This window comes from Choloepus didactylus, chromosome 22 (genome assembly GCF_015220235.1).
Source record: "Choloepus didactylus isolate mChoDid1 chromosome 22, mChoDid1.pri, whole genome shotgun sequence".
NCBI classification, from domain to species: Eukaryota; Metazoa; Chordata; class Mammalia; order Pilosa; family Megalonychidae; genus Choloepus; species Choloepus didactylus.
Window position 1 is genome coordinate 15,768,955 of NC_051328.1, and position 72,089 is coordinate 15,841,043.

General features: G+C 35.8%; 1 non-coding gene and 1 pseudogene across 1 annotated transcript; one reads left to right on the forward strand and one right to left on the reverse strand.

The window, feature by feature from the left end:
- Positions 1-14,060: 14,060 nt before the first annotated feature.
- Positions 14,061-14,167, forward strand: LOC119519082. The gene has a single exon (XR_005213942.1). It is a non-coding gene; the product is annotated as a U6 spliceosomal RNA (small nuclear RNA).
- A 10,518-nt stretch (positions 14,168-24,685) lies between these two features.
- On the reverse strand, positions 24,686-25,207 carry LOC119518879 (annotated as a pseudogene).
- Positions 25,208-72,089: the final 46,882 nt, after the last annotated feature.

Here is a 72,089-nt window from a genome sequence, read left to right on the forward strand (position 1 = left end):
ATTTCATATAAATTTTTGCTCTTTGATTTTCCGTTGAACCTGATCTAATATCTGCCTGTTTTCCTCATTAAACAATGGGTTAAATAAAATATTTGACACGTTTATTTAATACCTGTATGAAAATGATAACCATTTTAAAAAATATTTTGCTTTAACAAATATTAGAGGGAAATTCAGTCTAAATAGCCACATACGTAAGGGAGCAACATACTCTATAGTGACTGGAGAGTATTAATTCCTATTCAAGGATGAGAGATGAGACCTCAGACTCTTGTAAGGCAGAAGCCAAGAACCTCAAAATTCTCTCCTAAATGTAAAAAGATTTGAAGAACTCAATCACTGGCCACCCTTGTGGCAAAGAAGCAACATAATAGCTAGTGCTCTGGACAAAAAGAGAGATTTATTTTAGGAAAAAGAATCTATGTTTGCCCCATAAGAGGCTGTGGAGATTTCATTCCCGTTGTCTACCTGATGCTGGGGCTCTCCATTTGAGAATAAGCACAGAAGCTATTTCAGACCTGTGAAAACCCTTGGGGCTTTAGCAGAGGCAGATGTAAAACCACTCCATAGGAGTGCATCTCTGACCCAGTTTGAAGTGCTCCCAAGGAAAGGAGTTCCTCTGAAACTCCTTTCAGCCAAAAATGACTAACTTCTACAAAAGCAAAATTCACACCCAAGCATTAATGATGATGGAACAGTCTCAAAGAGATTTAATTTATTTGAGCATTTACAATATTTTTTTCTCAAAAGAAGGTGGAAGATCATGTGGCAAGAAGAAGTCTCTTTGAAAAAAAAATTAAAAAAAGTAATTTTTAAATGCAGAAAATTTTAGAAATGAAAATAGTTACTGGAAAAAAATCAGTAGCAACATTAAACACTAGATTAGATTTAATTAAAGAGAGTTAATGAATTATCTGCTAGATTTTAAGAAATCACTCAAAAGAAGGAAAGACATAAAAATGTGGAAAATATGAAAGAGAAGTTGAGAAATAGAGGAGAGAATGACATAATCTTAAATTTTCTAATAGGACTTCCATAAACGGGAAAAGATGATATAGTAGAGGCAATATCTGAAAAGAAAATGGATGAGAATGTTATAGAGTTAAGGAAATAAATACAACCATAGATTGAAGGATTCTTTCAGGTTCCATGCAACATAAATAAAAATAAGCCCACACCTAGACACTTCCTAGTAACCTCTAAGAAACCTCAAAGAAACTTCAAAGACAAAGATCCAAGTATTAAACTTTCCTCAACAACATCTCCTATCCTTGAGATAGGATTGACAAGTGTTTTGGATTGCAAATACAAAATAAAATATGGACTTCGTGCTAATTTTTATAAACCGTATACTTCTTTTCGAGGTTGATAGCAAATTGAAGCATGTATTTTTTGTACTTCCCAAAGGGCTTTGGAGTTTACAGTTGATATGTGAGAGAATATGGGGTCAAAGTCATGTGGCCAATGAAAAATAATAAATAGGTAAAGGGGGAAATAATTATAAATAAATTAGAGATTGATAGATAAATGTAGAGGGATAGTTGCACACATATATTTAAAATCACAGGTTGAGTAATAATTAGAGAAACTATATCTGGTCTGTGCATCCTTATACCTAAAGACTGAAACCTGGTATTTCTCATTGGTCTATTAAAAATGACCATTTCTGAACAGGAGAAGAAATTGTCCTGAGTATGTTCATGTGAAGATCATTGAACAGTGCAATCATCGATACTCTAGATTATAATATTTGTCAAAAATATGAAGAGTCTTTTCTCATGACTTCCTGTGGTGGCCACAAAAAGCATAAAATCAAACCAAATTCCTGAACGCCAGCTTATGGGGTGGAAAATAGGGATGCAATGCAAGGAGTAGATATAGGTATGGCATGCTCTGGTTACCCTTTTTAATAAAGGGATTAATGTGAGGTATCTTGAAGAGGGAAGTATGTTAGAGAAATGATAACATTGCCTAGCCTGGCTGTTTCTCTACTCAGAAAGTGAGTGATGAGGAAAAAAACTCAAAAATAGTTATTTTCTTAAAAATGGGAAAAAATATGTACATGTATTTTTTTTTCATTATATTATTTTTTATTATATTTTTGAAAAACTGTGGTAACAATATAAAATTTGCCGCTTTAGCCATTTTTAAGTGTACAGTTCAGTGACATTAATTACGTTTACATGGTTAATTTACGTTTACATTTGTCACAATGTGAATTAATTATATTTACAATGGCTGCCATCACCAGGATCCATTATCGAAACTTTTCTGTCACCCAGAGGAGCTCTGCACTTCTTCATCTACTTTCTTTTTTTTTTTTTATCTTCATTTTATTGACATAGATTCACATACCACGCAGTCATACAAAACAAATCGTACTTTCGATTGTTTACAGTACCATTACATGGTTGTACATTCATCACCTAAATCAATCCCTGACACCCTCATTAGCACACACACAAAAATAACAAGAATAATAATTAGAGTGTAAAAGAGCAATTGAAGTAAAAAAGAACACTGGGTACCTTTGTCTGTTTGTTTCCTTCCCCTATTTTTCTACTCATCCATCCATAAACTAGACAAAGTGGAGTGTGGTCCTTATGGCTTTCCAAATCCCATTGTCACCCCTCATAAGCTACATTTTTATACAACTGTCTTCGAGATTCATGGGTTCTGGGTTGTAGTTTGATAGTTTCAGGTATCCACCACCAGCTACCCCAATTCTTTAGAACCTAAAAAGGGTTGTCTAAATTGTGCGTAAGAGTGCCCACCAGAGTGACCTCTCGGCTCCTTTTGGAATCTCTCTGCTACTGAAGCTTATTTCATTTCCTTTCACATCCCCCTTTTGGTCAAGAAGATGTTCTCCATCCCACGATGCCAGGTCTACATTCCTCCCCGGGAGTCATATTCCACGTTGCCAGGGAGATTCACTCCCCTGGGTGTCTGATCCCACGTAGGGGGGAGGGCAGTGATTTCACCTTTCAAGTTGGCTTAGCCAGAGAGAGAGGGCCACATCTGAGCAACAAAGAGGCATTCGGGAGGAGGCTCTTAGGCACAACCATAGGGAGGCCTAGCCTCTCCTTTGCAGCAACCGTCTTCCCAAGGGTAAAACTTATGGTAGAGGGCTCAACCCATCAAACCACCAGTCCCCTATGTCTGTGGTCATGTTAGCAACCATGGAGGTGGGGTAGGCGAATACCCCTGCATTCTCCACAGGCTCCTCAAGGGGGCACTACATCTTTTTTTTCCTTGTTTTTCTTTTTTTTTTTTAACTTTCCCTTCTTTTTTAAATCAACTGTATGAAAAAAAAGTTAAAAAGAAAACAAACATACAATAAAAGAACATTTCAAAGAGACCATAACAAGGGAGTAAGAAAAAGACAACTAACCTAAGATAACTGCTTAACTTCCAACATGTTCCTACTTTACCCCAAGAAAGTTACATAATATAGCAGCATTTCTGTGAACTTGTTCCTACTATATCCATCAGAAATTAACAGACCATAGTCATTCCTGGGCATCCCCAGAACATTAAATAGCTTATCTGTTCTCCTTGGATTATTGTTCCCCCTTCCTTAATTGCTCTCTACTGCTAGTTCCCCTACATTCTACATTATAAACCATTTGTTTTACATTTTTCAAAGTTCACATTAGTGGTAGCATATAATATTTCTCTTTTTGTGCCTGGCTTATTTCGCTCAGCATTATGTCTTCAAGGTTCATCCATGTTGTCATATGTTTCACGAGATCGTTCCTTCTTACTGCCGCGTAGTATTCCATCGTGTGTATATACCACATTTTATTTATCCACTCATCTGTTGAAGGACATTTGGGTTGTTTCCGTCTCTTGGCAATTGTGAATAATGCTGCTATGAACATTGGCGTGCAGATATCTGTTCGTGTCACTGCTTTCCGATCTTCCGGGTATATACCGAGAAGTGCAATCGCTGGATCGAATGGTAACTCTATATCTAGTTTTCTAAGGAACTGCCAGACTGACTTCCAGAGTGGCTGAACCATTATACAGTCCCACCAACAATGAATAAGAATCCCAATTTCTCCACATCCCCTCCAGCATTTGTAGTTTCCTGTTTGTTTAATGGCAGCCATTCTAACCAGTGTGAGATGGTATCTCATTGTGGTCTTAATTTGCATCGCTCTAATAGCTAGTGGAGATGAACATTTTTTCATGTGTTTCTTGGCCATTTGTATTTCCTCTTCAGAGAACTGTCTTTTCATATCTTTTGCCCATTTTATAATTGGGCTGTCTGTACTATTGTCATTGAGTTGTAGGATTTCTTTATATATGCAAGATATCAGTCTTTTGTCAGATACATGATTTCCAAAAATTTTTTCCCATTGAGTTGGCTGCCTCTTTACCTTTTTGAGAAATTCCTTTGAGGTGCAGAAACTTCTAAGCTTGAGGAGTTCCCATTTATCTATTTTCTCTTTTGTTGCTTGTGCTTTGGGTGTAAAGTCTAGGAAGTGGCCACCTAATACAAGGTCTTGAAGATGTTTTCCTACATTATCTTCTAGGAGTTTTATGGTACTTTCTTTTATATTGAGATCTTTGGTCCATTTTGAGTTAATTTCTGTGTAGGGGGTGAGGTAGGGGTCCTCTTTCATTCTTTTGGATATGGATATCCAACTCTCCCAGCCCCATTTGTTGAAAAGACCATTATGACTCAGTTCAGTGACTTTGGGGGCCTTATCAAACATGAGTCGGCCATAGATCTGAGGGTCTATCTCTGAATTCTCAATTCGATTCCATTGATCTATATGTCTATCTTTGTGCCAGTACCATGCTGTTTTGGCAACTGTGGCTTTATAATAAGCTTCAAAGTCAGGGAGTGTACGTCCTCCACTTCGTTTTTCTTTTTTAGAGTGTCTTTAGCAATTCGAGGCATCTTCCCTTTCCAAATAAATTTGATAACTAGCTTTTCCAAGGCTGCAAAGTAGGTTGTTGGAATTTTGATTGGGATTGCATTGAATCTGTAGATGAGTTTGGGTAGAATTGACATCTTAATGACATTTAGGCTTCCTATCCATGAACATGGTATATTTTTCCATCTTTTAAGGTCCCCTTCTATTTCTTTTAGTAGAGTTATGTAGTTTTCTTTGTATAGCTCTTTTACATCTTTGGTTAAGTTTATTCCTAGGTACTTGATTTTTTTAGTTGCTATTGAAAATGGTATCTTTTTCTTGAGTGTCTCTTCAGTTTGTTCATTTCTAGCATATAGAAACATTACTGACTTATGTGCATTAATCTTGTATCCCGCTACTTTGCTAAATTTGTTTATTAGCTCTAGTAGCTGTATTGTCGATTTCTCAGGGTTTTCTAGATATAAGATCATATCATCTGCAAACAATGACACTTTTACTTCTTCTTTTCCAATTTGGATGCCTTTTATTTCTTTGTCTTGCCGGATTGCCCTGGCTAGCACTTCCAGCACAATGTTGAATAACAGTGGTGACAGTGGACATTCTTGTCTTGTTCCTGATCTTAGAGAGAAGGCTTTCAGTCTCTCACCATTGAGTACTATGCTGGCTGTGGGTTTTTCATATATGCTCTTTATCATGTTGAGGAAGTTTCCTTCAATTCCTACCTTTTGAAGTGTTTTTATCAAAAACGGATGTTGGATTTTGTCAAATGCTTTTTCAGCATCTATTGAGATGATCAATTGATTTTTCCCTTTTGACTTGTTAATGTGTTGTAATACATTGATTGATTTTCTTATGTTGAACCATCCTTGCATGCCTGGAATGAACCCCACTTGGTCATGGTGTATGATTTTTTTAATGTGTTTTTGGATTCCATTTGCAAGTATTTTGTTGAGGATTTTTGCATCTATATTCATTAGGGAGATTGGCTGGTAGTTTTCCTTTTTTGTAGCATCTTTGCCTGGTTTAGATATTAGATTGATGTTAGCTTCATAAAATGAGTTAGGTAGTGTTCCATTTTCTTCAATGTTTTGAAAGAGTTTGAGTAAGATTGGTGTCAGTTCTTTCTGGAAAGTTTGGTAGAATTCCCCTGTGAAGCCATCTGGCCCTGGGCATTTATTTGTGGGAATATTTTTGATGACTGATTGGATCTCTTTGCTTGTGATGGGTTGGTTGAGGTCTTCTATTTCTTCTCTGGTCAGTCTAGGTTGTTCATATGTTTCCAGGAAATTGTCCATTTCTTCTACATTATCCAGTTTGTTGCCATACAGTTGTTCATAATATCCTCTTATAATTTTTTTAATTTCTTCAGGATCTGCAGTTCCGTCACCTTTTTCATTCATTATTTTGTTTATATGGGTCGTCTCTCTTTTTGCTTTTGTCAGTCTAGCTAGGGGCTTGTCAATCTTGTTTGTCTTCTCAAAGAACCAACTTTTGGTGATATTTATCCTCTCTATTGTTTTTTTGTTCTCTATGTCATTTTTTTCTGCTTTAATCCTTGTTATTTCTTTTCTTCTACATGGTTTAGGATTGGTTTGCTGTTCATTTTCTAGCTTCTTCAGTTGATCCATTAGTTCTTGGATTTTGGCTCTTTCTTCCTTTTTAATGTATGCGTTTAGTGCTATAAATTTCCCCCTTAGCACTGCTTTTGCTGCATCCCATAGGTTTTGGTATGTTGTGTTCTCATTTTCATTCGTCTCTATATATTTAGCAATTTCTCTTGCTATTTCTTCTTTAACCCACTGATTGTTTAGGAGTGTGTTGTTTAACTTCCAGGTATTTGTGAATTTTCTAAGTCTCTGATGGTTATTGACTTCTAATTGTATTCCATTGTGGTCAGAGAATGTGCTTTGAATAATTTCAATCTTTTTCAATTTATTGAGGCTTGTTTTATGTCCCAGCATATGATCTATTCTGGAGAAAGTTCCATGAGCACTAGAAAAGTATGTGTATCCTGGTGATTTGGGATGTAATGTCGTGTCTATGTCTGTTAAATCTAATTCATTTATCAGATTGTTTAGGTTTTCAATTTCCTTATTGGTCTTCTGTCTGGTTGATCTATCTATAGGAGAGAGTGATGTGTTGAAGTCTCCCACAATTATTGTGGAAACATCAATTGCTTCCTTTAGTTTTGCCAGTGTTTCTCTCATGTATTTTGTGGCACCTTGATTGGGTGCATAGACATTTACAATTGTTATTTCTTCTTGCTGAATTGCCCCTTTTATTAGTATGTAGTGGCCTTCTTTGTCTCTCAAAACATCCCTGCATTTGAAGTCTATTTTATCTGAGATTAATATTGCTACACCTGCTTTCTTTTGGCTGTAGCTTGCATGAAATATTTTTTTCCATCCTTTCACTTTCAGTTTCTTTGTGTCCCTGTGTCTAAGATGAGTCTCTTGTATGCAACATATTGATTGTTCATTTTTTTTGATCCATTCTGCGAATCTATATCTTCTAATTGGTGAGTTTAATCCATTTACATTCAACGTTATAACCGTGAAGGCATTTCTTGAATCAGCCATCTTATCCTTTGGTTTATGTTTGTCATATTTTTCCCCTCTCTCTATTAATATCCTTTATTGTACCCATACCGAATCTCTTTAGTACTGAACCTTTCTCCAAGTCTCTCTGTCCTTTCTTTGTTTCTCTGTCTGTAGGGCTCCCTTTAGTATCTCCAGTAGGGCAGGTCTCTTGTTAGCAAATTCTCTCAGCATTTGTTTGTCTGTGAAAAATTTAAGCTCTCCCTCAAATTTGAAGGAGAGCTTTGCTGGATAAAGTATTCTTGGCTGGAAATTTTTCTCACTCAGAATTTTAAATATATCGTGCCACTGCCTTCTCGCCTCCATGGTGGCTGCTGAGTAGTCACTACTTAGTCGTATGCTGTTTCCTTTGTATGTGGTGAATTGCTTTTCTCTTGCTGCTTTCCGAACTTGCTCCTTCTCTTCTGTGTTTGATAGTGTGATCAGTATATGTCTCGGAGTGGGTTTATTTGGATTTATTCTATTTGGAGTTCGCTGAGCATTTATGATTTGTGTATTTATGTTGTTTAGAAGATTTGGGAAGTTTTCCCCAACAATTTCTTTGAATACTCTTCCTAGACCTTTACCCTTTTCTTCCCCTTCTGGGACACCAATGAGTCTTATATTTGGACGTTTCATATTATCTATCATATCCCTGAGGTCCATTTCGATTTTTTCAATTTTTTTCCCCATTCTTTCTTTTATGCTTTCATTTTCCATTCTGTCATCTTCGAGGTCACTGATTCGTTGTTCAACTTCCTCTAGTCTTGTACTATGAGTGTCCAGAATCTTTTTAATTTGGTCAACAGTTTCTTTAATTTCCATAAGATCATCCATTTTTTTATTTAGTCTTGCAATGTCTTCTTTATGCTCTTCTAGGGTCTTCTTGATTTCCTTTGTATCCCGTACTATGGTCTCATTGTTCATCTTTAGTTCTTTGAGTAGCTGCTCTAGGTGCTGTGTCTCTTCTGATCTTTTGATTTGGGTGCTTGGGCTTGGGTTATCCATATCGTCTGGTTTTTTCATATGCTTTATAATTTTCTGTTGTTTTTGGCCTCGTGGCATTTGCTGAACTTGATAGGGTTCTTTTAGGATTTGTAGACCAATTGAAGTCCTTATCTCTAATTTATCAGATCTACAGCTTCGTGGAGTACACTTTCTCTAACTATCCAGCAGGTGGCGTCCACGAGCCGCCTGTTCTCCACTAGCCAGTTCTCCCCTGCTTAGCCTTTGTGGTGAGTGGGGGAGTGAGTCTTGTGGGGTCCAATTGGTGTACCAAGCTTGCGTGTGTAGTTGGTGTTGCCTGCCCTGTATATGGGGCGTGTTCCTGGGCAGTCAGGGAGGGGGGGTGGCCCTAACAATCAAATTTTCCTGGTGATCCTAGAGTTTTAAAGCTGCTGCAATAGTCTAATCCTTCAGTTCAGTCCTGCCACAGTTTGTCTCTGCCACTGACCCACAAGTCCTTGGTATTGGCGTATGGCTCCTGAGACTTGCAAGTGGGCCCCTCTTCCAGGCTGTGCACCCCGGGTCCTCTGTTGAGGGATGACTGTGCTATGTCACAGGTGAGTGCCGTCCCCCCAGGGCAGTTCTGGGCTGCTGGGCTGTGTAGGGAGGCTCCCAGTCTGCTCAAATGATGGCTGAATGGGGCTTTGTTAATTCACACTGCTCCACCTTCCCAACTCTGGGACAATCAGCTGAGGTTACAGGGAAGGATAATGTCCACGCCCAGTTTTGTGGTGTGTGCCTGCTATTTGAAGCACTTCCATCACACTGGGTTGTCTGGGGCAGCTCTGGGCTATGGGGCTGGCGATGGGCAGGAGTGTTTCCTGTCCACCAGGATGATGGCTGTGAGCGGACACCCCCCTTTTCTTGGGAAGTTGTGTTTAGTGAATTTTCTCAGCCACTGGATTATTGCCTTTTGTCTCAGAGCTCTCTTAGTTCTGCTCTTGACTTGACCTGCCCAAATTGCAAGTCTTTGAAGCTTTCTGTATTGGGCTTCTTAGAGTAATTATTTTAGAAAAAGAAAAAAGGATTAAAAAAAATAAATAAATAAAAAGGGCCCTCCTCAGAGATCTAATGGGTTATTGAAATGCTAAGAGACAAAGCAACCAGGGCCATTAAGGAAAGGTCCACAGGGCAGAGAGATCAGCTTTTCTTCGGGATTTGCATATGCGCCTCAGGGCCTGAGCTCTGCCCTTCCCCTTTCTATGTTCACCAGAACTCCAAAAATCCTCCGCTTTTATTTTGGAGTTTTTCGTGTTGTTTTTTTTCTATGCCTGTCTCCTCTCTGCTGGGCTGGCTGCTCTCAGATTCTCTGGTGTCTGGTCTCAGTCTATCTGTGGTTGGAGTTTGGATCAGTAGAATGAGTTTCCGATAAGGGCTGCCACTGCAGTTCTCCCTTCTCCTTCCCGGAGCTGACAGCCCCTCATCTCACGGGACTGAGCCTGGCAGGGAGCGGCACGGGTCCCCTGGCCGCAAAAACTTACAGATTTCGCTGATCTCAGCAGTTCCACGTTTTCATGAGTGTTGTATGAAGTATGCCCAAAGTCAGATTGCTCTGTGGTGTCCAGTCCACGCAGTTCCTGGCTTTCTACCTACTTTCCTGGAGGAGTAACTAAAACATACAGCTCACCAGTCCGCCATCTTGCCCCACCTCTGTACATGTATTTTTAACAGATTTCTATATAGCCTATTTGAAATTATTATCTCCATCCATAGCCATCTCTTGCAAGCATTTTTAATATATCACAAATCACTGAGTGCATTTTTGAGTTTGAGATTGGGAAGCTTAATTTCAATGCCTTTTAATTTTCTGCAGATTAATGTGGTGTTGTTTCCCACCTCATTGAATACTGTCAAAAATAGAATAGGAAGAGACCCAGGTTATTTTCTTAATACATGAAGGAAATATCTAGGCTCAGGTATTTGGGAGACATTTGGAGATAATTAGTAGGTCGCTTGAGTGGAGAAGCAAATGTTTCTAAGTGAAATCTGGTGCTTTATTAAAAATAAAAAACAACAAGAAATAAATAGTCTGACAAGTGAAGTGGCTTGTTTAATATAGGAAGAGAAAAGGTATGCCACTTTAATTTTTAAGCACTAAATAACCAAATGGCCAAACAACTATTACATGTTGATTTTTAAATCAACGTATTATAAAACCAGGAGGCATGATGGTTGCATGAGAGAAAGAGTTGGAGTAAGACAAACTCCGGAGTTCATTCCTGGCCCCAGTGGGCACATTTGCTCAAGTTATTTATTCTCAAGGGTCTGAGTTCCTTCATCAGTAAACTGCTTACCATGTAGTGCTGTTAAAATTAAATGAAATCAAATACTGAAAGGGTATCTTTTGTGGGCCCATCATTACTGCTTTTGAGTAACTGGTTGAAGTATTGTTTATACCCATGTTCCAATGCCTTATTAAATTTCTGTCTTCAGATTCTATTATGCTTCTTACTTCTCTCAAACTGTTTTTCTCTTCTTTTCCTTCCTGGTGTTACTCTATTTTTTTAAATCTTTCCTTTTTTTCTCACTTAGAGTATTCCAGTGTTCTCCCAAATCACTAGCCTTTTCCTGGATACTTTCTCATCCTACCCACTTCCCCAAACCAGCACTGGACTTTCTGAATTTACACCAACACTACACTGTTGCCTAGTCCAATCTCATTATTGTGGCAGACTCTTCTCAATTTAGCCGCTGGCTCTCTTATCACAGCCTTTAGCAAAATCACTTTTTAAAAACACATCTTATGCTCTTCTGCAACTCATTGCCATTGTGCATGCCTACACCACTGTCCTTTTCTAACTGATAACTCATTATCTAAAGCCAGGTTTGATTATCACATCCCCCTAGGATAATTCTCAGATGTTCACACTTACACACGACTGGGGATGGCTTATACTCTCATATAGTAAACATACAAACTCAATTATAACACTCAGAGCACTTAGAGTCCTCTCCCCTATTGTAATGAAACCTCTTGATATCAGAAAGTGTGGCTTATCCATCTTTCTGTCCCATGACTTGGAATACAGAAGACAATTCCTAAATTGTCTGCTGTGCAAATGATGAACTGAAAGCCACATAAGTTAGAATATATACTTTTATTGGCTGTGACACTGCCAATTTATAGGAAAATATATATTTACATGCTTGTGTTATAAACAAAGAGTAAAAATGTGCATGGTTGGTTCTGTTCTAAATACTACTTTTGAAAAGTCTACTGAGTGTAAGGACTGCAGAGTTGAGGTGCGAGGACACTGCCACTCAAGGTGAAATTCCCTAAGGAAATGAAACAGTGTGAAGCAGCCTCTGCTGGGCCACCAGTCAGCTTTGTAGATGACCCCAAAGTTCCATAATCATCTCAGCTCACCTGGAAGCTCAGGGTTCAAACTGAATGGATTATTTTGCAAAAGGTCAGGAAGTCTTCAGCATCAGCTTCTAAAATCTAATCTCAGCTGTCTAGAAAAGCATCATTTTAATTAGGTGGCAGAATTTCCACTCCACAGAGGTCCATGGTAATAATTAAAGTCATGGCTATAATTTGAACTTTCAACAATTTGACCAGGTTTGACTTGGACTGAATTGCAACTTTCTAAAGGGCCTTTTGATCTCAACTCCAAATTTCAGCGCTACAAAATGTTTAACACAGAAAGACATTACTTTTTTTTAACCTTAAATGGCATTCTATACTGTTTGGACATGTACAGATTTCCTTAATGGGCTTTGCAAGTTTGAAACTAGAAGGCCATTGCTTTTTCTGATGTTTACTTTTATCCGGTTGTTATTTTGATGTCAGTAAGTTCCATCCGTGACTCTGCAGTATGTGGTGCTTGCAGTCTTCTGTTTAACAAACCTCTTAATTGTTCCAGTGAACATGTAGTTAAACATAGTATAGATTTATAACCTGATTTTATATTGATTTAAGTCAAATTTCTTCCCACTTTGGTAATACTCCTGTTAGGGCTGGACTGAGACAAAATTGTGAAGTATGTTAAGCAGTTTTTAGCTTCATCCAGCTTTCTCTAAGAGTCTATGTAAAAGGATGGATCTTTCAAACTGGAGATCTTCTGTTCAAAAAAGGAAGCTGTTTTCTTACTCTCTAGACAAAATATGGCGAAAATGGCCACTAGTGTCACATGCATCCTGTGGACTCCATTGCATCTTTTTTTTAACATTTGAAAGGGTGTTTATTAAGAAATGTTTCAATATGAAAGTACGAGTTAGAAAAGCAAAACTCACACCACACAGTTAACATTCTTTGGTTGTTGCCTCAGTGTTCAGAGGTGCTAGATGCAGGAGATTCAGAGTCAATAGGAAATGGTCCCTACCCAACAGGAGGAAACAACCTAGTGCCCAAGATAAGTGCAGAAGCTTGCAAATGTCCTTCCATCAATAAATGCAGTTATAAAGATATGAACAGAATGCTGTGGAATTTAGACACTAAGAGCCTATGTACACCAATATGAGGAAGTCAGAGAGAAGTTTTGAAGGGATCCTTGAAGTTTCCAGAGAAATGCAGGGAAAGGGGATAGAATTCTCTGTGTGGAGAACTAATGGCAACAAATCCTGAAAGTTCCTGGCATATACAAGGGATTGTTATACTTTCAGTGTGGCAGGAGAAGTATTCTTGGAAGGTAAATCTGGAAATACCAGTTCAAGGTCAGATTATAAAGGTTGAATAGGATACAATTTAAAGGCAGCAGGGAATTGAAAGCAATTCTAAGTAGATGAATGATATCATAAATTCTATTTTACTGAAGATAACCCATGTAAAATATGACAGCTTAGACTGAGGCATAAGTAGGAGGATATGGGCAGCAAATGAGACTTCTAAGAGTTAACTCTGAAACAGAATTGGCAGGACTTGATAGATTGTGTGTCTGACATTATCAAAGTAGCTAACACTAGGAGACTGAAGATTAAAACTGTAGAAAAACTCTAAGAAACGGTGTAAAATACATAACTGGGGGTTGATGCTTTTAAGGAACTACATCCCCTTCTCTGGGGCTCAGTTACCTATTTGAGTAACGTGGAGTCCTGAAAAGATGCTATACAATAGAATATAAGAGCTACATGGGTGATCCATAAATGATGCACAAAATCCCCATAACATTCGTGGAATATTTATTGTGCGTCGTGAGAGTATGAGGCAGGTTATAGAAGGTTATAGAATTTAGAACACATGTGTTCCATGATTTCCTTCTGTTAGAAAATTATAACTATTTAATCCATTAAATTCCCTTTCTTGCCTGGCCACATGATGTTGAAAGCTAAATTTAATTCCCAGTCACAGTAAGTTATTTGTGTCTAGATCTTAATGTTCTTGGTTCCCTTTCCTTTTCAGGATTAAAGCCTTTAATTTCCTTTATTTTTTCAATCAATGTTGCTAAGTACATATACAGTTTCCAGAACTATGGTTATAAGTGAGAAGAAGGTAGGCATAATTCTTTTCTTTATAGAACTTACATTTTATTGTGTCTAGGACTGAAATCATTTGTGCAGGTAGGTAGCAAGCATAAAAAGAGCAAATATGCTATGCCAAGAAAGGAAATCTCCAACCAGAGGAACTAAATTTCTGTTTAAAAAGTAATGATAGGTGCTCGCTTCGGCAGCACATATACTAAAATTGGAACGATACAGAGAAGATTAGCATGGCCCCTGCCCAAGGATGACACGCAAATTCATGAAGCGTTCCATATTTTTTTTCCAACTGCCACAGGGAATAAAAGGATATTAGCATATAGTTTTTTTTTTAACTACATCATGCTGTGTGAATACTGTTGTTCAGATGAACTTGATATACAGGCTGATGGGCAGGCTGACACCCAGTGATACAGAGACTGCAGAGGTTTTTCATTCTGGTGTCAAAAGTTTTGTTACATTCTGGGTATGAAGGGCATTTTATATATTTTTTTTAATTATGGGGTTTATTTTTCTAAATATGGGTTGATTGATCAACTAGTTGCTTGGGGATGCCCTTAAAAGAAAGTTAAGTTTTTTCAGTGTGAACCTTAAAGGATCAGGGAGTTAAGTTCATTTATTAAATTCTCTGTTGGGAGAACAAAACTTCTCTCCTCTGACACTTTATTGTCTTTGATTTTTCAAAAGGCCTTGATTGGTGGTTGTGCCTCAGCTAGAATTTATAGGACTTTAGGTTGCTATATATTTGGCATTTATAAAATCTGAAGTATCATAAATAAAGTTATTTATTTAATTATAAAAAAAAGTAATGATAGACACACATGTACACACATACATATGCACAGCAGACAGAATGTCTACATAAACAATTCTTATGAAACATTCAAATAATATTTTGTGTTTAGAAAACACTATCTTTTTAAGAAAAATTACCATTTTAGGATGGATTCTTCCTCTTCAAAAATGTCATAAGGGGAAGAAATCCATAGGCACACTTTTAAAATTAAGTATTTTGTTTTTAAGTGTATGTAAAGTAGTAGTGACAGTAAACTAAATTTCAGAGGATGGACAATGTGCTCCAGGATGTCTCCATTTTCTTTCAAAGAGGTGGTATGTATTTGAAACAAATTGTCAGTCAAAGTGATCACTGGGTACTATTCAAATGGAAAGGTGCATCTGAATAGAAGTAAACATCATTATATAGTGATAACGTGGAATCTCGCATAATTATCAACTATAAAATTTGGCTTGGATGGAGAATTAAATAATATTGAAGCTGGAAGAGATGAATTTAGGGAAAGATTTTTAGCTATAGAAACTGTTCCTTTTATAGACTTTTGAACTAAGAGGTTTCAAACCAATACATGACTTTTGATTTCTTGAAGTGGGCCTCCTAACAAAGCTTTCAAAATTGTAGTGTTTTTTTTTTTAAATATATATAGGAAGTTTAACATGGTATCATTTTTTACCAGTGCTTTGGTAAGGTGATGCTATGTGTGTTTTCATATAATTACTAAAATAACCTAAATCATTTTTGATAATTCAAAATTCAGAAGCTTTATGAATTTAAGAGCCTGTTGTGATAGGACTCTTGATTTTATGATAAGAAAAACCATGTTGGAATTCATACATTTTGCTAGGTTAATACTTAGTAATTATTAGTATGCTTAGTACATTTCCTAAAGGAATCTGTAGTTTTATGTATTAAGTGTATATATATGTTCATATGAACACACAAGATGTAGGTAATAGAAATTAAGTAATCCAAAAGAGGATTCCATTAAAGTATCTTCCTTTTGAAATTGGGATTTACAAAATAATAGTGCAGCAACTTTAAATGTAGATAGTGCAGACATTCTTAGCACTTCAATCTAGTAATTTCAACTAAAATTTGTATAAATGTAAATTAGTGTAAGAGGATAAAATAATATTTAATCAAGTTATTTTTCAAAAGATCACAATACCTTTTTGGTCTAAACCTAAGCTTCTTTCTTCATTTTGTACATATTCTGTGCTTAATTCTAATTGCACCTTTGTGATGTGTATTTATATCCAGTGTGCAGAAAATATTTGTGACATTTGGATTATAATTGTAGATTATGTATGATGGCATTGCTTGAGAATGTTTCGTTTGTAAAAATTTGAAGGTGTAACCAAATGCTACTAGTTTTTCTGATTTTCAAGAAGCTAAAATATTAAGCCTTTTTCCTTCCCATGTAGTACTTACCTAACAACTTCTTTTTGTGCTTAGCCGTTTGCATCAAATTGTTGAACAAGGTTAAATTGAATTGCTGATTAATTCAACAATTTTAAAAAACTATTTGGGGAGGGTTGGGTATATAATTTTTTAGCTCTCTTTACATCCCAAAGTAGAAAGATTAAATTTATATTTACTAGAACTATTCAAAGAATACACTTTTCTATATTGTAAAAGCAGGACAGCAAAGTAAATCATAAGGAAAATGAACATTTATATTATTCTCTAAAAAAAAAGCTAATGCTAGACACACATGTACACACCACACATGTACACACACATACACACATGCACAGACTCCATGGTGGTTTTACCTTCTTTGTTCATTAAGATGTTTTCCCCATTTTTCTATATGTACAAATAGCCACAATTTGTGCCTGAATGACAATGATGTGGAGGGAGCCTAGTCTTCTTCCCATAGCCAGCTGGTAAAGGGTATTTCCCTAAACTGATTGATGCAGGAGCACCCCTAATGGGCAGAAACTGTTACCTTCCAGGTCTTTCATTTCTCACATTTATTTCCTGCTCTCCCAGCATGCACTTGCTACTTTATTATGCAGCTCCTGTCCTTTTGCAAAAGGGGCTTCTAAGAGGTTCAGAAGGAGTACCGCTACTTCATTCCTCTTTCTCAGTTTTGCTTCCTTCCTACTACTTATCAACTTCTTTTAATTTCCCCTGAACAGACATTCTTTCTACCTATGCACCAAACATGTGCCTATAATCAGTTCACTTATTTAAGTCACACATTCAAATTGGAATGAAAACCTAGCAGAAATAAAGAGGGCAGGCGTTTTGAAAATTGTTATATAAGGCTGATGCCTGATTACCTTTCTAGCTTTCTAACTGGCCTTATTTCTTTTAGGTACTGAAAATATGTTAATTTCTATGGCAGATATACTGTGTGTGTTTGCAAGAAAAGTAACAGTATGCTTAGCTGAGATGGGAGGAAATATTTTGATAGATACCAGCTTTCTCAACCTAATTACACAGACATAACTAATTTTACCCATCAACCATGCATAAGTTCATTGCTATTCCTAGCACTTTCCTAAACTTAAACTGAAAGTATTTTTGACACACATCCCTACCCCAAACCATGCATTAATAGTTGCTCTGTTAAAAATAAGAACCAGGAAGTCTTTTTCAACCGGTTGTTTTAGCATTCTATAGGTCATAATTATAGCTACGAATTTTGAATGCCTACTATGTGCCAAGAATTATCACAGGCAATTTTGTACGTGATTTCGTAAAGTTATTTTACAAACCTTAAAATTACATATACCTATCTCAAATAGAGATGAAGAAATTGAAATACACTTTGTTAATGCACTTAGATAGATTGCTCACGTCCACTTAGTTTACATATTTAGGATTTGCAGATGCAAAGATACAGGTTTGTTTTTATGAGAGCCAGGCAACCAATATACAAGATTCATTCTTTTAAGAAAGAACTCATATTGGAATTATTTTAATTAAACATTCATTTTAGTTTTGCAATGAAATGTGGGGATTCAGAGAGAATCTCAGGAAAGGGTGGAATGATGGAACTGAGAACTCGAGGATATGAGGAACCTCAGAGTCATAATGATTATGACTACCTCAGGTAAAGTAAACTAATAGGAAATATTTGTAAACTGGGTAATACACAGGACTGTATCAGGATGATTTGAGTATATCAACCTTTCGAGTATTGCTCACACATTGTGTTGTAAAAAAAAGCAGTTATCAAATAACAGGCTAATAGCTGTTCTACAAAATAATAGCAATACTAAAGAAGGTGTGGTGAGCTCAAACAGTTTTCAAAAATATTATGCCTTGTATTTCTGACTCTTTGTTAATTCATAATGACTATTAATTATTTAATGACTTTAATAAGTCTTTCTATGAATAATCCTGTTCTATGTTTCTTTTTTATTCTCCCTAGAGTTTTCAAAATATTGTCCAGTATAGAGCATGTGTTTACAGTTTCCCCCATGAAACAACTAAATGTTTAATAACATCTTATAAAATATGAGCAACATGGTGTGGGAATTGTGTGATATAAAATACTTTCACCTCACATAGATGCCCCTCACAATTTGTCCTCTATATATTTACTGCTACATTTCAATAGATTATGTTATTTCCCAAAAGAATTTTAAAAAGTAATTTTGATTGTGATTAATATGGCTGGTTCATTTACTTAAGTCTGGCCATTACCTCTACGGAAAGAAATTAAAGTCTCCCAGAGTCCATATAACAAACATGATAAGGCATTGAGATATAAACTCAGTTCTCATTCTGAAGCTTTGTTTGCATGACTGCACTGATCAATCTCCTTGGGTTGCCAAAAACATTCAGTAAGTCCAGAGAGAGTTCCTATCACAATGGAGGGCATATAACCACAATTGTTTATTATGGGACAACTATTACCTCCATCACATCTTAAAAACCTGAGATTCATTGTCTTTTCAGAAGATAAGGGTCTTGGATGAAAGAAATCATACACAGACAAAAAAAAAAATTGAATTCAGACTTTAGTCAATGTTCTCAAGATGGCAATATAGAAATGTTACAAAACTATGTCTTTGTTGACATGAAAGCCTTACTGCACTGCTGCTGATGGAAGTCTGTGAGTCATGCAGTCTAATGCTGTCGTCTTCCACACTTCCCTTCACCTATTGCACTTGGTAGCATTGAATGGCTTCTCACTAATTCAGGCTCTATATTAATTTGAGAAGTAAATTTTGATAATTCAGAAGGGTTTGCTTTATATACTTAGGAGAATTTTTGAAAAAGGAGAATAAACTCCTTGAGCTACCTTAAGTACAACAAAATCAATAATTGTAGGCAGATATTTGATAAAATCATTATCAACTCTATATTTTAAAGCTGGTCCATTAAAAACTACTTCTCTGTGGAGAAGGGGGTAGTGTGTGCGTGTGTGTGTGTGTGTCTGTGTGTGTACATATATATATATAATACGTCTGTTAGCACATATACAAATATGTTTTAGTTTCCTAAGGCTGCAGTAAATGGTACCACAAACTGAGTGGCTTAAAGCACAGAAAGTTATTATCTCAGAATTTTAGAGACCAGAAGTCTGAAATGAAGATATCAGCAGGGCCATGCTTCCTCTCAAGACTCAGGGGTTCTGGTGGTGGCTTGCCCATAATCCATGACATAGCTCAATCTCTGCTTCTGGCATGTGTCTGTCTCTCTTTCTCTCTCTGTCTGTCTCTAAGCTGCTATGTCAAAATGTCCTCTGCTTATAAGGACACCAGTCTTATTAGACTAAGAGCCCACGCTAATATCCAGTTCAGCCTCATTTAACCAATAGCATCTTCAGAGGGCTGGGATTATAATTTGAGCATATCTTTTTGGTGGCCACAATTCAATCCATAACAAAAGCATGTCTTTCCCCTATTTTATTTAAAATGCTCATTTTAGAATTTTTAGAAATATTGGGAAATAAAAGTAGACAAAAGAGAAAATATAAAAATGATTATACCACTAAGACAAACCATTTTCGATTTGTATCTTCCTCAGCACAATCCTTTGAAGCTGGAATTTATATATTAAATTTAAATACATTTTACTTTTTAAAGTTTTTAGCCTGTTTAAAGTTAAATTATAAGCCTGTTCCATTTCCTTAAACTTTTCCTAAAAGTCATTTTAAAGTGTTATATACTGTTGCATATATCGAGCATGCCATAATTAATTTAGCTATTAAATAATTTTTAAACAGAAATGCCAGTCTTGGAATTTCAGATAATTTCTTGGTAGGCATCTTATTTGATAAAGCTTGTTCCTCCTAATAATAGACTCCCAGAAATTGAATACTGGGTTAAAAGCTGTGAATCTTCCTTAAGGTTCTTAAGAGCCTAACACATCATTAACCTACATTTATTATAAGTAGTTGAAAGCACTCTATAGTTATTAATAATTGATAATATATTTTGATTGATATGAGATTTTTTAATCCTAAAACAAAGAAACATGTTATTAATCCTTGTATTAACTTTCAAATTACCTTGCAAATTGTTTTGTACATGTGTGGCCCTTGTTGAATGAGTGTCCCTTATATACGTATTAGTGAGGTTTTACAGCATATTCTTGTTACTGCATAACATGCCCTCTATATTACATCAAGCAAGGAAAACCAATGTAGAGACATTATTACCATTGATTGGGTGTGGTCCGAAGTTCCCCATCCAGCAGTTGGTGCCAGACTTTTGATAACAATGTGGGCTACCCATGTTGATATTTCCATTCTCATTCCTGTATGGTGTGGAGTCGTTACGTGACCTCTGAAATATCACATTCCCTCTGAGGTCTTCAATTTGCACAAGAGTAAATTTGTGGAATGGGCTGCAAATGGGCTCTTAACCAGTCCTGTGACTTTCATAATTTGTTTACCTTAAGTTTATGTGGAAATGAAAAGTTTTTAAAATGCTGTTTTCCTATAAGAGTTAACATAATGAAATTGATTGATTTTATTATTAAATTTTATCAGGGTAATGTATAATGCTGCAGTGTTTATGTGTAATTACCTATAAATTCTCATTTATGGCACCTAAAATTATACATTTTATGTTATCTAGAATGATTAAATCTTATGGAAAAAAAACTTTCAGCATTGTTTCCATTATATTTTTGAGCAATTTGAGCTAAAGCAATTCAAATTAAATACTTTGAGCATTGTTAACCTCCAAAAAATAATTCCTTTCTCATATCACCAGGCCTGTGCTGTTTTTTTAATGATGAAATATGGCAGCATGCTTCTAAAATTCTAAGTGTACCATTTTCAAGGTTTTTCACAGTGGGTTGCAGCATCAAATATCTATTTCTAGAACTTCTGTACTTCACCTGGCCTCCCACACACTTTGGATTGTGGAGATTATTAAAAATTTAAGCAATGGGGAAAAAACATTTATATTTAAAACCTACACAATATTTTAAGAATCTCTCTTTCCTTCACTCTCTCTCTCTTTCCCTCTTCCCCTGCTGCCTCCCCCCAGAAAAAAAAAAGATGACTAAAATTTAAAATACAGCTTTTCAGGTTTGGATGGATTCTTAGGGTATCTAGTAATTACTAGGTACACATCTTTTCTGCTAGGGTTGACCCACCTTTTCTTGAATATCCTCAGTATATAAAATCTCTACTTCTAGAAGCTGCCTTCTCTTTGCTAGACAGCTAAACTAGAAAATGTTTCCTTGATTTGAGCAGAAATATCTCTGTTAAGGACCTTTCCCATTGATTTTACTTCTCTAAAACTTCTTAAAGCATACTGTAGTCTTAAGCAGTCTATAAATCATATATATATATATATATATATATATATATATATATATGAAAAACTAGATATTTCATTTAATTGAAACATTTATATTACTTTGTTATAAAAAACATGCCTTGATTGTTCACACATCTATGTTTTCCCCCATGCTGTTTGGCCAGACTGAAATACCTTATTATGCTTACTGTCCCATCACCTGAACTCATTTCAAATTCTTACTCGACCTCCAGAAATTTCCTGAAAATTCCACTTCTCTCCTATCTTCCTTAATCCATTCATGAAAATTTTCTTCTTTATGACTCTTTTTGAGGAACACAGAAAATTATCTTGTTTTTCTTTGAATAGTTGCATGGGCTTTTTAGCAAAATGGATGCATTTTTATTTTCTGTTAGGTGAATAAATCTTAAATCCTACAGATATCACCTAGGAGTGTACACAATGTCATTCCTGATGACCAATGTTCTATATGGATTGGCCTATATTGAATCATGTATTTAAAGCATGTACTTGACACATAATAAGGCAATAAATGTTGTAATTTTTTAATAACATATTTTTAAATAGGAAAAACTCAGAGGAAATCTGCTTTCTATGCATCATAAAAGGACTTTGTGCCCATTTCTGGGGAAAGAGAAATCTAACTGCTGATTAATACATTCTTGAGGCCTCTTTATTTAGATAACACAGTATGCCTTTGCTTTCCAAATCATGCAACATTCAAATGTAGCAGAGGATTCCTTTTTCCTGGTCCATTCAGTTAATCCCAGGGCTTTGTCTTCTTTGAGTCTGTATCCTCAATTCCCAGAACCATGAATGAAATTCTAGTATTTACAGCATGAAATGAATAGATGAATGAATGAATGAACCCATGCCTCAGCCTTCTAAGAATATGCAATTGCTCAAAAGACTATTGATTAATTTTTAATTAAGCCTTTTTTAAAGAACAGTAGATTTTATTTTTAGGCCAGTTTTAGGTTTACAGAAAAATTGAGCAGAAAGTCAAAGAGTTCCCATATCCCTTCCATCCCCCCACCCACAGTTTCCCTGTTATTAACATCTTTCATTGGTGCATTTGTTATCATTGATGAAACATTGTCTATGCATTCTTACTGCCTAAGCCTTTAGTTTACATTAAAGTTTACTCTGTTTATAGAATTGTATGTTCTATGGATTTTGACAAGTGTCTAATGTCATGTATTCTCATTTCCTAGACTGTTGAAGCAAATACCATGTAATGGGTTGGCTTAAGGAATAGGAGTTTATTAGCTCATAGTTTTGAGGCTAACAGAAAGTCCAAATCAAGGTGTCATCAAAACAGTGCTTTCTTCTTGATGTTCTGGGGTTGGCTGCTGGCAATTCCTGGTCCTTGGCTCCTCTGTCATACTGCATTGCACATGGTAGCCCTTCCTGGCCTCTCCATTCTCCTCTGGGTTCCACTGTATTTCAGCTTCTTGCTTCCTGTGGCTTTCTCTCTGTCTGTCTGAATTTCATTACTCCAGTAATAGGCTTAAGACTATTAAGACTCACCTGATCGAGATGAGTCTAACCTTAACTGAGGTAAGCTTATCAAAAAGTCCCACTTACGTTCGAGAACATCTTGACCAAAAGGGGGATGCGAAATAAAACGCAATAAAGCTTCAGTGGCTGAGAGATCTCAGATGGAGTCGAGAAGTCACTCTGGTGGACATTCTTACGCACTATATGGATAGCACTTTTTAGGTTTTAATATATTGGAATAGCTAGAAGTAAATACCTGAAACTACCAAACTCCAACCCAGTAGCCTTGACTCTTGAAGAGAATTATATAACATTGTGTGATTGTGAAAACCCTGTGGATCGCACTCCCTGTATCCAGTGTATGGATGGATGAGTAGAAAAATGGGGACAAAACCCAAATGAAAAATAGGGTGGGATGGAGGGGGGGGCGTGATTTGGGTGTTCTTTTTTTCTTTTTATTTTTTTGTTCTGATTCTGATTCTTTCTGGTGTAAGGAAAATGTTCAAAAATAGATTGGGGTGATGAATGCACAACTATAAGATGGTACTGTGAACAGTTGACTGTACATCGTGGATGATTGTATGGTATGTGAATATATCTCAATAAAACTGAATTAAAAAAAAAAGTCCCGCTTATAATGTGTTCACACCCACAGGAATGGATTAAGCTTAAGAACATGTTTTTCCTGGGGTACACAGACCTCCAATACACCACATCAGGTAGCCACCATTTCAGTATCAAACAAAATAGTTTCACTGCCATAAAAGTCTCCAGGGCTTCAACTGCTTATTCCTTCCTCTCCACAAATCCTGGAAGCCTCTGATATTTTTGCTATCTTTACAGTTTTGCTTTTTCCAGGATGCCATATAATTGGAATCATACAATATATAGACTTTTCAGACTAGCTTCTTTCATTTAACAATATGGACTGAAGCTTCCTCCATGTCTTTTTGTAATGTGACATCTCATTTCTTTCTTTTTTTTTTTTTTGCAGTTCATGATTTATTTAGATGTTTAAGCTCTCACACTAGGTTTTTACAAGCTGGTGAACACTGACAAATTATTTCTCCCACAGAACTATAACCACACATTCCCAGACAGTATAAATATATAGTTGAACTAACATTAATACACATCACCATTTTATCAATTACATAATAAAACAAATTATCAAGGATTCAAACATTAAGTTACACAGCTCAAAAGGCATATAAAATATTAGATGTCTGCTGAATCATTAGCAGAAAACTGCTTTCCTCTTTTTGCAAGAGAGGTTGGGAAGAGAAGGAAAAAAAATCACACTTTGAACAAAAATAATGGTTTGTAAACAACTTCCAATAAATATGGAAAAAAATTACAATAATTTCAGAAATTTTGATTAAGAATTATTGTAGCTACCCTACAAAGCATCTCTACCTTTTAAAAAAACATTTACTAAATTAAAGAGCATATTCTACATGTTCTGCACAAGACAAAAGCAACTCAGTACTGCATGATTTCAGGGAAGGTCAATTGTTACAAATGATAAGCCCACTTTAAAAGCTAACCAGCAAGAATCTTTTGCTAAGTGTCCAAATAGGCTGATTGTAACCCAAACATAGAGTTTGCAATTCTGTCAAACTCATAGCATGGTAAAACTGCTTTTCAGTATTCCTATGGAAGCTTCGTTAGACTTATTCACCAACACTTTGGCTAATATGTATGACAAATTAGATCCTTCCTTTCTCAAGTTCCACTTCCAAGGAAATAACATCAGGCACCCCAGTTTTATTGAATGCAACAGTTGTTTCTGTGACCACTGGAGTCTTTGAAGCGCAGCCGCATTTTAGGATGGTACTTCTCCAAATATAAAAGTTGTTTGCTGCTAGAAGCTCCATGTCACTTCTGTCTTATGAACTGTACTGCATCTTCATATTTCATTCCACCTTCAGTCAATGCTAGGGCAACAAGCACTGAAGCTCTCCCAAGACCTGCAACACAAAGAACAGCAATGCAGCAACCAGGTTCTTCACGAAACTTAATTTCTGCAAGACTTAACCAATTGTCAACAATCTGGTTGGATGGTGGTGCACTATCATCAAAAGGCCAATCAAGAACATGGATGCCTTCTTTCCCCACAAGAGCAGTGTCATAAATTGCTTCGCATACTCTTCCTATTGTGGTGACTCCATACTTCTTAAGTTCCTCTATAAATTTGCTTAAGGTTGCATTGGTTGGCTTGTGTGTAATAAGGAATCTCATGTTCTTGTATGTGACTTCCACAGGAGCTGGGTGGGTCATTCGAGCCATGTTAATTTAGTTAAAACACTCAAAAGGGTTATGAAAGAATTTTAAAAATTGAATACGGAAGTGATGTAAAGAAACTGAGGTCTACTTCAATATACTCCACTTGAAATTCTCAGTGCTTCGAGTATGAAGCTGGGAGTAACGGGAAACGAAAGGAACCTCCTAACAAGAAGCAGCGATTCTTCAATCCAGCAATACTGAGGCAACAGAAAGAAGTGCACTGAGGTTTACCCCATCCAGGTCAGAACTCCTGTAAAATGCTCTCAGGGTTTCAATTCAGCGTTTCTGTGTCCAGGGGTTTCTTGGTGGAGTAGTAACTCGTTTCTACAGTTCACTTGTCTGCATAGAGGTCGTGCTGTGCCTGGCAGTAATCTCCACTGCCCTTCAGAAACTCCATAAATGTGTGACCAAGAACACCACAGAACTGAGGAATATGTTTACTCATTGAAGACTGTGGCCTAATCACACAGCCGGTCCCAAGGTGGCGGCAGCTACAGGGCAGGGGGCAGCGGTGGAGCAAGCATCGGGGGTGGCACCAGGCTCTTATCATGCGGTGCTCTGAGAAGAGTGCATCGCCCTCATTTCTTTTTATTGCCATATAATATTCCATTGTATAAATGTACCACCATTTGTTAGTCCATTTACCTACTGAAAGACATCATGTTTGCTTTCAATTTTGAGCAATTGTAAATAAAGCTGCCATAAACATTCATGCACAAGTTTTTGTGTGGGTATGTTTTTATCTCATTTATTTAAGTATTTAGGAGTGATTGCTGGATCATATGGTAATACTATGTTTAGATTTGTAAGAATTTTTTTTTTTTTTTTGTACAAAATTTGCATTCTCATAGCAATCACTAAGAGGTCCTTTTGCTCCAAAACTTCACCAGCATTTGGTGTTGTCACTGTCTTGGATTTTAACCATGCTAAGAGATATATAGTGGTATCTCGTTTTATAATTGTAAAATAAAACATACATTATTTGATTTCTGTATATTTTCTTTGGTGAAGTATCTGTTCAGATCTTTTGTCTGCTATTTAGTTGGGTTACTTATTTTCTTATTTTTGAGTATTAAGATAACTTTTTGTATACGTTGGATACTAGGCCTTTATCAGCTAGGTGTTTTGCAGTATTTTCTCCAAGTTTTTGGTATGCCTTTTCATTCTCCTAAAGCACTTGTTCAAAACAGATAGCCAAATTCAAAGGTACTTCAGATTCAAGAAAATAAAGCAAAGAAAAAAAGAAGTAAATATTTTTATTGGTGTTGCAAAAAAGTTCAAAATACTAATGTTTTCCCAGGCCCTTATGTATGGTCTGGTATTTTGTTTGCTCTCCAGCCTTTCTATCACAACATTTTTCACTTTCTTCTGTCATAATGGTCTTTTTAAGTGCCTTCAGCCCAGGGCTCTGTTATTCAGATCTTTTGCTTCTGCTTGGAATTGTTTCTCTCTATTTCTGTCTTGACTACTCTTTCTCCGTAGCCTAATTAACTCCCACTTATTCATTATTTATGTCTGCTCAAATGTCAGTTTTTTGAGGAGATTTTTCTGGGTTCTTTATTCTAGCTCAGATGTCATTGAAATAAGACCTTTATAAAATGCAGCACACTTATCTCAGTTTGTCATTATTGGAAGTCTTTTCTCATGCAATAATTTGTGTAATCATTTAAAAGGTTTTTTTTTCCCCACCTAAATTCTCAATTCCATGGGAATAAGGTCTATGCCTCTACCCTGACCATTGTAACTATCATCTAGTATGGTACTTTATTGCTAAGAAAAGGGCCTATTAATCAGGTGTCAATGAAAGAAAAAAAAAAAAACCTCAAAGCTACTTCGGTGGTTGCATATGAGATTTATAAGTAGACTGTGTGTTTCCAAAACCTCTATGTTCTATGCTGCTTGAATTCCTTCTTTAGAAGGACTGTGTACTCTAGTAAGAAGTGCTTAACAAATGTCTTTTAATATATTTGCAATGAACATGCATCTTTGATTACTTAATAATTTGTTTAACAGTGATTTGAGGCAGTCATTTAATTCAAATTTTGCAAACAATGTTTTATAGAGTTTAATAATTTTCTGAGATATTATTTTATTTGCCTGTTTAGTCTGTTTTGGCAGATGGCATAACAGCCATGGTTTTATCATTCCTTGGAAGTCATAGATTCTCTCTTAAAAAAATAAAAGGTCCACTGTTTGCAAAGAAAGTGAATCCTGTATATCCTTCACCCAGCTTCCCTTAATGTTAATGTCTTAAATTTGAGCAAGCATCCTCTCAAAGATCAAAGTCATTTTAAAACAGAAAACTTGCAGTTGGCTTGAGATGTAGCTACGTGTATATTTTTTACTGACTATGCTCCATGTTCTCAAGGTTGCCAAGTAGAGAGACGCAGTTTGGTAATTTCAGAGCAGACATTGACCAAGATACCATGTCATTGCTTATGCAGAGTTCAGACAATGATATTTGTTTATACATCCATGTTTGAAGGGAAAATGTATTTCTTCAGGTTTCAAACACTGTAATAGATATAAAGCAAAAAATTAAAACTTTTGCAAAGTTAAAAAATAAAAAGTCAATAAGAAGCAGAGTATTCTATTTCCAAAAATATGGAACTATGCAGGGAATTTTGTAAGTTATGTTTTGTAATGTTACTATCTTAAATTAAAAAATGTTTAATGAAAAATAAAAGAAGATAATAAGATTTACAATTTCCCATGTGAGGTGACTTTTATATGATACTCATTTTGCTTACTAGTCCCTCTTTTTACTTCCCTTTTGTGGGAATTGATGTGAAGGAGGCAGATCAAAGTGAATATATTTGTATCAAATGGTTTTCACCAATCTTGGTACAGTTGGCTGGCTAATAACAAGAGCCAGTTGGGAGCAGACACTAGATTAGTGATATCATACCTTTTGGGTGCAAGAGTTCATCTTGAATTGTCTCAAAGCAGAAGAAGTGAGGAGAGGGTAAAAGTGAAATCAAGAGCAAGAGAAGGAAGAAAAAATATTCAAGTGTCAGTGAGAGAGGAGAGAGCATGTGATTCTTAAGAGCTAATCAAGCAGGCTTTTAGAGCTATTTGTTTTCAATCCAGTGTCCAGAGTTCTAGTCGACCTAAATCTGTATGTCTGAGGTAAGCCAATAACTACCTCAGTCACCACTGCAAGGAGCTAAAAATCACTCAGGTTAACTATCCCCAGTAAACATCTTTTGACTTAAACAATTGATTACAATGACTATTCACTTAGATGACCAAAACGCTATATGTTTATGGAATGCTTACTTAATACAACAAGTTTTAAATGCAAATTGAACAATGAAAGATCAGATAAAAGATTGCTATACAAATAAAAATTGCTGCCGAAAAAAATATCAATCTTCTACTTTTGCCCCTAACGTGATTCACTAACCATACTCATTGGCTTTAACCTTAGGGTTATTTAACTCATAAGAAATAAACAGTGACTCCCCTAATGAGGCCAATGAATCCTCTTCTGAATTAAACTGTATTTATATGTTAAATATTTTAATAAGTAGTCATATCTGTAATTATGGTTATCTGACAAATACTTGGATTGGGGTGTGTCTTTATGTGAAGCACCATTAGTGACAAATGGCATTGCATCTTTCTTTTCATTAAGTATCATAGAATGTATAAGAAGGGAACTGCAGGGGAGTAAAGCTTTTTCATGTTTTCCTATGAATCGTTTAATCTTTGTTGAAAGTATCTAGCAGGCCACCATGCTGTATCTTTTTTGTCCCATCAATATACTCACATAGATCTTTACAAGCATTGGAAGCAATACCTGAGAGTTCAAACAGGGCAGTGAACATATTTATTCTTCCTAAATAAATGATAGCAAAGATTTTGTCAACGAAAAAAGGGAAGGTGCCCATGAGATATGATAGGGTCACCAGAAAGGTGAAATGCTCAAATGACTCCAAATAGATCAAAAGACCTCACTTGCTCCAGAAGGGCAGTCCCCTCAGTATGCTTAGAGGGGAATGAAGGGTCATTTGAACATAATTTGATGGAACCAAGTGAGACAGGATTTAATAAAGAGATCTAGATAAATATCAGACTCAGTTCCAAAGAGAGGTGAAGAATGGAAGGTAGAATGAAGAGAAGTTTAGGACATTTGGGCTTAATTTGTAAGGTAAAGTGTGACCAAATCAACTAACCCTTAAAAAGAAAGAGTGAGCTTGGAAATTACAAACATCTTGATCTTGAAGAAGTAAATTTTTTTTTTTTTTATCTCTTTTGGTCACTTTTCTCACAGAGTAGTGAATATTTGAGGATTTGTGGCAACTTTCAACACAGGAGTGGATTTATCAGACTTATATTGTCATTGTGCTCAAATATTTACTTTGAGCTGTTTTCATAGAAAAAAAAAGTATTGGAGGATACTTTAAAAACAATATTACTGTTTTGCCCAAGGATCCAAACCCCTTTCCTTATCTCATTGCTGACAAGAAACTGAAGGGTTATGAGATGAAATAGGTAATGTAAGAGTTGAAAAACCTCATAGACTAAAAATATTAACAAATATTAACAAAGCTTTGTTGAATTTTAAAATGCTAAATTGTTAATGATCTCATTTTGAGACATTTTGGTCACTTTATCCCTCATGCTTATGTACAGGACTGTAATATGTATGGCTAGTATAGAGAAACTTGGAGGATACTGGATGGAAAGTTGAGAACTTATGAGTTAAAAGATGGAAAAGACTTTGAGTATGAGAAATAAAAGGAAAGGAACCTATAAGTGAAAACAAAACATAAAATAAAAAATTGGCAAATATCTAATTATTTGGGAGTACAAGAAACAAGGTGGGCCCATTCCCAGTTCGCCCGTCCACAGTAAGATTAAGCTTAGGGACTTAGAAGAAACAAATATAAAACACAGTAAGGATCAGGGCAAGTGCTGGCTCAAAGGATTAGACATTTAACTGATTCCCCAGGCACATAACACCTTTCTCAACCAGATCCACCATGCACAAAATAAAACGTTTGGTAGCTTGAGGCAAGAATGATTTGTTATATTCCCAAAACATTCACTTAGAGGTTTGTTATACAGTAAACTTTTTATCATTGTTATAACAAGCATGCATTCTATCGCAGTGATATTTAATGTATAATTCCCAAGGAAAACATATGCAAATGTAGGAGCATAAATAGATGCAGAACTCATATAGGAAGCAGGAAAATATAAATTCAAAGACCTTTCCATAGTGACAGATCTCCAGTAACCCACAGTTTGGGCAGTGGCCATTTTAGGATGAAAGTTACATGGTACTTTCTTTTTTTAATTGAAGCACAGGTTTCTCCTCTAGTCTTGACACAGCTAATGAGTGGCTGTCACAGAATTTGAATAGGTCTTTCCTCTGCTTCCCTTCATACCATTACTTTTGCAGGTCATATAGTGGTTATTAACATGGGTTCTGAAATCAGAAAACCTATGAGTAAATACAATTCCTGTAGCTTAATGGATGTGTGGCCTCAAACCACAGTCTCTCTCTCTCTCTCTCTCTCTCTCTCTAATAAAATAAGAAAAATAATGCATTAACTCAGCTCTTCAAGAAACATAAGCTAAATCAGGATTAAATGTGCAAGGATTTTTTACAGAAAATGTCTGTGTGAGGAAAAGTAGAGAAGGAGGCAGAGAAGACTTTAAAACCATCCAGTGTGATGCAGACAACAAAGAATGAAGGAGATTGGGTAAAAGCAGCCTAGACCATTGTGGAGCCTAAGGAAGTTTCAGCCAAGTCATTTAGGGAATCCTCAAGCCAAAGCTGGCCAGCAGAGGAATACTTTGTCTTGCAAGAATAGATCTGCCTTAGTATCCTTGCTGCACTCGGTCAGTGATAAGGAGAAGCCCATGGGATGTATGTCCTTGGCACAAAAGGGTGATGGATTTCATGGTGCAGTAGCTGGCATTTCCTGTATTTGGAGGTCTGCAAGGTGCACTTTCCTGGCTGTCACAAGTATTGAACTATTCTCCTCATAGGCAGATTATTAAATAAATGAATGCATGTAAAAGCACAGTGTAAGCACTTAAGTGTAAGTCATCCCACTCCTTACTGGTGCTGCTCCTACTGCCGCTATGACTACTACTTACTATAAGCAGATATGTCCCATCCAGTAGTCATGTATAGCAGTGTGACACTATCTGTCTTAAATAACTGGAGTGCTTTGACGGTAGAAACTAAATTTGTCATCTCTCTTGCTAGCAGCTCATAGAGGATTCTGCTGTATTCTTGCTCTTGGTGCTTCAGGAGTTGTAGAGCATGTAAGGAAAAAGACTGCTTATATATTTATGGGGAATGGGCATGAGGAAACAGGACCTTTAGAACTGGAGCAGGAATGCCCTGTCATCCAGCTTGCAATTAGTAGAGACAATTCCTGAAATGGCCATCTCTGCAGTCCACCCACAGAGCAGTGCCCACCAGAGAAAGGGGAATTAGTGCTACAAAGGCAACATGGATCTTATAAAGTTTGAACAAATTGTCTACTATTTCTTCATTATTTTTTCAGCTTTGTTAAGTTAAATGACTCTCTTTAACCTGTCACAAATATTAACTTACTTTGTAATCCTTTTAGTTATTACAAAGGGATAAACATGCTTTGCCACACCCCTTATCTGAAGACCAAAAGTCCCTAGACATCAGTAAGAATTATTGAGATTTTAGTGTACTAAAGACAAAAAGGGGATTTTGAGATTTCCACAAAATAATCACCTCGTTTCTTTTAATGGGAAAAGTGAGTGAGGCAGAGAAACAGGGAAAGAAAGCCACGGAGACCTGCCTGCACTGTGAATTGCTGATCCTGAAGACAAATAAGGAACTTTTGCATTGAACTTTGAGAGCTTTCTGTAACTTTAAAAATGAATTTGATTCTTATTTTTTGACACTTCCTTTCCATTATCAAGACTAGAACAGGCAAATTATTACGTGGTGTTCACCTTAAGAAGTTCAAGTCCTGCCCCCTTCCTGAATACTTTGATCATTTCCTAAGGAGACATACAAATTGATTCTACTTGGCTCTTGCACCTCTGTCAGAGTACCACTCTCAGTGTATTGGATCCAGTATGTTTTAAAAGGAAAAGCTCAAAGACTTTGGAGAAGATTAAAGCTGCACTAAAAGTCTGCCTCCACCAAGCTATGTGGTCTGAAGCAAGTTATTCCACATCTCTGTACCTCAGGTTTTTCATCTGAAAAATTAGAAAATGGCTTACAATCAATATGTACAGAATACCTAATGCATAATGGGTGCTAAATGAATAAATGATTGCTATCCTCATTTATCAAGAAATTAGCACAGTCATTTTTCCTTTGATACATTTACAACTTAAAGCCAACCCTGTCAATCACTCTAATGATCCAGTGAATATAAGTTGCCCTTATTCGGCAAATCATTATTAGTGCTGAAGACCACAGATATTTGCTCATTTCTTGGTTTAAGCATTAATCTCGTCATCCATCCATCCATCCATTCATCCATCCATCTATCCATTCATATATAAAAGCAGCATATTATTGTGCTAAGAACACAATTTACTTACATTATATATCAGCCCTGCCACTTAGTAGCTATGCAGTATTGGTTAACTTCTCTGTTTCTATTTCTTCTCCTGTGGAATAAGTATAATAATTGCACCTATTCATTGCCTGTCCCATAGTAAGTGCTCAATAGATAGTTCCTATATGCTCAACATTATTGAACACCTATAATGGGGCAACATTTGTGTCAGAAGCAGTTGACTGTTATTTTGTGTCTAAGTATTAAGACCACCTTCTCAACAAAATGGCTCCTGGGGGCCTTGCTGAGTATGTTTCTAAGATTATTTATATAAACTGTTTTGGCAAAGCAAAAATAATCACAGCAGTATTTGCCTTTGTGTCCATCTTTTTCTGTCCTCTTTCCCTCTCCTACTCCACTGGTATCTTCTCCTCCTTTGCAAAAGTGACCTATATATGCTATTTCTAAACCTCTACACTTTTAGAATCATGTTTGCCTTGATTGCCAATTATAGTGTCTGGAAGTACTAGGAAAAAGAAGGTCTTAAATTTATTTCCAAGTAATGTAGTAGCAAGCTTCCCAGATTCATCCACTGTGTTGTTCCATAATGTTATTCCATTAGCCCTAGGCAACATCTCTTGGGGAAAGGGGATGGAATGTATCCATGACTTCTTGTTACAGCCCTGCTATTTGCTTGTAATAAGCATGATTCTTATAAAATGAACGATGTATTCCTATTTTTTTTTTCCCTGAGGCATTTGGGTTCATTCCTCAGTCTGATGTTTAAAAAAAGAAATGGAATAAAATTGGAGAAAAATCTAATCAGATCCCAGAATCTGTTACTAGGACATATATTTAGAATTCATAAGCTAGGTATTAGATAAGATGCTGCTCATTCATTTACATTATCTTCAAGTTCTGTGATTTTGCTTACAGGTATCTAAGAGCCTGGCATTAGAATCATTAACATGCATAGTTGATGATAATCTTAGTAAAAACAATAAAGGTTATTCTCAAATTTATTTTCTAAAAGTAATTTGCATTAGAACCCCTAGATACTGGGTTCTGGTGTAAATCTTTCATGGTTTGAACCTAGAGTGATTATTAACTTGAGCTTTAAATGTATTAAAAAATAGATATTTTCCTAGTTTAATACTTTTAGAATTTGCTCTAATTCCTGCCCCCAACCACCCATCCACCAATATGAAGAAGTCAACGTAAGTAATACATAAGGTGAGGGTTGATTTGGGCCACACCTATTATAGTCAGAGAACAGTATCTTCTTAGAATTTATCCCACATCTCTACTCTATAACCCTGAAATCTACAAATCCTTAGTACTTTGAAAAGCTGTTATCAAGGCAGTGTTACACCAACTATGTTCACAAATTTTACTTCCTTAATATCCAGTTTAAAAACATACAAGTGCATGTTCTTAATTATATTTAATGTTCAATACATATTCCAACAAATGTTTTCAGTTTTCTTCCTGACATATTCAATGAGCTGTTCGTATTTTTTATTTTACTCTCAATAATTATAGTGAAATGTAATACCACTCAAAGTAACAGTTACATATTTCTTCTTATCACTTTGAGGTGGCAACAGGTTTTACTATTCATTTAAACTTTTAAAGCAATGTGTTTAAGATATTTATTTGCAACAAAGATTAGAATTGTGCTCATTTTCCTCCATTTGTCTCTTCAGATCCACTCTTCACCCTTTTCCATAAACCGCTCTCTTGGCCCTTGCCTTCTGGTTGGGCTTAATCCAGCTGCTGATAGGAGGGAGGGAGTGGAGCAAAGGTCTGGGATTTCTGCAACCTCTTCTCTTAGGTGCTGCTTCAGGGCTGCTGCTTCCCAAAACCAAGGTTATAGCTGCTGCCAGGGAGCTGTGTCCAATCAGCACTTTCATTCTGAATTGTGGGAGAGTGCCCTCGCTCATGCTGCAGGCCTGAAGATGATAATGGCCTTCTCTTCCCTTATTAGTCACCGTAGCTCCCCAGCACTATCCTTTTGGTTTCCCCACATCGTGCCCACATCTTTGCAATAAGCCTTCTATTCAAATAACTCCAACACAGTTGGAGTGACCATCTGTTTTCTGTCAGGATGCTGGCCGATCGAGTATCAATAGACAGCAAATTTTTATTCTAAGTGCAAAATCAAATGCATGAGTATTAAATGCCTAATTGAAAATTGAAAAATCAAAAAAAGCATTTCCATTGGGATCATATAAAATAAGCATTAAAATAGCCTAGCAACTTATTCTATTAAAATTCAAACATTGTATCTAGAACTTGCCCATTTTTCTACAGATTGACTTAAAAGTCAAACCTAAGACCCAATTATATGATATAGGTGGAACTAAATTGTAGCCATCATACAAATTTAATAAGTTCTTGTGTGTGTGCTTTCAGTCAATATGGGGAGGATCTGGAAGATGCCCCATGTGGAAAAACCATTCCTCATAGGTAGTATGATATTTTCTAATAGAGAAGATGTGAAGAATCACAGAAATATATGTGTGTGGAGCAAAAAGAGAACAAAGGAGATTTCCAGAGTTTGAGAAAGGATCAGGAGCTAAGGAGACATTAAAATAAATTCATTAAAGAAGAAGGACCAAACTAGAGCCTGATACCAAGAGTCTGCCAAGGTGACACTTAGAAAGAAAAAGGTACACTTGAAAGAGTAATGACACTTATGCTGCTATTATATCTTTCTGCCTATATTGTGCCTTCACTATGCACCAGCCACTATGATTACAAACTGTTCTTATTCACATTTTACATTTGAGGAAAGTGAAATAAAGAAAAATCTCCAATGTCAACAACTAGTAAAGCAGAGAACTTTAGATCTAGTTGTTTTTGATTCTATGCATAAGCACTGTATCCAAATTCATGCTGTTCAGCCTTTTTAAATGCAAAATGTGATAGTGCAGACTAGAGACAGCTTCAGTTGCCTGTGAAGAGTCAAATAGGTTATTACTTCCTCTTTCATAGAGTATCAAGATGATAAGGCAGAACAGGGAACGATTCCATTCAGATACTTCAAAAGGCCAGCATGGCCATGATGAAGCCAACTGTACTGGATGGTCTCAAGAGTAAGTCCTATAAGAAGGAGTTGGAGAATCTCAGATTTTAGATTCCTAGAGGAATTCATCGAGAAGCTTAAGGCTCTTTTCTTGTGAGTGTTGAAAGCTGAGGAGAGAATCATTAGACTCAAGGTTAGAGTAGACTTCCGAGTCTCTTCAAATCCTGCTTGTATATATATTTACTCCTGACTGCTGGGTGGTTATTTCTGTCCTTAAGAAGCTTGCTTTTATTGAGTGAATACATGTAAATTATTCTTTTCTCTTAATAGTAATATGTTTAAAACCCCCTTTTAGCATCTGAAGTTTTTGCTAAGATCTGTTGGTTGGCTTTAAATCAACGGCTGTGAAAGCAATATAAATACAATTCTGTGGTTGATACTTTTTCTCATGTTGCACTTCTTGTGACTATAACCTTCCTCTGCAAAGCCTGAAATTAAAACCATTTTACTTGCTGGATGGTCATAAGGGTAATATGGAACAAACAAACAAAAAAAACCACAACTAACTAGGATTTGTATAGGTGCATTATTTTATTTCTTATGTATTATTTCATTAAAAAGTATTTCCAGATTGAAGATGGGAAAGTACTGAAAAAATAGTTTTGGGAAAAAAGAAACTGAAAAAAGTTAGTTCTATAGAAAACAACATTTCTCAAAGTTGATGAAAGAATGCAGTAATCACTGCAGATATTCACTGAATAATGTTCACTTTAATAATTCACTAGTCATTTCAAGGTACACATCCCATGCTATTTGTCTCTCTAACTTTAGCTAAATACTTTTTGAGCCAATAGCTGAACAGACCCAAGATACACTCTAGGATTCTCCTGGTTGCCTGATATTAAAGCAACTTTCTCTCTTCTTTTTTTCTTCTCCACCTTCCTCCTCCTTCCCTTCCTCCCTTCCTTCTTTCCTTCCCTCCCTCCCACCCTCCTTTCTTCCTTCCTTGTTTCCTTCCTTCCTTTCCTTCTTTTTTTTTCCTTTTTTGGAGAATATTCTGAACCAGATTATCACACAGATTAATCACTGAACAATTTATATGTAGAACAGCTGTTCCAGTTTGCTAAAGCTGCCCTTGGCTTTTATAAAGGGGATTTATTAGGTTACAAATTTACAGTTGTAAGACCATAAATGTGTCCAAAGTAAGGCATCAATAAGAGGATACCTTCACTGAAGAAAGGCCTATGGTGTCTGGAACACCTCTATCAGCTGAGAAAGCACGTGGCTGGAATCTGCTGATCCTTTGCTCCCAGGTTGTGTTTCAAAATGGCTTTCTCCAAAACATCTGTGAGCTTTTGTCTCTCTTAGTTTCTCTCAGCTTTCTGCTTGGTTCTTCTGAAGCATTTCTCTCTAAGCATCCGGAAGTCCTTTCTTAGCTTTTCTGGGGCAAACTCTGGGCTTCATCTCTTAGCTTAGCATCTCCAAATGTCCTTCTCTCTGCATATCCCAGTGTCTCCAAGTGTCAGGGTCTATGTCGGCTCTTAGCTTCTTCTGGGGGCAAACTCTGGATTAAATATGTTAGGTTCTTCTCCAAAATGTCTCTCTCAACTCCTCTGGGCTTCTCCTCTCTATGAGCTCTCTTAAGTACTCCAGTGAACTAATTATTGGATGGGTGGGTCACACCTCTGTGGAAATGATCTAATCAAAAGGTCTCACCTACAATGGGTGGGTCACATCTCCATGGAAACAACCTAATCAAATGTCCCACCCTAATCGAAAGACTAATAAGTCTGCCCCCACAAGACTGAGTTAAAGAACGTGGCTTTTGTGGGGGACATAATAGATTCAAAACAGCACAATACCTAACTTTGATATATTGCTATTGGAAGTCTAGACATTAAGAGGCTACTCTATGACCTTTGTCTCCAAAACATTTTGGCCATATATATATTTTTTTAAGTGAAACATATTTAATGATTGAGTGTTGTTCAGAGAGGATATGTGAAATATTTCACTTGGGAAACTTTGAGGATGGTGAATATCCATCATAATTTTTAAACCTTTCAAGTGGAACCCCTATGGAAAAATACACTAATCTCTCCCTTTTCTAAATTTCTTGAATACTGAGTTTAGCATTAATGTTTAAGCACCGCTGTTTACTGCTTGCTTGATTTTTGAGCAGTTAATCCATTCCAAACTAAGAACTAAAGGAATTAGCCTTACCTCTTAAATTCTCCTGATTTAAACTTAATGAAATGGCTTCAACAGTGACAAAATAATCTGACCTTTTTTTGCCCTTTTCTAATTATACCTATCTATGTCTATCTATATTTATCATCTGTATATCTCTAGTATAGCTACACACTTATACACTAGATAATGTGTATAGATAAACACAGAACAAAGGCATTGGTATCTTTTGAAAGAATTCAGATTAAGCAAATTGATTAGTTAAAAAGTGGTAATTTTGGAAAGGATTTTTTTTAAATGGCAGTAAATACTTGTATATATTCTGGGCTTATTTCTTTCAGGATTTTCAGCCCCATCCTTTCCTTTGATTTGGGGAAATAGAACAACCATTCCAAAGGGAAAAGGTATAGATATAGTAAAGATCACCGATTTATATAAGAAATCAATAAACCTAACATTCAGGATGGTGAATTTTTTTTCCTCCATGTTGACAAGCATGCAGAATATTAAATGCTATTGATATAGGTGACTAATTCCTAATTAGGAACTCATTAGGAACTCCACAACTGTTGGATTTGATGAATTTTCAGCCATCTTGAAAAAGGTCACAATAAATGACCTCTGACCCAAGATTTTCCCATCTGTCCATCATTTTATACCATTGTTTTGGGTTGGAAAATGTTATTCTGAGAGTCAATCTTGCAAGAGTGCACAAGGCTCATTTCTCTTACAGGGTTATTATATTTAATTAGATATAGATATTAATAAATGTATTATTTGCTTTTGAGTTTATGATAGGGAATTTCCATACTCCATGTATCTTAATTGAATGTACTTTGTTTAGCCATTCTCCCTCTTAGAAAATATCAGATAAAGGTAGATATGGTTGTGTCAACATGTGAAATATGAATGTTCATTCAGAACATTAAGATAAACAAAAAGAAAAATGACATTTTGGTGATTCCCATAGCAACCATAGAATTGTACAATATAACACATTCACTACTCTGAAGGGAACATTTTTATATTAACAAAGATTTGTTATTAAAAATATTTTACCTAATGCCATTTTTTAAAACCAGAGGAAGAAATCTAGCTATTTATTAGGGTAAAATACAAGGCACAACTCTAAAAATTTAAAGTTATTTTAATTTAAATGAAACAATGGTACACTAAATTTAAATATTACTAAACTTAGTTATATTTAAAAATACAGAATGTTGTTTTCTCTTTCTTTTTTGTTTTCTATTTCTGTTAGGGTCAAGTTTGTATAATTTAGAGAGAACATGGAAAAATTTTGAAGTATAATCCCCCCACAAAGTCCTAACATTTTTCAATAGAAATAAGGAGATATTTGTTCCATTTGGGGAGGAATGTGGAGAATGAAAAACAAACATTAGTTACATTTAAAATTTTTCAAGTTACCCATAGAGAAGATTCAATAAGCCTTAGGCAAAGCAATGAGGGAAAGATGGTTGCAAGAGCTAGGAAAGTGTTGAACTCTCCTTTTAATCTTGATTTTTAAAAGTATGAAATTTAGGTCTCAAGTTGAAGAATCATATAAGCAATGTCATCTGATTTTGTTGCTGTTGTTGTAGATTGTTTGTTTGTTTTTGCTCCCCAAATAGAATCTGCTTTTCAAGCCTGATGGATAGTTCCATTTAAACAACAATTTTTAAAATTTATTCACCAAAGATACATTGAGTCCCTATTATGTGTTAGACTCTCTGTAGTACTGTGCATGAGAAATTAGAGACAAACGTTATTATAGTTGCTCTGTGTACTGAATCTGGCATGGGGAGCTGACATTCAATGAGAATGTCACCATCCCATGGGTGATACAGATTGAAATGGGAAAGAAGTACTATGGGGGAATGTTCTGGGGGAAAATGAGCAAGTCTAGAGGGCTCAGGAAAGCTTTTATCAATGAAGTGCCTGATACATTCCATTTGGGTTCATTTTATCCGTTAAATTTACACACATGGCTTCTGGGGGCTGGGAAGCAATGTCAATCCTTGGATCTGTAAAATGTCACAGGAAACATTGGTATTAGATTGCAAAGCTTCCCCTTTGATGGCTCTTTGGAAAACTGTTTTGTCAGTTCACTCCTGTATGCATCTCTATTTTTAGACCCTGGAAAAGAAGCAGTGATTTTATATATATATATATATATGTATATATATGTGTGCATATATATGTGTATATATATGTATGTATATATATATATGTATATATAGAGAGAAATAGGCCAAACCTACAAACTTAATGAATATTTAGTTAATGAATGACACCTGTGAGGTTGAAGTTAAATTAGAAATATTTTTGTCAAAGGTCTAATTGAAAAAGAAAATAAATGGAAAATAACTTCTTGAGATCCATTGCTGGATGGTCTCATATCAGCTGAGGATTGATAAAATAAAATAGTGAAAAAAAGAGCTGGGTCTGAGCTGCTCAGCAATTGAATACATAACCTTGTAAGCGAGTGAACAACTGTTACTAGAGTAGTTATACTAAAGCTGGAGTTCTTTTAAGAGTAAGTGAAACTGAAAGGAGATGAGGAAGTCTCCCACACAAGGAACTTCAACAAAGCTGCGATTTCCCGCTCCGTTTATGAACAGGAGAGGGACAGAGACCTTGAGTCGGTCACACAAAAGAAGGTAGAAAGCCTGGGTCAATGGAACTACAGTTAGTGAAGGACCAGATAATCAACTAGTTGGTGTGAGAAATATTCAGCCAAGAAAAGTGGTATGTTTGAATGAAAGCTGTCTAGAACCACACCCTTTAAATCCAGGGTGAATGCAATATAAAGTATTGTTCCTAAATATTTGAATCTGTGATCATCTAATCTCCAAAGAGTGAATCCATGTCTCAAGGCCAAGGTCCACATCTCATAATTATTTAGCAGATGCAGAGTTATTTGAACAGTAGAGGTCTGAAAGCAGACATTCAGAAAATACTCATTCACCAACCTGGTAGAATTCAGTTATTAAGATGCTGCACTCATTGCCATGAATTGACTGACATTTTCTATTTTCTGTCTCTGACTTGAGATTATGTAGACACGGACTCTGATCAGCAGCCACACTGAATGTTCTGCTGATTCAGATGTGGGCAGCATTTAAATTAAACGAATCATTCCAGAGCTATGGTCAAAATTATCCTGCCCTTCTTTTAGGGCTTTACTAAAAATGCCATTTTCTCAGACCAAGTCATGTTGCTACATTCTTTTATCATGTAGTCACTCTCTTTTGTAAAATTAAATTATCATTAACTGTTTATTTGTTCACAGCCTGATTTCCCCACTACAAAAATTAGCACTACAAGTAGAAGAAACCTGTCTGTCTAAGTCACTCTTTTTTTCTCCCCCCAAGGGCCTTATCACAATAGTTGTGAAATAATTAAAAATAATAAGGGTGGCTTGGGGTTTGGGAACCTGGGTTATTTCTCAGCTATGTTGTTACCTAGTATCTGGACACTTTGTAGGCCAGGTAAGCATTTTGATACTCATTTTATTTGCTATGGATGTCACCAAGATTGTAGTCATGTTCAAATGAAATGAGTCCTAATTTGAGCTCTATTATTTACTCATCTATAAACTAGTTTTGGGAGCCTAGGTAACTGTTAATAACCTCAGTTGTTAATCTGTGAAGTAAAAATGTTGAGTACTTACAGGTTTAGCTTAGGGCCTAGTGACAGGCAAATAGAGAGGCAATATAATTAATAGTCAAGAATTACAGTTAGAGTACTGATGTTTGGCACTCAGCTCCACCACTCGCCGCTATTTCACTTGTGCAAGATGACCTCTTCAGACTTCATTTTTTTTCATCTGTCAAATGGGTTGTTGTAAGGATTAAAGAAATCAAAACACATCAAATACTTACATTTCTGGGTGTTCAATAAAACCGCAAACATAACGTGATCAAATACTGCATTTAGAAAGTTCACTTTAGATGCAGTATGATGAAAGCATTACAGGAGGACAAAACTGTGGCAAGTAGAGGAGTTTGGAGGTGAGTTTAGTTATCTTGCTGATAAATGATGGCAGATGGTCTGCAGTAGAGGAGTGGCAGAAGAAGTGTAGGAAGATGGAGGTATTCTGAAAATTTCCAGAGTATATAATCAACAGAAGATGGTAAATTATTAGATACAAGGGGAGAAGGCAGAGGAAACCATGATAAACTGGTTTCTGCCTCATCAGTTGGATGGAGGGTGGTGCCATTCACTGAAATTAAAAGACAGCAGGTGTGATGGTTAGGTTCATGTGTCAACTTGGCCAGGTGATGGTACCCAGCTGTCTGGTCGAGCAAGCACTGGCCTAACCATTGCTACAAGGTCATTTGTGGCTGGTAATTAAACCAACAGGCTGGTTTATTAAATCATCAGTCAATTGGCTGCAGCTGTGACTGATGACTCAATGAAGGGCGTGACTTCCACAATGAGAGAATGTAGTTGGCTGGATTTAATCCAATCAATCAGCTGAAGACTTTTAAGCAAGACAGATAGAGGACCTTCACTTCTTCGGCTGACCAGCGAAACATTTCCTGAGGAGTTCGTTGAAGTTGCCAGTTCGTTTCCTGAGGAGTTCGTCGAACATCTTCATTGAAGTTGCCAGTTTGCTGACTGCCCTACGGAATTTGGACTCGTGCATACCCACAGTTGTGTGAGACACTTTTATAAATCTTATATTCGTAGATATCTCTCATTGATTCTGTTTCCCTAGAGAACCCTAACTAATACAACTGGAATAAAAGATTCAGTTTTGGAACTATTGAGTTAGTGTTGTCTGGGGGACATCCAGAGCTGTCCAGTACAGAGATTAATACATGGGTCTGAAATTAAAACAAGATATCTGGAATGAAGGAGCTATAAGAGAAAGATGAAAGAGAAAAGTAGTGGGACAAAGTGTAAGGTCATGAGTGGGGTATAGTTAAGATTGAAGAGTTTTGAGTGAATTCATATGCACATGAAACAACCAGGGGTGAGGAATAGGTTGGAACTATACAAGAAATCAGGATTCCTAAGAAAGAAGAGATGGAAGCCAAACCATAATCATTAATCAGAAGAAAAGAGTAAAGTAAAGGTACATGTATTTGGGCACTTGGGGAGAGGTGAGAGCTTTTCTTTCTGATGATATATTAGTTTTCTATCGCTGCATATAAATTACCAAAAATGTAGCCTCTGGAAACAACAGCCATTTAGTGTTTCACAGTTCTGCAGGTCAAATGTGTGAGCAGACTCAGATGGGTTCTCTGCTCAGGGCCTCAGAAATCCAAGTAACTGTCAAGCTGAGCTCTTGTCTGGAGGCCAGTGAAACAAGTTACTTCCAAGCTCTTTCAGGTTGTTGGCAGAATCCAGTTACTTGCTGTCTTAGTTCTGACAGCCCTGTTTCCTCGCTGGCTGCCAAGGAGTGTCCTTTCTCTGCCATTATGGCTTCCTGCATTGCCTCACCTGTGGCCCTCTGCATCTCCCTGACTTCCTCTTCTGTCTCTGCTTTTAAGGTTCCTGTGATTACATTGAGCCTGCCCAGATAATCCAGTATAATCCCTTATTTTAAGATTAGTAGCCTTTATTACATCTGCCAAGTCGCTTTGGCATGAGTTAACATATTCACAGACGTTACCACTCATCATATTCACACTCCCAGGTCATGGAATATTCTTAGGAGCCATATTTCTACCTATCACAGATGGCTTTATTTTCCCTGTGGAGTAGGGGGAAAAGTCATGTACTAGCATGGAGGGTGGAGGGGCTGAAATGACAAAAGACTATAGCTACATAGATATATATACTTTCAGAAATGGTACATAAACATAATTTTTATTAAAATAAAAACACATGCAAAGTGAAATTCTCTCTTTACCCTAAGACCTGCAGCTCCTAACATCACCTTTTTTTCCATCAAATTAATCACTTTATTGATTTCTTGTGTAAGGAAAATAGGTATTATTTGGATATGCAGAACTACTTTGGATATGTTATGTATGTTTTTACATAAATAATACATTCAAGAATATATTGTTTTGCAACTCGTCTTTTCTTTTCTTAATGTTTCCTATATATCATTTTGTATCAACATATATGGATCAATCTTATGTTTTATACTCCCATGTATGAATGCAAATTTAAATGAAATATAAATACAAACAAATTTAACCTTAACTGTTGCCTCATTTAAGGGCATATAGTTATATTTTCAATTTTTTAACAAAAAATGCATAAATAAGACTTCTTGTGTACGTTTCTTAAGGTGCATGTGAAAATATTTCCTTAAGATAGGCATCTAGAAAAGAATTTCTGGATAAAATAGAAAACACATTTAACAAAATTCCCTCATTTTTCTCCAAAATCCTTTGCCAATTTACACTCCTACTAAGACTATGTATGTGAGATTCTCCATTTCTTACCAACACTTTATGTTATTATTCTTTGAGATGTTTACTAGTCTGATATCTGAAAAACAATCTTGTTTATTTTACATTTGAACTTTTTTTTTTTTTTCATTTTTATTGAGATTGTTCAGATACCATACAATTATCCAAAGATCCAAAGTGTAAAATCACCTACCCCTGGGTACCCTCATATAGCTGTGCATCCATCACCACACTTAATTTCTGTTCAATTTTTAGAAACTTTTCAGTACTCCAGACAAGAAATAAAGTGAAAGATGAAAAAAGAAAAAAAGAAAAGGAAACTCTAATCCTTCCCTATCCCTACCCAACCCCCCTCAATTGTTGACTCGTAGTGTTGGTATAGTGCATTTGTTACTGTTTATGAAAAAATGTTGAAATACTGCTAACTGTAGTTTATACTTTGCATTAGGTATATATTTCTTCCCTATATGCCCCTCTATTATTAACTTCTAATTGTATTGTCATACATTTGTTCTGGTTCATGGAAGCGATTTCTAGTATTTGTACAGTTGATCATGGACATTGCCCACCATAGGATTCAGTTTTATACATTCCCATCTTTTGACCTCCAACTTTCCTTCTGGTGACATATATGACTCTGAGCTTCCCCTTTCCACCTCATTCACACACCATTCGGCGCTGTTAGTTATTCTCACATCTTGCTACCAATGCCCCTGTTCATTTCCAAACATTTAAGTTCATCCTAATTGAACATTCTGCTCATACTAAGCAACCATTCCCCATTCTTAACCCTCGTCCTATATCTTGGTACATTATATTTCAAGTCTATGAGGTTACATATTATAATTAGTTCCTATCAGTGAGACCCTGCAATAATTGTCCTTATGTGTCTGGCTTATTTCACTCAGTATATTGCCCTCGAGGTTTTGTCATCAACCCATTTTTTTTTAATATGGTTTTGTTCGCTCACCATACATTCCATCCCAAGTAAATAATCGATGGTTCTCTGCATGGTCATACATTTATGTATTCACCACCTTCACCACTATCTGTATAAGGGCATCTACATTTATTCCACAAGGCAGGAGGGAGAATCAAAGAGGGTAGAGAGGCAAAAGAAAGAGGGAAAAAATGACAGCTAGGAAGCAGCAAAAGGAAAAATAGCCTTAAATCAAAGTAGAATAAAGAATCAGGCAATACCACCAATGTCAAGTGTCTAACATGCCTCCCCTATCCCCACCTCTTATCTGCATTTACCTTGGTATATCACCTTTCTTACATTAAAGGAAGCATAATACAATGATTCTATTAGTTACAGTCGCTGGTTTATGATGATTGCATCCCTCCCCCAATGCCTCCCCATTTTTAACACCTTGCAAGGTTGACATTTGCTTGTTCTCCCTCGTAAAAGAACATATTTGTGCATTTTATCACAATTGTTGAAAACTCTAGATTTCACCAAGTTACACAGTCCCAGTCTTTATCTTTCCTCCTTTCTTGTGGTGTCTCACATGCTCCCAACCTTCCTCTCTCAACCGTATTCACAGTTACCTTTGTTCAGTGTACTTACATTGTTGTGCTACCATCTCCCCAAATTGTGTTCCAAACCACACACTCCTGTCTTCTATCACCCTGTAGTGCTCCCTTTAGTATTTCCTGTAGGGCAGGTGTCTTGTTCACAAAGTCTCTCATTGTCTGTTTGTCAGAAAATATTTTGAGCTCTCCCTCATATTTGAAGGACAGCTTTGCTGGATATAGGATTCTTGGTTGGCGGTTTTTCTCTTTCAGTATCTTAAATATATCACACCACTTCCTTCTTGCCTCCATGATTTCTGCTGAGAGATCCACACATAGTCTTATTAAGCTTCCTTTGTATGTAGTGGATCGCTTTTCTCTTGCTGCTTTCAGGATTCTCTGTCTTTGACATTTGATAATCTGATTATTAAGTGTCTTGGCGTAGGCCTATTCATATCTCTTCTGTTTGGAGTATGCTGCGCTTCTTGGATCTGTAATTTTATGTCTTTCATAAGACATGGGAAATTTTCATTAATTATTTCCTCTATTATTGCTTCTGCCCCCTTTCCCTTCTCTTCTCCTTCTGGGACACCAATGATACGTACATTATTGTACTTTGTTTCATCCTTGAGTTCCCGGAGACGTTGCTCATATTTTTTCATTCTTTTTTCCATCTGCTCCTTTGCGTGTAGGTTTTCAGGTGTTTTGTTCTCCAGTTCCTGAGTGTTTTCTTCTGCCTCTTGAGATCTGCTGCTGTATGTTTCCATTGTGTCTTTCATCTCTTGTGTTGTGCCTTTCATTTCCATAGATTCTACTAGTTGTTTTTTTGAACTTTTGATTTCTGCTGTATATATGCCCAGTGTTTCCTTTACAGCCTCTATCTCTTTTGCAATATCTTCTCTAAACTTTTTGAATTGATTTAGCATTAGTTGTTTAACTGTATCTCAGTTGAAGTGTACATTTGTTCCTTTGACTGGGCCATAACTTTGTTTTTCTTAGTATAGTTTGTAATTTTCTGTTGTCTAGGCCTGGTTTCCTTGGTTATCCAAATCAGGTTTTCCCAGACCAGAACAGGCTCAGGTCCCAGAGAGAAGAAATATTCAGTATCTGGTTTCCCTGAGGGTGTGTCTTAGAAAATTGCTCCACCCTTTGATGCCTCAGGTCACTGTGCTTTTCTGCCCAGCAGGTGATGCCTGTTAGCCTATAATTCTTGACTGGTGTGAGGAGGTATGGCCATGTTCCCCCAGGCTCTGGGGTCTGGTTCTGAATGGAAAGGGCCCCACCCCTTTCCTCCTAGAGAAGACAGACCCCCCAGGTGGAGTTCATTAGCATTTCAATGGTCTCTCTCTCTGCTTGTGCTGTCTCCACCCTTCTCTGAGTCACAGTCCTGGAAACTGAAAATGACTGGGGCTTTCTCCACTGAGCCGAAAAAGAAACAGATAGTCCCCTTCAGACCCAGTCCAAGGTGACCCTCCGGCTCTCCCAGGTCAGCCGTCACCCAAAGCCTCTGTCTGTTTTTGGGGGATTCATACCTGTAGTGAGCAGTTCACACTCGCTACTTAAAACCCCAGTTGGAGCTCCGCTGAGCTATATTCGCTTGCTGGGAGAGAGCTTGTCTCTGGCACCAAGAGGCTTTGCAGCTTGGGCTATGGGGGAGGGGGTCTCATGACTTGGATCCGCAGGTTTTACTTACAGATTTTATGCTGTGTTCTCGGGCATTCCTCCCAATTCAGGTTGGTGTATGATGAGTGGATGGTCTCGTTTGTCCCCCCACAGTTATTCTGGATTATTTACGAGTTGTTTCTGTTTTTTTGTAGTTGTTCCAGGGGGACTACTTAGCTTCCACGCCTCTCTATGCCGCCATCTTGCCCCTTCTCCACATTTGAACTTTTGAAGTGTATTAACAATGAAAATATTCTTTGTATTTTTTCCCCTATAGTATGTGTTTCTTAAGAACTTGTAGAATATTGTTTTACATTTTTGGTCAGGATGCTTTCTGTTATCTCATTTGCAAGTGTGCGTGCGTGTCCGTATTCATTTCTGTGTTTTAACTTGGTAATCATTTTCCTCTTTTTGGTGATTGGTTTTTACATTTTTGTTTAATACATCCTTGTCTAAGCCAAGTATATAACAAGATTAGACTATATTCTCTTCTATCCACCCCCATATATATATATATGCATATACACATACACACAATATTTATCTTTATTTTTTTCTAAATGTATAGCCAATTTTCTCAACAGCATTCATTTTTCATTCCAATGTTTCCCCACATTTATTTAGTCTCTGTTTCTTTATCTATACAATTAAGCATCTGATATCTCTTTTCTTGTGTTACTACACCTACCACAAAATGCCACATTGTTTCAGTTGCTATAGCTATAGAACATTTTAATATCTGGTAACAGGTGTCACCTTTTTAATATTTTTTCCCAAAATTTCTTCACAATTTTTGTTAATTAGTATTTTCATATTAATTATGAATTCATATTATCCAGTTCTTTAGAAATCTTGTGGAGATTTTGCTTGGAATTGCATTAAATTTATTGATTAATTTAATAAAAGTGGCATAGCTAGTTAGTTATCTCATCCATGAATATACTATATCACTTCAGTTATTCAGTACTTTATTATGAACTTCAGCGAGTTTTATAGTTAATCTCTATAAAAATCCAACCTGTATATCATTCCTTGACTTTACTAGTTTTGTTCTCTTGTGATACAATCAAATTTATCAGGATTTCTTATGATATTGTATCTCCTTGTACTGATTATGCAGGGGGAAGATTAGGGCCAGATACCACGACTGGCCCATTTTTTTTTCCTCAGTGAGTATGAAACAAGGTAAATCTTCTGGATATAAGTGCTTCTAATGGCTCTGAGTTTGAAAGCCACCATTTAATTTGCACCCCAACTCTAAAACCCACGGTTCATGCTCAGTATTACCATCTGAAGGCAGACAGGCCTATTGCTAATACATAGCCCAAAAGTCTCAAGGTCCTGAAGCCACTCATTTGACAGTGCCCCTCAACTCAACCACATATCATTTTTGCTTGGAGGACTCATTGACTCCAGACATAAACTGTTTTTGGTGGCCTACCCAGATTTTGCAGCATTACGTTTTTGGCATAAATTTTGGGCTATTCCTGTCTTTCCTCCTTTTCATCTCTAAGCATTTCCCACAGTTGTTGGTTCTCCAGTGGTGATTTTTCTTTTTCATTACTTTCAATGGTTTGGATTTGTATATACATTCATATGCTTTCTGTCATTTTACTGAATTTGTGGTTAATGGAGGAGGTTATGTCACTCAGCCTTCCTCTTGTAAAAGGAGCTGGAATCGATTTGTAATAGTGTGACTTTAGGCAATTAGGTGAAAAAGAAAAGCTTATATTTGTATTAACTCAGAAATATTTTCACTTTATCTGTAATATGATATGGAAATATACTCTTATTACCTGTCATGGTTTTTAAATTATGCTTAATGTTTTCTGTTTCTAATTAATTTTTCCTTAAATGGTATTTGAAAGCCATTAAATTACTTAAGCTGTTCCAATGTGCAAATAGAGATCAGTATTTTATGTCTTTATTAAAACTATTCGTTGAATGAATTTGAGCCACTATGTTAAGCAATATTAAGTAGCAATGCATTAAAAATGAATTAAAACCTGTGACATTTTATTCAGAGATTGAGTTACCAGAAGTTACTGTAATAAATTTAGTTTTTCCAAAATTTAATTCATTTGAAAATTTTAAGACTATAGAATGATTTTAATCAGATAAAGCCATAATAAATCCTCACCATTACATACAGTTATATCTGCATCATAAGTTATGATTTTTACTTAAAAAAACATCCCTTTGTGTGTGTCATCTTTGGGTTATGAAACTTAAAAAGTGCCCAACCGTTCTTTTTGTGAAAGAAGAGTCAGGCTGCCTTTTTCTATCTGCAAGAGCTAAACAGCAAAACAAACACCAACTTTATCTTTTCAAAAATCAAATTTTTTTCTGAATATCCTCTAATAAGCTGGCGATAGTACCAGATTTGGGGTAGGAAAATAAGATACTTTCCTCTTTGGGATTTTGGTTAGGACTTTCCAATTCTCTTTTGTTGTTTACCATCTCATTGAATGGAGATATGGGATGGTTTAAAAACAGGTAAAAAGCAATAATGTATCCAGGAAAAAATACTGAGTTAATAATTTACTTTGTCCTAAAATGCACCATTTTTAAAGTCTGAAGTATAGATGGACATTGCATTCAATGTGTTTATTTAATTGTATTTCACAGAAAATACTGTATTAAATTAATTATATATATTACAGTTGATGCTATCTTAGAATAGAAATAAAAAATCAGTAAAGTAAAAAAATCAAGATTTTCAGCATATGTATGTAAATGATAAATTATAAATAGTTGCTTAATTTTCTCTAGGTGTCCTAGAAACCAGGGGAAAAGAGGAGAAGGGATCTTTGGATGATTCTCATTTCTAGACATGTGATTTCAAACTAGTTCTTTGAGCAAAACAAAGCTTTTCTTCTCACTCCGAGTTTTAAAATAACATCCTCTCTTGAGATTTTAAGTAGGGTAAACAGCTATAAGGAGAGTCACATTTCAACATTCCCGTATCAGACGCGATAATGAATAGGTGTTCATTGCTGTGCTTTTCAACCACCCTAGTGGGATGTGACAGGTAGCACAGTGCAGTGGTTAAGAGCACTTACTCTGGATCCAGATTGCTTAGGTTGAAGCGTAACTCTGTCACTTATATCCCCATGACCTTGCATATTTTTTTAAAGTCACTTGCCTCAGCCCTCATCTTTAAAATGGGGAACTGAAGTGCCTAACTCTCTGGGTTGTTATAAGGATTGAATGAGTTACACTGTTTGAAAAGCACTTAGAACAGTAGTACATGACATATAGAAAAAGAAAACCAATTTTGCCAAATAAATAAATTGTTTGTAATAATTTGAAGAGTTAATGTAACCTTGTCCAGTACAAGAACCCATTTAAAGTGTGTGGCCTTCAGTGTCCTTCCATAAACATAGTTGTGAGGAAAACAAAAGACAGTTTAAAGGTTGGCAAGAGGATCCCTAGAAAACACAGCTATCATTGTTTAAGAACAAATCATGACTATCCACTTTCAGAGACTGTGAAATCTTGAGGATACTGACCAATTAGGGACAAATACTAAAATATATCCAAACAGCTATTATAAAATATTCTCAAATATGTAAGATTTGGAAAGCTAGAGAGCTAGCAAGGAATATATAGGATAAAGGTGCTAAAATTTGTAGGGGAAAAAACCCTCATTAATTTATAATCCACTATGCTGATTTTTTTCATAGCATTTATCATCACCTGAAAAAAATATTATATGCTTGTCTACTTGGTTTGTTTTATTTTTCTGGATTATAGTGTAACTTCCATTAGAGTAGAAATTGCATCTATGTTTTCAACAATGTATCTCAAACTCCATTGCAGAATTTTGCACAGAGTAGGTTATTTAATATTTAGAATGATAAGATGAGAAGACACCCACGGAAGATTATGCATGAGATCATTCTAATGGTGAGTTGACTTTTGAGGTCTTTTAAGAGTAAGCATATCTAAAATTCAATGTTAAACTGTTCTCATTAATGAGTTGAAATATAAACCCCTTTCCATGGCCACACACACTCAGATGATATATGTTTGGGGGTAAAAGGGTGTTGGTGGCTTTGAGCTAGATGGATCAAAATGGTGAAAGAGACAGCATGTGCAGGTTGAACCACGTGAATTAAGCAAAAGCAGGGACATAGAGTGAGCAGCGTCCCAAACCAAGAAGGCCCCAAGATTGACAGAAACTTGGAAGTTTGGGCTTCTCATTGAACACTACAATGTTTTAGCCAATGTGATTTTCATGCACAAGTCCAAGGTATATCCAGTTATCATCTGTACATAAAAGAACGTGTTGAGAATGTGTGTTCATAGTCCTGTTAAAATGATTGAATGGATTGGTGTACTCTAGCATAAAAAGTACTACAGGGTAAAATGCTACCCTATCATAATTATTCAAATAAAATTATCGCAACTGGGCTTTCTATTCTTTGGGTTGTTGGAAACAAGCAAGACATTCATATTGCCAACAGGAAGTTGGAAATCTGAAAGGAATTCTATTCGTGGATATGTAATTCATCCAGAATGGCTGTTGAGGCTCTTTCCTAAAACTAGGACAAACTCATCAGGGACTTCTGCCACGACTTAGAGTATATTTAATTTCCCAGGGTCCAAGTTAGAGTAGGTGTAAAATGCACACGGAATAACTAATGGCTCTGCCATCAGAATGAGAACCTGATTCTTAGAGGAAGTGGGAAAGTCACCAGTCCAGGGTGACAGGCTGGAGGGGAAGAAGGTGCTATGGGTGGAAAATAATTGTAGCTGTCTGCAGAAGAAAATGTGATAAACAGATAATGTAGTAGAGTTTACATATATCAGAGCAAGAGGTCCTGGACAGAATTGATACATAATATAAGATTATAAGAAGCTGATGTCTTTGTGATACAGAGTTCATCATCTTTACTATGCCAGGTCATGGAAACACAAAGGTTTTATCGGGGGAGAATGAATTGTGCTTGTCCTTGGAGGCTGAATTGGTTACTGGTGGACATAGAGAAGTAAAGAGAACTAACATAATCAAGTTCTAAAAAATAATAACAATTCTTTGGATTTATAATAAAACATCTAGTACTATATTTGCTTCCTATAAAATATGGGTATTATGCACATATGAAGATTTAATTAAATAATTATCAGTCTTTAAGAAGTGAGTATTTCATTTTATATTTTTTCAGGAATTAAAAGATTATTATTTTTATAGTCACTCTATAACATGTCAGAAAGCTCATGGCTCCTGAAAAAATTCTAAGTGAACTGCATGTATAAACATATTTTCAGTTGGGTTTATGAACTATAACTTCCAAGAATCTTGAAGAGAATCAAAGAAACTTCCTATTGCTCTTTACAGTGTTTTTAAGCATGTTGGGTTAATTTGTTTTCTTCTGATATTTGGGTAGCATTTGAGTCATGGAAATAATAGACCCACATCTAGTGATTCAAGTTTCTGAGAGATTCAGGAAGCCAAACAGCATTTTATTAATCAAATGACAGGTTTTGTTTGTAGCTTTTGTTTCTTACTCTTTGTATTAACCAGAGAACTTTATTCCCTCTAGAACTATAAATCAGAGAATCTTGGGCCATATATAGGAGCATTAAGAATATCTGGGCTGTCCTAAGCAGTAATTCAGTTCTGTGAAATCATATCCACTGGGATCTGTGGAGTACCGAGACAGCTTTATTTCTTGAATTTATTACATTTCTTCACAGTTTCTCTTAAAGATTTCATAAACTCACAATGAAAATCTTTCACTTAAAATCAGACTCCAAATGTTGCAGAGGTAATCAGGCCTGGCTTTTTCTGTGTACTACGTGGAGATCAAGAGCATTAACTAATTACGATAAAGTCACCTGTTGACCAGGATGAGACAAGCACCAGGTAGTTCTCTACTGCCTTAAGGTCACATCCCTAGGGATTTTCAGGGTCATTTAGGAAGACAACTCTCTGTCACAACTGAGCTTAATTTTTTTAGCAGGACAACTTTTCAATTTCAAACATTGTGATTTGACCTATTTTCAGGTCACTGAAGAGAATCTTGCATTGTTTCATTACAAAAACAGTGAGATGTGTTTTATAGTAGAAAACAGTGACTCAAATGTTTATTCTTTTATGATTTTACTGATAGCTTTGTTATGTCTTGGGGCTAAAGATGCCATGCTGTTTATTTTGTTGCCTTCATTTGACTTAAGATCCTGGAATAAGCTTGTCTCAAAAGTTTTAAAAACAAGTATGTGTATAAGTTTCAATGTTTAGCAAAAGGTGTGTTTTGCTCCAACAAACTAAAAATGACAAGGAAAAAATCACTTGATGCAATTGCAAATTTAAAGATCCAATTTGAGTACAGTAGATATTAATATATTAATATTTTAAATTAACATATAGATAAATCATCTTCTTGGTAGATTTCAGAAGTGTATCAACATATCTTTACCCAACAATAAAGTAAATGCAGTAAAATGATAACATTTGGAAATCTGGGTAAAAAGTCATTGTTCTAAAACGGTATAGCAAAGTACCCTAAAGTAATGCAGGATATATTAAATTTTCAAAGGAAATCCAGCAAAACTTGATATCTTTTTCATAGTGCATGAACTACGAATTTCAGAAACTTCCCTGCTTCAACATTAAGTCATGTTACATTCCTTTGATGACATAATATATTTGACATGTTGAATTTCCCATGGTTGCTGTGATTAACAACAAAATTAAGATGCCAAAAATCTATGTGGAACAGGAAATGAGGTTGTTGATGTCTAATCTGATTTCAGGATTTGAGAAGTTGTTTGGTGCCATCAGGCATGCAAATATCATTAGTAAGAAATAGTGGTTTTAAAGAGTGAAATAAAAGTATATTTTCTTTCCATTCATATATATATATATTTATTTTTAAATTACTAATAACTTATTAGAATATGCTCATTAGGTCATTTAAACTTAAGTATTTTATGGATCTGTTAGGTATTTCTTTAGGCCTGCAAAGTGCTGAAAAGTTACTGTAACTCTAATGTGCTGCAAAACCTAGAAAGTACAAGAACCTCTCGTATATTGTGATTCTTTGTACTATTCTTACAAATTTTATGCAAGTCTAATTTTTTAAAAAATAAAACATTTTAAAAATGAAAGGTGTTTACTGAGATTTTAAAGAAAAAAATTGGGAAGATGGGAGCCTAAGGAGGTGTGGAATTTAGTTAGGCCCCTGGAGCAAGTAGTAAGTAGCCAGGAATAACTAGAAAATAGTCAGAACAACTGATGGGAGGACATGCGTGAATGAACGCACATCATACACCAGTCTGGAATGGGTATAACGGCTGAGATTTTACTGTAAGTAAAACTCCCCAAACTGTGGAGCTAGTACCCCACCCCCACCAGCACAGCAGACTGAGTTGGAAAACTTCACTATGGGAAAAAGAAGCAGTCCCTGCTGGGAGCAAGGGAACACAGCTCAACCAAGCCCCAATTGCAGTTTTAATTAACAAATTTGGACTACTGAATAAATGCTATGAGCACACATAAACCCAGAGCAAGCAGGAAACAAACCCAAAGCTTTCTTCTGGCAGAGAGGAGGTGGGACTGATGGAAAAAATACATAAATAAATTTTTAGAAAAAGGGTTTTGGAGTCTGCTGAGCTCAGAATACTGGAAAAGGGCTGTGTCCCAAAAACAGGGGCTCAAAGAACAGGGTACCAACTTTGGTTCTTGACTGGTGAACAGGAGTGCTGGGGACCAGCTCTGAAAAGGGGACTTCTTTTTTCCTTTTCTTTTTCTTTCATTCTAAGTAGCTCATTAGAGAAAGCCTCATGCAATTTCAATTGTCAGCACTGACCCAGGCTACGGTGGAGTGAAGATAGTCAGAGAGTCAAAGGAAAAGCTCAAGTGTGGAAGATAATTCTCTAAAGGGCTTATCTTCCCAAAGAAAAGTGGGGAAGCCCAGCTCTAGTGACAGTCCTCCCTGAGAGAATTCAGACCCCAGGGCCTGGCGGAAAATAAAAAAAACAAACTAAAGCTTGGCTTCTGACAACCTTAGTCCCTAGCCAGGACAGTGTCCACTAAGAATTAAATGCACCACACCTTTTTACACCAGTGGTGAGCTGTGGACTGACAAGCACCACCTGCTGGGCAGGATAGGAAAAGCAAAGTGTCTAGGCCTCACAGGAAAGTCTGACAATTTTCTGTGTCTCACCCTCAGGGAAATCTCATATTGAATGCATCCTCCTCCTGATACCTGGGCCTATCTGGTCTGGGAAACTCTGATCAGGGTAATCAAGGAAACCAGATGCCTAGACAACACAAAATTATGAATCACACTAGGAAAAATGAAGATATGGCCCATTCAAAGGAACAAACTTACATTTCAAATGAGATACAGGAGTTGAAACAACTAATTAAAGACCTTCAGACAAATATGCTAAAGCAATACAAAAATCAAATCAATGAATTGAGGGAAGATACAGCAAAACAGGTGAAGGATATAAAGAAGACATTGGGCCAACATGAGGAGGAACTTGAAAGTTTGAAAAAAACAATTGGCAGAACTTATGAGAATGTAAGGCACAATAGCAGAGATGAAAAATACAATGGAGACATACAACAGCAGATTTGAAGAGGCAGAAGAAAGGATTCAGGAATTGGAGGACAGGGCATCTGAAATCCTACACACAAAAGAACAGATAGGGAAAAGAATGGAAAAATACATGCAGGGTCTCAGGGAACTGAATGAGAACATGAAGTACATGAATATACATGTCATGGGTGTCCCAGAAAAAGAAGAGAAGGGAAAGAGGTGGAAAGAATAATAGAGGAAATATCACTGAAAATTTTCCATCTCTTATGAAAGACATACAATTACAGATCCAACAAGCACAACATACCTCAAACAGAACAGTTCCAAGTAGCCAACTCCAAGACACTTAATAATCAGGTTATCAAATGTCAAAGACAAAGAGAGCATTCTGAAAGCAGCAAGAGAAAACTGATACATCACGTACAAAGGAAGCTTGATAAAATTATGTGTGATCTCTCAATAGAAACCATGGAGGCAAAAAGGCAGTGGTATTTAAGATACTGAAATCTATCCTTCAAAAATGAGGGAGAGTTTAAGATATTTTCAGACAAGCAGACACAGAGAATGTGCAAACAAGAGAGTTTTCTCTACAAGAAATACTAAAGGGAGCACTACAGGCAGATAGGAAAATACAGGAGAGAGCGGTTTTGAGAAAAGTGTAGAAATGAAGACTATCAGAAGGGTACAGTGGGTCTCACTAATATGCACTAACACTGATGAGTGAAATTTGAGAGTTGAGAACACAGGTTATCAGGAGATATAAAGAGAGTAGAGATTGGGCATTTGATGCTGAAGGAGTCCAGAAGGTTCAACAGGATTGATTGTATAGATCCAGAAATAGAATGTATAGCATAATAGTGTGTGATGGTAACAAAAGATTGTATATACTGGAACAAAGATGAGTGTGAGTACAGTTGAAAGAGGAAGGCTGTGCCGGTTTGAATGTATTATGTCCCCCAGAAAAAGCCACATTCTTTGATGCAATCTTGTGGAGCAGACATAATAGTGGGGATTAAGTTGAAACATTTGGATTAGGTTGTTTGCATGGAGATGCACCCCACCCAACTGTGGACGATAACTGATGGGATAGTTCCGTGGAGGCATGGCCCCACCCATTTGGTGTGGTTCTTGATCAGTGGAGCCATATAAATGAGCTGGCTCAAGGAAAGGAGACTGAGTGCAGCTGTGAGTGACGTTTTGAAGAGGAGCAAGCGTGCTAGAGAGGAACGCCCTGGGAGAAAGCCATTTTGAAACCAGAACTTGGAGCAGACACCAGCCACGTGCCTTCCCAGCTAACAGAGGTTTTCCGGATGCCATTGGCCATCCTCCAGTGAAGGTACCCGGTTACTGATGTGTTACCTTGGACACTTTATGGCCTGAAGAATAACTGTGTAGCCAAATAAACCCCCTTTTTTATAAAAGCCAATCCATCTCTGGTGTTTTGCATTCTGCAGCATTAGCAAACTAGAACAAAGGCTAAGGGCATGTATGACACCAGAAGGAAAGATGGAAGATAAAGACTGGAATTGTGTAACTTAGCAAAACCTAGAGTGGTCAATGATGGTGGTTAAATGTACAAATATATAATAATGTTTTTACATGAGGGAGAACAAATGAATGTCAACATTGCAAGGTGTTGAAAATTAGGATGGTATGGGGAAAAATACAATCAATGCAAACTAGGGTCTGTAGCTAATGGTAACATTGTAAGATGCTTCCACAAATTGTAACAAAGGCAATATACCAAAGCTAAATGTCTACAAGAGGGGGATATAAGGGAATGGTACAGGATTTTTGGTGGTGGTGGTGGTGTCTGACCTTCTCATTGTATTTTGTTTTTATTTTTCTTCTATATTTTGTATTTTTCTTCTTCTTCTTTTTTTCTTCTTTCCTCTTTGCAGAATAAATGGAAATGTCCTCATATAGGTTGTAGTGGTGAATGCATAATTTTGTGATTATACTGGGAATCACTGATTGTTTATTTAGGGTGAATTGTATGGTGTGTGAATAAAACTGTTTTAAAAATAAGCAGAGGGATACAAGTGCTGGAGAAAATGTGGAGAGAGAGAGATGTAACTATTCCCTGTTGGTAGGGAGGTAGAATGGCACAAGTCAACTGGGGGGCACTGTGTGGTGGTTCTACATGAAGCTAACTATGGGGTTGCCATATGGTCTTACCATTGTTGGTATATACTTGGAAGAACTAAGAGCAGGGACATGAGTGGACATTGCACACTGGTGTTTATGGTAGCAGAATTCATGATATGCAATGGATGGAGCTGTTCTAAGTATACATCAACTGATAAATGGAATGAGGAACTGAGGTGTATACATACAATGGAATACTGAGCAGCAGCAAGAATAAATGAGGTTAAGAGGTATGCAACTTGGTGAATGGACCTTGAGGACAGTATGTTTAATGAAATAAGCCAGAATCAAAAACACAAACATTATAACACCTCACTAATATCAACTAATGATGTGCAAACTCTAAGAATTGAATCTGAGAGCACAGGTTATCAGGGGAAGGCTTATGGGAAAGGTTCCTAGATTGTAACCTCTTACAGCAGTCACATCTATTCATGAGTTGTAATGGTTGTCTCTAAATTCTGAGATGCTGATCTGTTTGTGAATAACCTGGTTGGGCCCTGAAACTTAGGTATCTGTGTGACACCTGAGACTCAGAGTCAGAGTTCAGCAGCCACGAATGTCAGCATTACTCCATATAGCAAATGTTAAAGAAGCTGAAAAGGAGATCAGACTTCAATTAGAGATATGAACAAAATGTACTTGATTAGAACTAAGGTAAACCAGACTAAAGGGAAAAAGTTGATATTGACTGTGTTTTAAAACTTCAACTTCTGTGTGAGAATAAGGGAAGAGATGTTTATTTGGTGCAGGATCTATGCTTTCTGTAGCACACTGTATAAATTAACTTGAATGATGAGTTTATTCAAACACCTTCATTACATGGAACCTTGAATAGAGGGGTGAAATCTGGTGGGTTGTACAGGTTATCATAAAACCCCAATACATCCTAGAGTAATTTGGGCAGAGAATAAAAAGTATTTGCAAAGCCTCATTGAGGGCCTGGGGAAAAATGTAGAAATATTAAACTTCTCCACCTCGGGTATTCCTGATATTCTCGCAAGTACTGGGGACTACTGTTGTAGTGGGCCAAATCCTCAATCTTGGGGCTTGACCTTATGAAGCTTGTTACTGCAAAGGAGAGGCTAAGCCTACTTATAATTGTGCCTAAAAGTCACCCCCAGAGAATCTCATTTGTGACTCAGATGTGGCCTGTCTCTCTCTAAGCCCACTCAGCAGGTAAATTCACTGTCCTCCCCTCTATGTGGGACATGACTCCCAGGGGTGTAAATCTCCCTGGCACTGTGGGACATGACTCCCAGTGATGAGCCTGGACCCAGCATTGTGGGATTGAGAAAGCCTTCCTGACCAAAAGTGGGAAGAGAAATTAAACAAAATAAAGTTTCAGTGGCTGAGAGATTTCAAAGGGAGTTCAGAGGTCATTCTGAAGGTTATTCTTATGCATTATATATATATCCCTTTTTAGTACTTAGTGTATTAGAATAGCCAGAAGGAAATACCTGAAACTGTTGAACTGCAATCCAGTATTCTTGATTCTTGAAGATGGTCATATAACTATATATATGTGTGACTGTGTGATTATGAAAACCTTGGGCTCACTCTTGCTTTATGCAGGGTATGGACAGATGAGTAGAACAAAGAGGGACAAAAAGTAAATGAATAATAGGGGGGAAAAAGGAGTATGAGATGTTTTGAGTGTCCTTTTTTTACTTTTATTTTTAATTTTATTCTTATTTTTTGTTTTATTTTTTGGAATAATGAAAGTATTCAAAAAACTGATTGTGGTGATGAATGCACAACTATATGATGACACTGTGAACAATTGATTGTACACTTTGGGTGACTGTATGGTGTGTGAATATATCCCAATAAAATTGCATTTTAAAAAGTGAGAAACACATGCAGGGAAAGCAAAACCTCTTTAGTTTGTCACTCTGTGTGACACCATTTAAAACACAGCATTGTTTTTTAAAACCACACAACCATCAAGCTTCAGACTTATCTACCACTTATTTTCAGCACTTTTAGAAGCTACTGAGCCCTGTCACTTTACCCTGAAAATTTTTAAAACAATAAAAATTAAAAAAAAGTCTAAAACAGTCTTGAAGATAGAAATGTAATTTTCCTAATGACTATAAATAACAGAAGTAAATTCATTTTTTCTTTCATATTATCCATTAAATTAGTCATAGCACAAAATAAGCTGAATAAAGTTTAAAGATAGTCCAAAAATAGATTAGCCTATTTAAATAGATTGGTTTCATTTAATAATGAAAGAGTAGGTTGAAAATATCAAGAATGATGTACACCTCATTCTCCCCTCATTATAAGGGATCCTCAACTCTCTTCCTCTCACCTCCTCCCATCCTCTGGCATCTAAGAATAATGAGCCAGACACTCATGTGTAAAGCCCATAGCTATTGGTGCATATATCTTGCTTTGCAAAATTGACATTGACTTCCCACATTGAATTATTTTTTAATGTTATTCCATTTCCTGTGCACCGTATGCAATAAATGGGATGAATAAATTATTCTTACACTTAATAAATTCCTTTTACTGTTGGTAAAGCTTAGGAGGATGATGATATCATTTTTGTGGGGCTCATTGACTTTTGGCACCATTTTGCAAAGCTATTTAGGAGTGAACCTGAAGTCTATACACTCTTCATAAGTGATGAGTTGTAATAAATGCTGGAAAAGAAAAAAAAAAGAATTAAATTGGGAGTGGTTCCTTTCAGTCCTACTTTGCTATGCATGAAATTTTATCCTTCGTGAATATTGTGTTTTAGCAAATGATTCTTTAAATTTTTGTGTTTTTTATTTCCTATTAATGTGGTGAATTATGTTGGTTGACTTTCAAATGCTGAACCTGAAATAATATCATCAGAATGAACAGAGGGTCTCCTCATATAGTAGTACACAAAGCATATTTAAGAGGTGGATGCAGTGTAATGGAGTTCAACTTTCACTTAATCTTGAGCAGATGTAAATATATGTTATATGATATAACACATACAAATGTGAATTCAATTGATTAATTATGGATCTTTGTAAAATGTTTAATTCTTTTGACTACATATATAAAAATTTCATGATACATAGCTTTTTTATTAAGGTTGAATAATTACTTTGATTACATATAGGAAGCTCTTTGGTGTTCTGAGGTTTAAGCTTGGATTTTAGACATCTATCATTTTTTATTTAGTAAAAGTTATATTTTATGAACTCAATCCATTTTAATATAAACAGTTACCAAGTATCAGCCTCCAGTTTGGCAGATATGACAGCTAGTCCTAAATGAGATTACATGAATATTGGATGGTTTGTCGAAATGAACTTAGACTTCCATCTGCTCTAAGGTTGAGGATTCCAGATGACTAGTTTTTTGGGTTTTTTGTTTTGTTTTGTTTTGTTTTAAGGAGGTTTAGATTTTTGGACTTGAAGTGAGAATATCATGCATTGGCAGTCTAGTTGTATTACATGTGCTATTGCTTAACAGGAAAGCAAACACTTTTTTTAATGTTTCTCCTGTTACACTTAGTTCTCTAAAAAGTTTCAAAATATAGATAATAATGATTCTTTTGGTCGGCACTGTAACGTAATATGTGTTGCTCATTTTGAAGATAGAGTGAGAAACCTCTCTTTCTTTTCATCTCTCTTTTCATTGTCTAATTTACAGAAAACTATGGTCTTTAGTTTTGTGTTTCATAAACTTCTAGGTTGGAAGCATTAATGTATATGCTATGTGTATCAGTGATAATCTATTCCATCAAGAATTTATTATATTTTTCAGTCATGTGGAAACGGTACTTTGTAAAGTCCTAGGAACATTTACTTACCTCCCCACTTTGTTCATTATGTAATAGGAATTCAAAATGGAATTTACTTGAAATTTTGCTTTATAAAGTAGAAATTAATTTATTACCAACTCTCAAAACAAAAGCACTGATCTTAGAGTGATACTAAAATGCCATCCTGACTAATGGTGACATAAAATCCTGTGTTCTTTCCACTATATCTCTCTGTCACCCTACTGATAGCATGCACTTCAGATATGTATTTGTTTGGTTCTAAAGACACAGAATCCTTAATCAAATTTTCTTGTTCCCAAAGTGAATCCTTACTAATTTTAGATTATTGGTGCAATGAAAATAATTGCAATAAAACTTGCACTGAATAGGTAAGAAAGATCAAGTGTCTATTTTATTAACCACTTATTCATGGGAGTTTCACAACTTTGGAATAAATTGCAAGAATACTTTTGTTTACCAAATATAGGGTGACCTAGATTGCAGCAGATAGTTTAAATCGCAAAATGTGACATATATACAGAAAGATAGACTATTGAGAAAGGTGCAAGACATTTTATATGTACTGTCAAATGCCCCTCAATGAAAATTGAATCAAATTGCAATTTTGCCAGCAGTGAGTGGAAGTGCCAGTGTCATAAAAATGTGTATACTGCTTGACGCAAATTTCACTTCTAGGAATTTATACTTGGGAAAGATATATGACCATAGAACTTTGCTGTTTTAGGATGTTCTTTTCTGTGTTTTATATACTGGTAAAAAATTGGAATTAGCCTAACTGTCCAAATGTATGGCATTATTTAAATGAATTCTGAGACATCCATGAAATCTCATATTATGAAAATAATCAAAATAATGTTTTCAAAGACTTTTTCCTCCACTTAATTATGTGTTCATTGATGTAGTACATGGTCCATAGAAAATAATCAATAATTTTTGTATTAATTTAAAGTAAAAATATTTCCCACTTGTGTCTCCTTTGCTTCTTTTCTGAAATTATTTTCAGTGTCATTTGAGTAACACAAGATCATTAAGACAGAAATTATATAAGAGAAAAAATGGTTTATTTTCATGTGGTGAATAAATATACTTTAAAGACAAAACAATATAAAGGTATAATCACTTTACCACAAATTGTTGGCAAACAGAGGTCTAGAACCCATTTATATGTGTGCTTTTAGGAAAATAGTATCTCTTCTAAACTCCAAAACTGAAAACAAAGGGATCTTTTCAAGTCTAAACCCAAGGACACAAATGGGTTGAAAGTGAAAGGTTTGAGAAAAGGTATTCCATGTAAATAATGACCAAAAAAGAGCTGGGGTGGCTATACTAATATTGTACAAAATAGACTTTAAATGCAAAACTGTTATAAGAAACAAAGAAGCATATTAAATATTAATAAAAGGGGCAACTCACCAAGAAGAACTAACAATCCTAAATATTTATGATCGTAATCAATGTGCCACAAAATACATAAAGAAAACACTGACAAAACTGTGTGGATAAATATATGTCTCTACAGTCATAGTTAGAGAATCCAATACACCACTCTCATCAATAGATAGAGCATCTAGACACAGGATCAATAAAGAAACAGAGAACTTGAATAATATGATAAATGAACTAGACCTTACAGAAATTTAAAATCATTGTACCCCCAAACAACAGTATATTCATTCTTCCCAAATGCTCATGGATCACTCTCCAGGATAGACCACATGTTGGGTCACAAAACAAGTCTCAATAAATTTGAAAAGATTGAAATTATACAAAGTGCTGTATCTGACCATAATGGAATGAAGATGGAAGTCAATAATAGGCAGACACCTGAAAAATTCAGCAGTATATGAAGGTTGAACAACACACTCCTATAAATTCACTGAGTCCAAGAGAAAATTGCAAGAGGAATCAGTAATTATCTGGAGATGAATGAAAAGGAAAACACAAAATATCAAAACTTACGGAATGCAGCAAAGGCAGTTCTGATAGGGAAACTTATAATCCTAAATGCCTACATTAAAAAGAAGTAAGAGCTGAAATAAAAGTTGTAACTGTGTACCTCAAGGAACTAGAGAAAGGACAACAAACTAATCCAAAAGGAAGCAGAAGGAAAGAAATAATAAAGATTAGAGCAGAAATAAATTAAATTGAGAATTAAAAACAATAGAGAGAATTAACAAAACCTTGGTTCTTTGAGCAGATCAATTAAATTAACAAACCCTTAACTAGACTAACAAAGAAAAAAGAGAGAAGATGCAGATAAATTGAAGCAGAAATGAGAGGAGGGCATTACTACTGATTCCACAGGAGAAAAGAAAAGGGATCATAAGAGGATACTATGAACAACTTTATGTCAACAGATAAGATAACTTAGGTAAAATGAACAAATTCCTTAAAAACATAAACAACCTACACTGGCTCTAGAAGAAACAGAAGACCTCAACAGACAAATGAGAAGTAAAGAGATTCAGTCAGGCATCAAAATCCTCCAACAGAGAAAAACCCAGGGCCACATGGATTCATGGTGAATTCTACCAACAATTCCAAGAAGAATTAATACCAATCCTGCTCAAACTCCTTCCAAAAACTTGAAGAGGAGGGAACACTATGTAACTCAAGCTGTGAAGTCAGCCACACCTTAATACCAAAGCCAGATAAATTTGCTACAAGAAAAAGAAAATTACAGACCAGTTTTTGCAATGAATATATATGCAAAAATTCTCAACAAAATACTTGCAAACTTAGTCCAACAGCACATTAAAAAAATCATACACCATGATCCAAGTGGGTTGTATCCCTGGTATGCAAGGTTGGTTCAGCACAAGAAAATAAATCTAATACACCACATTTACAAATCAAAAAAAAAAAAAAAAACACATGATCATCCTAATTGACACAGAAAAGTATTTCAGAAAATTCAGCATCTTTTTTCTTGATAAAAACGCTTCCAAATATAGGAAAAAAGGAAAATTCCTCAACATGACAAAAGAGGTGTATATGAAAGACCCACAGCTAACATCATACTGAAAGCTTTCCCTCTAAGATCTGGAACAAGATAAGGATGCCCATTGTAACTTCTGTTATTCAACATGTGGTGTAAGTTCTAGCTAAAGCAATTAGTCAAGAAAAAGCAATAAAAGGTATACAAATTTGAAAGGAAGATTTAAAACTTTCACTATTTGCAGATAACATGATACTATTTATAGAAAATCCCTAAAAATATAAAACCTAGTTACCTAAGCCAATAAAAGAGTTCAGCAAAGAGGTGGAATAGAAGATCAACATGCAAACATCAGTACTGTTTTATACACTATTACTGAGCAATCCAAGGAGGAAATCAAGAAAAATTCCATTACAATAGCAACTAAATTCTATTTAGTTTTTAATAGCAACTAATCAAATATCTAGGAATAAATTTAACCAAGAATGTAAAGACATGTACAAAGAAAACTACAAAACATTGCTAGAAGAAATAAAAGAAAACCTAAGGAAATGGAAGGGCATTCTGTGATCATGGATTGGAAGACTAAATATTGTTAAGATGCCAATTCTACCCAAATTGATGCAATCCCAATAGAAAATGAAAAAACCTACTTTGTAGAAATAGAAAAGCCACTTAACAAATTTATTTGGAAGCATTATCAAAATTATTTGAAAAAGAAGAAAAAAGTTGGAGGACATATACTTCCTGACTTTAAAGCATACAACAAAAAACTACAGTGATCAAAACAGCATGGTGCTGGGATAAAGATAGATATATTGACCAATGAAAGTGAATTAAGAATTCAGAAACAGACCCTCATATCTATGGCCAATTGATATTTCACAAGGCTGCCATGTCCACTCAACTGGGACACAAGAGTCACTTCAACAAGTGGTGTGGAAAGAACTGGATATCCCTATGCAAAAGAATGCAAGAGGACCCTGTCTCACACCTTACACAAAAATTAACACAAAAGGTATCAAAGACCTAAATATAAGGGCCATGACCTTATCCTAGAAATAAATGTAGGAAAGCATCTTTAAGATCTTGTGGTTGACAGTGGTTCCTTAGATTTTATACCCAAAACACAAGTAACAAAAGAAAAAAAATAGATAAATGGGACCTCCTCAAAATTAAATATTTTTGTGCTTCAGAAGACTTTGTTGAGAAAATGAAAAGGCAGCCTCCTCAATGGGAGAGAATTTTTGGAAATCATAAATCTGATAGGAGTTTAATATCCAGAATATATAAAGAAATCCTACAACCTAAGTATAAAAACACAAACAACCCAATTAAAAATGGGCAAAATAATTGAATAGGTATTTTTCCAAAAAGGAAATACAAATGGCTAAAAAGCACACGAAAATTTGCTCAATATCACTAGCTATTAGGGAAATGCAAACCAAAACCCAAGGAAATATCATTTCACACCTACTAGAATAGCCACTATTTAAAAAAAAAAAACAAAAAAACAAAAACTGGAGCAATAGGAACACTCATTCACTGCTTGTGTGAATGTAAAATGGTGCAGCTGCTGTGAAGGACATTTTGCCATTTCCTCAGGAAGTTAAGTATAGAATTACCATATGATATGGCAATCCCTGTATTAAGTGTATACCCAGAAGAACTGAAAGCAGGGACTTGAACAGACATTTCCACATCATTGTTCATAGTGATATTATCCACAATTGCCAAAAGATGGAAGCAACCCAAGTTTCCAACTAATGAAATGATAAACAAAATACGGTATATACATATGATGGAATATTATTCAGCTGTAAGAAGGAATGAAGTCCTGATGCATGTGACAACCTGGATGAAACTTGAGTACATTATATGAGTGAAATAAGTCAGACAGACAAGGACAAATAGTGTGGTATCTCACTGGTAAGAAGTAAAAATAATAAGTGAACTCTTAGAGTTAGAGAATACAGGTTACCAGGAGATAGAATGGGGGTAGAGAATGGGGAGCTGATGGTTAATTTGTATTGACTTCCTAATTAGTTTGATTGTAAATGTTTGGAAATGGATAGTGGTGATGGAGCACACTATTGTCAGTGTAATTAACAGTACGACACTATTACAAGGTGTTAATAATGGGGTGGTATATGGGGAAAATATACCTAATGTGAACTATGGACTGTAGTTAACAGTAATATTTTAATATTCTTTTCATCTTTTATTACAAAGTTATTACACTAATGCAAAGTGTCAGAATAGGGGAGTATATTGGAATGTTGTGTATTTTACATAACTTTTCTGTAAACCTACAATTTCTCTAAATAAAAACCAAAAATGTGATATACCTTCAAAACTGGAGGCAATCCATATGGCAACAATTGTAAAATTCCTCCTGGCACTGAGCTGATGGAAAAGATCATGCTTTCATCCAAAATTAGTTTGATATTCCTGAAACCCCTGTTTTTCTTTTCCAATTGAGGAGGAGAAGATAATTCCTGTTTTGCACATCTTTATTAATCAAGCAAAACTGGGGAACAGATGTGAGATTCTTTAGCCTTTATGGGGGAAGACAGAAGGAGAGCCATAATTTTTAGACTTGCTGCTTTAAATGATGCCCATGAGACATAGTATCAGAGATAGAGCCATTGAGATGCAGAATCCAAATGGCAACAGTATATTTTAAAAGAAAAGTAAATAAGTTGCACTTCTTTGCCTTCATTGTGTAATAATGCACATACACACTGCTGTTGGTTATTAGAAGCCAAAGAATCATACTTGCTTACAAGTTAAATTCTTCAGATTTCCTGTTCCAAAGGAATGTATTATAAGCAAATGCTTTGTTTGAGGAAAATTATCCTATTGGGTATCTATAAAAAACAAGTATTTTTCAGATATGAAACTAAAATTTTGAGGGTCTATGCTAATTGAGCACTTTTAAGTAACATGTAAGCCCATACTTACATTTAAGTAAGTATGTATAAGTAAGACGTGGCACATTGATTTTTCATTTATCAAATTTTTCTTGGTTTTATAATAATAGTGCAAAATCATTTGCCTTATGAGAATAATTGTAGTTAACATAACAAAGTGAGTCTTCAGTATTTTAATTTTCAACAATTAAAATATTCTGTTTGGTTTTATGGAAGCACCTTGAAAAATTCTTATTATTTTCAATAAATATAGTTAGGGTAATAAAATTGGACTAAACATAAATACTTCAGATATGTCTCTTACTGAATAAAGCATATACTTTTTGCACAGAATTTGAAATATTTTCTTTAAAGAAAATTGTTAGCCTCCTCTTTATTAAAAGTAAACCTCCTACCCCCTATATTTTATCACATTTCAACCATGAATCAAAAGCTCTTAACACTCATAAATTAACACCATTTTAAATAATGCTCTTTTTGGAAATCAGTCTTAAAATTTTCTATCACTTATTGTGTCCTTTTTCATAATTCAAAGCCAAGACTCTGATCCCAAACTACTAGCAACAAAATTTTTATTATTTCTTGTCATATTTCTAACGTGTCTATTTAGCTAAGTTATTAAACTGTTTGCTCTAACTTTATTATTCCAAATCTACTATTTTTGGAAATCAGAAATAGTTATCAGCATAACTTAAAAGTCCTACTATGTAACTCCCACACTGCAGAAGTCCTGGAATTTAATGTCTGAGACAGTTTTCCTATCCTCTAGGAGTTTTGATCTAATACTGATGCCTAGAAAAAATATGTCACACTCCAGGGGAATTCTGAAAGGATTCTGACTTTATAATACTTCTGCTAAATATAAAACCATACTCAACAAATTTGAACAGCCAAGTTAATGATCTCTTTATAATCTTCCACTTACCTTATGAAACATCCCCATAAGAATTCACCTTCTCTCTAGAATAGCAATAGTTTTAATGGTTTTAAAACTAGTAATGAGTGTTCTTTACTTTTGAGGGGGTGTGTGAAATGAAAAAATGAATTTTTCATTTCTAAACAGTAGTCAAATCTAATAGGATTTCTCTCTTCATTAAATACTAATGACAACTATAAAAAACGGAAAAAAAATTTTTTTTGAGTCCTTTCTATGTGATGGGCATAAATGTTTTCTACTCATCATTTTCCTTAAAATTTTTGGAACAATATGTAACTGGAAAATCTATTTTTTAATGTATCCATGTGCTTTTCTACAAGTATCTTAGTATATGATACAAAAATTAAAAGAAACAGATAACAGAGGAAGAATAAAATTACTTCCTAATTCTTCCACACAAATGTAACAACTATTAACACTCAGGTAACTCAAATGACTTTACTTTGTAATTGTTTTCTTGACTATACTATACGGTACCTGTGTGAGTATGCTTAATTTTAAATATGTGAAATCATACATTATACCTTGTTTTTCATTGTGATATTCTTTCCTTTAGCCCTGTTATAATGATTATAAACCAATAATAACAAAACTTCATGAGTTCCACAAACTGTAAAGCATTTCTTACAGCAGGCTTTTAGTACTTCAATATTAATATCAGCATTTTATCATATTTGAAACTGAAGCTCACAGAAATAAAGTAACAAATCAGTTTAGAATCAATTTAAAGTATTTCCAAAACATGTGGCCATGTGTGCATGCATGCAGGCCAAGTTTGGGATATATCTAGGCTTATCTCACTGTAAAGTATAGTTTGTCACAAAAAATTTTCTTGGAGGTGCTTGTAGAGCACCTTCTTTACCCCTCCCCTATTTTCCCTATGCCCATCAGTTTCTGTTGGTTTAAAAGTAACTTTAAATAGGTTAAGCACACACTTTTAAAAATTAAAAAAACATTCAAGAAGTGTACAATGTAAACTACAGTTCTCTCACAAACTTATCTTCCAGTTACATTTAATCTTCTCAGAGAAAAAAAAGTTCAATCTCTTTTTGCATCATTGGTCTGTTGAAATCAATCTTCTATTTCTTCTTGAGTCAGTGTAGGCAGCTTGTGTGTTTCTAGGAATTTGTCCATTTCATCTAGGTCATCTAGCTTGTTGGCATACAGTGGTCCACAGTATCTTATAATCCTTTTTATTTCTATGGGATCAGTAGTAGTGTTGCCCCTTTCATTTCTGATTTTCTTTATTTGTATCCTCTTTCTTTTTCTCAGTCTAGCTAAAGGGTTGCCCATTTTATTACTCTGTTCAAACAACCAAGTTTTTGTTTCATTAATTCTATCTATTGTGGGTTTTTTTATTCTCTATTTCATTTGTCTTTGCTCTGATTTTTGTTATTTCCTTCTGTTTGCTCACTGTGAATTTAGTTCACTCTTCTTTTTCTCGGTCCTCCAGTTGGGAATTAGGTGTATGATTTGACATCTTTCTTTTTTAATGGAAGCATTTAAAGTTAAAAATTTCCCTCTCAGCACTGCCCTTGCTGCATCCCATAAGTTTTGGTAGGTTATTTCCTAATTTCTTTTGTGATTTCTTTCCTGAAAACCCATGGTGTTATTAAGAATTTGTTGTTTAATTTCCACATATATGTGAACTTTCCAGATCTCCATGTGTTATTGATTTCTAGCTTCATTCCATTGTGGCTTGAGATGACACATTGTATGCTTTCACTGTATTTAAATTTATATTTAAAAGTGGAGTTACATACCAAAAAACAACAATACACTAGTGCTGGCATTGGAAATTACCCATATAGTAACCTTTACCAGCGGTCTTTATTTCATTGTGCCAATGTGATTCACTGTTTAGTGTCCTTTCCCTCAGTCTACAGAGCTCCCTTTAGCCTTGTTTGTAGGCAGATGCTGACAAACTCCCTCTGTTTTTGTTTGTTTTGTTTTGTTTTGTTTTTTAATCTAGGACTGTCTTAAACTCCTCATCATTTGTATTTAAGACTTTTTTTCCTTATTGGAAAATTGAGGCTTTACAGAACAATTGTGCATAAAATACAGGATTTCTATATATCACCTTATTACTAACACCTTTCACTGGTGTGGAACATTTGTTACAATTGATGAAAGAAAATTTTATAATTAAACTATTAACTGTAGTCCATGGTTTAACTTAAGGTTCACTGTGTAGTGTAATTCCATAAGACACCCTTGCCAGATACAATCTGTTCGGTTGGTGTTCTAGCCCAACTCTTGAAGGGCTCGGGTTGGAGCAACCCCAAGACCAAAAGAACATGCTAGGCAGAGAGTCAGACATGGGTTTATTAGGACCTACAAACAGAAGAAGAGTCTTCCTGGTGGAGGCCATTCAGGAAATGGAAGTAGCACTCCACAAAGGTGGGGGGTGCCAAGGGCCAGCTTGTAAGAGAACAGAGTTTCAGCAGGGTCTCATGACACAGAGGTCTGGAGATTCGTTAAGAACCGTGATCATGGGAGGGGAGCTTCAACACTTTATGAGATAAGTGGTTTACGATGCCATTTATACATACTTTCTTCCCTGAGGAGTCTGATAACCTTTAACATCTGCCCTGCTACATGCTGCTACACGCTCTGGGGCCTCGTTCCCCACTGTGGAGAGGAGCTTGGGCCCTGGGTCCTCACATTTGGCAACTGTTTTATTTCATTAATTAAAATACTTCACCCCACTGCCTTCTTGCTTCTGTGGTTTCCCATGAGAAATTGGAACTTAATTTTATTGGGACTCCTTCGTACATAATACATTGCTTTTCTCTTTAGCTTTCAGAAATCTCTCCTTGTTTTTGGTGTTCAACAATTTGACTTCTAGGTGTTAGTGTATGGTTAAGTGTTTATCCTTCCTGAGGTTTGTTAGTATTCTTGAATGTGTATACTTATGTCTTTCCTTAATTTGGGGGGAAGTTTTCTACTATTATTTCTTTGAATATGCCTTCTGCCCATTTCTCTTTCTTCTCTTTCTGAGACTTCCATAATAGACATATTGGAACACTTTATGACATTCCCAAGGTGTCTGAAGCTCTCTTTACTTTTTATTTTCATTTTTTTCCTTCTTTGAAGCCTGAACCGTTCCAAGTATCTTGTTTTCGAGTTCACTGATTATTTCCTCTGTTAGTGCTAATCTGCTATTGAAGCCATCTAGAGACTTTTTCATTTCAGATATTGTGGTCTTCAACTCAGTTATTCTGTTTGGTTCCTTTAAAAATGTCTATCTCTTTATTGAGATTCTCTCATATTGGTTATCCTTTTGTCCTTTCTCCATGCTTTCCTTTATCTTCTAGAG